The sequence below is a fragment of the Rhipicephalus sanguineus genome, chromosome 10, assembly GCF_013339695.2.
Source record: "Rhipicephalus sanguineus isolate Rsan-2018 chromosome 10, BIME_Rsan_1.4, whole genome shotgun sequence".
NCBI lineage: Eukaryota > Metazoa > Arthropoda > Arachnida > Ixodida > Ixodidae > Rhipicephalus > Rhipicephalus sanguineus.
In genome coordinates this window covers 7,502,932-7,573,292 of record NC_051185.1, presented here as the reverse complement: position 1 = coordinate 7,573,292, position 70,361 = coordinate 7,502,932, and the positions used below count along the sequence as shown (strand labels likewise).

At 45.7% G+C, this 70,361-nt stretch overlaps 6 protein-coding genes across 14 annotated transcripts in view; 4 read left to right on the top strand and 2 right to left on the bottom strand.

Moving 5' to 3' along the window:
- Positions 1-2,777, top strand: part of LOC119406943 (adenosylhomocysteinase-like 1) — a 277,734-nt gene extending 274,957 nt beyond the window's left edge. For all 8 annotated transcript variants that reach the window (XM_037673731.2, XM_037673734.2, XM_037673733.1 and 5 more), the window contains one exon: positions 1-2,777. This exon is cut by the window's left edge and continues 2,629 nt beyond it. The gene's annotated coding sequence lies outside the window, so the exon portion shown is untranslated.
- Positions 2,778-7,466: 4,689 nt separating this feature from the next.
- Positions 7,467-15,317, top strand: LOC119406941 (negative elongation factor E). 2 transcript variants are annotated; one of them, XM_037673726.2, is made up of 9 exons: positions 7,467-7,706; positions 8,128-8,197; positions 8,676-8,687; positions 8,803-8,858; positions 9,592-9,747; positions 10,374-10,621; positions 13,180-13,234; positions 13,755-13,863; positions 14,983-15,317. In XM_037673726.2, exons 1-9 carry the CDS (start codon positions 7,626-7,628, stop codon positions 15,057-15,059), a joined length of 864 nt encoding a protein of 287 aa, XP_037529654.1. In that variant the 5' UTR covers positions 7,467-7,625; the 3' UTR covers positions 15,060-15,317. The 2 variants fall into 2 exon arrangements, with proteins under 2 accessions (XP_037529654.1, XP_049275520.1); XM_049419563.1 differs by lacking the exon at positions 8,676-8,687.
- A 7,269-nt stretch (positions 15,318-22,586) lies between these two features.
- On the top strand, positions 22,587-35,875 carry LOC119372370 (sodium- and chloride-dependent glycine transporter 1). Its single transcript, XM_037642844.2, has 13 exons — positions 22,587-22,710; positions 22,780-22,911; positions 24,144-24,316; positions 25,155-25,336; positions 26,242-26,374; positions 27,254-27,388; positions 28,437-28,540; positions 29,724-29,848; positions 30,011-30,123; positions 30,859-31,087; positions 33,180-33,280; positions 34,079-34,237; positions 35,028-35,875. Exons 1-13 carry the CDS (start codon positions 22,587-22,589, stop codon positions 35,364-35,366), a joined length of 2,049 nt encoding a protein of 682 aa, XP_037498772.2. The 3' UTR covers positions 35,367-35,875.
- A 4,264-nt stretch (positions 35,876-40,139) lies between these two features.
- On the bottom strand, positions 40,140-60,945 carry LOC119372318 (sodium- and chloride-dependent glycine transporter 2-like). Its single transcript, XM_049419839.1, has 12 exons — positions 60,919-60,945; positions 59,903-60,087; positions 57,834-57,966; positions 55,037-55,171; positions 53,914-54,017; positions 52,878-53,002; positions 51,276-51,388; positions 49,940-50,068; positions 49,500-49,599; positions 44,868-44,968; positions 42,220-42,387; positions 40,140-40,586 (listed from the first exon to the last, which is right to left on the bottom strand). Exons 1-12 carry the CDS (start codon positions 60,943-60,945, stop codon positions 40,140-40,142), a joined length of 1,767 nt encoding a protein of 588 aa, XP_049275796.1.
- Positions 60,946-61,289: 344 nt separating this feature from the next.
- On the bottom strand, positions 61,290-64,015 carry LOC125760081 (sodium-dependent dopamine transporter-like). Its single transcript, XM_049419738.1, has 3 exons — positions 63,895-64,015; positions 62,095-62,226; positions 61,290-61,495 (listed from the first exon to the last, which is right to left on the bottom strand). Exons 1-3 carry the CDS (start codon positions 64,013-64,015, stop codon positions 61,305-61,307), a joined length of 444 nt encoding a protein of 147 aa, XP_049275695.1. The 3' UTR covers positions 61,290-61,304.
- A 2,400-nt stretch (positions 64,016-66,415) lies between these two features.
- The window catches only part of LOC119372317 (uncharacterized), a 9,453-nt gene continuing 5,507 nt past the window's right edge, over positions 66,416-70,361 (top strand). The window contains exons 1-2 of the mRNA XM_049419838.1: positions 66,416-66,790; positions 69,122-69,327. Coding sequence (XP_049275795.1) covers positions 66,416-66,790; positions 69,122-69,327 — 581 coding nt within the window. The remainder of the gene's footprint in view (positions 66,791-69,121; positions 69,328-70,361) is intronic.

Here is a 70,361-nt window from a genome sequence, read left to right as displayed (position 1 = left end):
CAAGTCAACAGGTATCGCCACATCTGTTAGCAACTTGTGATTTTTAAACGCTTTCGTATACACCTTCGCTCAGTGGCCAGAGCTTTGTTTTGGAATTGTCCCGGTTGATCTATAGTGGCTGATGCCACGCTCGTTCGCAGCAATATGTAGTCATGCTTTGCTATCTTGCTTCGTTGAAGTGTTATCTATATTATCTTTACATACGCATACCGAATAAGCACAACACAACACAACATTCCTGTATGACAGAAAAACAGTGCAGCTCTAAGGTCTTGTCTCAGACACTTCTGCCGTGCTTTTGGTCTTAGACTGTGTAGAAGGTATCGCTGTGCGAGTACTGTTCCAAGCTTAAATTGTGTTCAAGTGAAGTAGCAAAGTGAAACAAAAGGCATTAGCAAATCATTAATCCACACTTTATAACCAGTAATCTTTTTTTATTAACCTTAAAGTGTAACATCCTCTTACTGGTTCCTGCTCTTGTATCTTCAACGCTTCCTTCTTAAGGATTTTCATTATCAGTATTCAATATCTGCAGTCACGTTTTGCATTAGAAATGAAGTTTCTTTTCATTGAACTTGCTCTTCACCAATAAGTCATTTCTGTAATGCTTGCATTGCCCCTTTATTGATTAGATGTTGTGACGAGTAGGCACTTTATATGGAGCTTTTGATGTTCACGCTGCAATCAGTGCCACCTAGGATCGCTTTTAATTTTTTTTACTTATTCACACAGACCTACTTGAAAGATTACGGTGTCTTACGCATCACATAATAGGGGCCTTTTTGCTGCCATTACGCAAGACTGCCTTGCGTTGGGATACGAAGTATGCTGTGCTTCAGTGATTCTCTGATATGTCCCCATTTCAGTTGTATCACGTTGTATTTGCGTTTTATCATTCCTGTCATCTAAGGTACATTCACTGTATTAAAATAATATTAAGTGCATTAGAATGCTGTGAAACCTCTGAGAAAGAAAAAAGTTGTACAACAGTTTGATGGATATTTTTTCTCGTTTCTTTTTATCCCCGTGAAGTTTCTGGCACTGTGAATTTAGTACGGTGGTTCTATTTTGCATTTCTTTGCACTGTGTCGTCACTGAATGTTTCTGCTTTAACCACTTCCATGTTTACATTTTCGTTGGCAGTTGCAACTATTATCATCTCTCCTGTGGTGTTGAAACATCTGCAGCATAAGCGTATCAGACATATTAGTGCATTACAAATGCAAATTACTGATGACTACCTGTAACAATATTGCTGCTATAAACGAATAACGCAGCGATACTGTAACGAGTAATGACTTAATGCTCCCCATCGACCAAGTGCAGTCAGTAGCGTGTCCTGATTTTGTGCAAATACTGACTGCACTTGGTCGATGGGGAGCATTCAGCCATTACTCGTTACAGTATCGCTGTGTTATTCGTTTATAAGAGCAGCAGTGCAATTAGTCATCAGTAGAGTTACGATGATGTACACTAGCAGGCTTCGATATAACATAAATGTATCCCACTGAAATTTTCTTCTTAACTAATCTAAATAAGCGATGTGGTGCTTCCCTCTACAATGAACGTGCCATACAAAAGGAGGAAGGCCTGCATGTAATTACACTTCAAAGTGGGTCTAATTGAAAACTTTGCTCGCCTCAAGTTGATTGTCAGTTAAATTGCACGGACACGCTAAGGTAGTCCAAAACATGGAGTGGGTTAATGTGCAGAAGCTGAACTAAATAACTGTGTGACAGTGCAGATGATTTTAAGTCTGTAGAACGTATTAGATAAAATTGAAGATTGTTGTAAGTTTTTATGCTGAGATGCCTTTCAGGCTAACATGGCAATGTCTTTGAAGCTTTCTATTATGGTTGGTTGAATAAGTCCACCGACGTTTTGAGCTCTTATTTAGTCCACCGCAGCCACACCTGCGCTATTTCAGTGTTCAAGCACAAAACACCACACGTGGTCTTTATAGACTGGAAGTCGCCATGAGATAGTGTCACTTATTGCAACTAGGACAAAAAATTTGAGCTGCAATACCATATTCAGTTAATGTGAGATCAGTATGCATACAAATGCTGTCTTCTGTAGTGATATTCAGAAAGGTCTATCATATAATCCTTACCGTATAACAGGCTGTAATTGCATGTGAAATGGTAGATGCATACGGCCTCTGAGTTTAACGTTAATGCGAAGCTTTGTATACACTGCTTTTTAGCTTTTTGTACTATGAGTTTGGGTTTGGTGTCCTTAAGAGCTACCTGCTTCGGTGCTTCACATTGTTTTGGAATTGTCGGTGCCATTGTCCACAGCTTTTCCCTTTGCTCGGTGCGAACATTTTCTGCGAATGTTTTAGGAGGGATTGTGCTGGAAATGGGAGTTTTAAGCAGAGATGCCTTTTTTTTGCTACTGTTTGTGTTTAATTTTGCCCTGCTTTTTGTGGGAAATCTTTCACAGAGACAATGACAGTTGCAGAGACCGCAGGGCTTCTGCAGCTCGCGAAGAGCTGTTGCTCAAAAGTTCTAGGTTGGTGTCATACGGAGAAAACATCTTGCGAAGCATTAGGAGCTCTTCTGCAGCAATCTGCTGATGAGAGACGTGAAGGAAATGGGAAGGAGGATGGAAACAAGATGCAGATTGTGGAACTTCACACAAACTCTGGCTTCCACGCTATGATTTGTTGCAGTTTTTGTTGCCTGGTTGCTCTGCTTACGCCTTTCTTTTTCTTGTCCTCTGTATGTTGTAACAATATATTGTTTTTGATAGTAAAATATTGTTTTTCAATGCGATTGTCTCTGGTTGTGTGTTCTTGTGCATTTTTTGCACTGAGTTCAAGGTCTTCATAGGGTATCTGCTCGGTTATCAGAGGGTATCGGCAGCATAGAGCTGCTGGCATTTGCTATGCAAGTATTGTCTGAAAGGGTCTAATGACTGCCTATCTGATAACAATATCTGATAACAGTCTATATCGGGGGTCGGCAACCTGTGACCCACGGGGCACTACAATGCGGCCCCAGCACGTCGTCAGAACCCCTCCCTCATCACCTTGTCCCTTTACATCTCCACTGTAAAGTTCCTATCTCGACTGTAACTTCCTATCTCGACTGCAAAGAAGCTCTCTCAGAATTAAAGAAAAATGTTTTCTACTCCAGTTTAAGTAAATAAACAAGAATGCTATTCCAGTTTTTTACATTATTGTCAGTTCGCCAAAGTTCACCCCAGGGGCGTAGCCAGAAATTTTTTTCGGGGGGGATTCAACCATACTTTATGTATGTTCGTGCGTGCGTTTGTATGTGTGCGTGCCTATATACGCAAGCAAAACTGAAAAATTTTGGGGGGGGGTTTGAACCCCCCCAACCCCCCCCTTGGCTACGCCCCTGGTTCACCCCCACCATGTCGGCCTCATGCAACTCTGCCCTCCTTCTCAAAAGGTTGCCGACCCTTGGTCTATATAATGACTGTATGTACATGTAGTCATTATTTCTACTATGACTATCACTATCTCGTGAGAAAACATGCTCAAAAATGCATCATTATGGCATACCAGTAGGAATGCTAGAAAACTTGGTCCGACCTCCACATTCTTTATTCCCTTCAATTTCCTTTGCAAATTTTAACACATCCTGCATGTTTGGCACGATCAGAAACAGTAGTGCATTAACAGATGAAGGGTTGAGTTTTGGTAAGCAAATGCAGACTCCATGCCATAGGTTGGCCAAAAATGTGGCGCTCCCTCAGACTCGCTCATGAAATGTATTATGCCCTTAGAGCTCACTCGGACTCGCTGAAATTTTTCTCAGCCGGACTCTCAGACTCGAACCAAAATATTACCCTGACTCTCTGCTCTGTCTAAGCGAGTTTGAGTGAATCGAGTTAAGAGTCTGTTAGCGTATAACTGGCTTTTTTGACCATGGTGTCAATGCTCTTTAACACCAATATTTGGTGCTCTACTTGGTGCCTTTTGATCTCGAACCTTCAAATACAAGTTATCAGTGGTTGCGATCCAGTGAGGACATTTTTATTGAAAGTGGTGACCCACAGAAGATATTTTTATCAAGAACATGCCGTGAAAGAGTTTGCGGGGTTGACCGCCCCCCCCCCCCATTCTACGTAACTCACGCCTCTGATGAATAAATATTGAGCTGGCGTTGGCATATGAACGCTAGTGCTTTGAAGTATGTGTGAGTCGGCGGGAGTATTAACGTGAGCCAACACAAGGCTGATAGTAATGCTGAAGTTGTATAGATAGAACGATAGGTCGGCAAAGAAATGTGGAGCCACTCAGACTCGCTCAAGAAATATATTTTGGGTTCAGGGCTCGCACGGACTCACTCTCCAAAATATTACTCAACTGGACTCACTCAGACTGACTGCTCGATCAGAGTCTGAGCGAGTCTACTTATGAGTGAGCTTGCCAATGCTCCATGCCTCAAATATCAACATTTTTAAACTGAAAACTCGATGGAATATCTTATATGCAAAGTATTGAAGTTTTGGACTGGTTGTACCCAATTATTTTTAGATTCCCATGTGTAATAAGTCTAAAACTATCTGAAATCTGGAAAAAAAAAGACTTCTGTACAAACTGGGAATGTGATGGCAAAGCAGGTCAAATACTTGCACATAGATTCATCTCGCATAGATTACTGTTTGATTCAAGTCGTTGAGATGAAGTGAGTAGCCTTTACCAGTAGTACACTGTAGTTTGCATTGCGCAGTAATGATAGGTTTACAAAGAGTGCGAAATATGACTTGTTTGTATACCTTAATTGTACCAAACGCCCAGAATGGATTAACCTGCTAGGGGGTCTCGACTATCTGAACCCTCGCTAATATCCTGTACAATATACGAAACTTTAGGAACCATCCTTGCAACGAATGATGATTCATGCCTCGCATTTTGTTTTCCAGCAGAGTCAACATACACCCTCATATTAAAGGCAGCTTGAAACTTCATTCCAGCTCGGGCTTCATCATATTTCCACTGTCTCTACTACTGCTTTAGTCTACTACTGCACTAATATGAAAAGCATAAACATCTGAATCTGTTGAGCTTGTTTTGTGAGGTCTAGTTCAATTTACTTCACCACTTTGACATGATGTTACATCGCGAGTGCATCTGGCCTCATTGCACTTTTCTGCGGAGTACACGTACGTCGAACATGGTAGAAAGAGGTCAATAGTATGTTTCATTCAATTAATTCCGAAGGTCATTTCCAAGGAAGGACGAATAGAGGTCTTTAGAATGACGCAGGCTAGCTCATTTTTAAGCGTCATTCAAAGCACAAGCGCATGTGCAGTTTGGACTTTAACACAATGTATATGAAAACGCGATTAAATACAAAAAAAAAATAAAATGAAAAAATCACTTGAGCCCTGACTATGTGTATGACACGTAGAGATGGGTGTAGTCACGAGAAAGTCCATGGATATTACACATGCTTGGTGTGGAAACTTGTAGATCGCCTTGAAATGACTGTGTATCACTTATTTGTTGTTCTGGTAAGTCTTAGGAGTTGTTACTTTTGGAACACTACAAGCCACTGTTCTGGTAAGTCTTAGGAGTTGTTACTTCTGGAACTTTACAAGCCACTGGACTGGATGCGCGGCTATAGCACTGCACCACCTAGACGGGACTGGACATACTCACCTCTCTTACTTACCATCGTCATCCATCATTCTTTTTTCTCCCCTTTCCCCACCCCCGGTGTAGAGTAGCAGGCTAGAGCATAATATCGCTCAGGCCGACCTCTCTGCCTTTCTATAAGTAAACCTCTCTCTCTCTCTACTTTTGGAACAGATGTCCGCGCTTCGCATGCAAGGGCATCAGCCTTTTCATTGCCTTCAATGCCAACGTGGGATGAGATCCAATCGACCTTGTGAGATCCACTGAACAAGCGACGCTGTTGTACCGCATAAGAACCGGCTCCGCATACACCAAGGCTTGGTCATTCAAGACTGGGCGATACGCTTCCCTGTTTTGTGCCTTCTGCGGTGACATAAGTTTACAGTAATTCTGACGGCGTGCATCTACTAGCAAAATAGATGCGCAAATTTTGTAGTAATAAAGGAATGATTTAATGGCCTAGTCACGGAAAAAAATATGTGTGAATATACATTTTTTGTTCACTTTAACCTATATAACCTGTTAACCTATATAGAGTGTTTAAGATCAGCCTCGTTCGCTCAGGAGTTCATTAACCAGAAACTTAACTGTAGTTGCAGATAGAAAGAAGCAGTATTCATTTTCAAAACAAAGTTGACAAGCCTTATCAACGTTGTAGCAACTATTATGTAGCAACTATAAAGAAAACTATTATGTAGCAACTATAAAGAAATGTCGCATATTTAGACACTTTTAAAAAATAATTTCCTTCGCTCTACAAGTTCCAAACAATGTTACTTTACTCTTTGTTGCGCATATATGTCATACACAAAATGTTTTTGTAACGGTAATATTTGCATTTTTCATCACTGTGAACGCTCGAGAACGACAGGTAATAAAATCGGTCCCTTTGTATTGAATGTGTTCGCTATTTTTTGTTCGTAAATGATGCAGCTAATAATAAAACTGGGTTCCTCTTCAGGCTACTGGGTGGCATGTGCATAAAATACAAAATGCTCAATTAAATCTAAAACATCCATTTTCGGATCCGTGACGATCTCTCGTGGAATCACCCGTTTGCGATAACCACCTGCCGTGTAGCTACCTGTAACCGTGGTTAGCCGAAACCGTAGTTAGATTAACCGCGATTAAAGCTGTTCGTGTGACAGCGGTATTCTTGGGTTTTGGTTGAAACAGAGCGACGCCAACCTAGGTAGTGAGTAAGTTTGTTTGTTTTTTCGTTACAAGAAAAAGTAAGACGTTTCGCGTCCCACTCGTTTTCTTTTTGAGGGTCTTCTTCCTGCCGTGGGGTCATGCCTATTCTCCATGATGTGCTAAGCCCGCCTGTTGCAACATCATCACCACAACCACCATGGATGTAGTCATGAAGCAGGGGAAGAAAATACTGATTTTAGCCTCGGAAGCATCGGGAAAAAGAATAGGACAAAGTCGTGTTTGTTCTACAATTGCGCAAAGCATATTTTTTAAATGGCAAAGCTGAAGAAAGTGATTTACGACGGCTTTGCAAGGTGGCCGATGGCAGTCATCCAGCGTACAAAAGTCAGCGCGTCTTTTACAAGTTGACCTTGCTACAGTGAGTGAGTCAGTGTGACACTTGGAAATGTGTCAAATGTTTCAGGAAAAGGACCGCTGCCGGTCTCCTAAAATGCTTTGACAGCAACTGGCGATGTGCACGAACAAAAACAAGAAAACTGGATACGCTAAGGTGTTTTTGCGCACAGCACTGACCTGTAATTCCTGCGCGAGGTAACAGTGGTCGCTTTCCTGCTTTTTATTTAATTTTTTATCGCTGCCTTTCCTTCACGGTGAGCCATTCCAATGGGTACAATAAGACAGCCCAATGAACATCAGCAGCAACATTTGGCAAGGTCAGCAGCAGCAGCATCGTCATCAGAACATCAGGGGAAGAAAGTTTAGGATTTGAGTGCAGATTTGTTTAGTTCGCGTTGCTATTTTCGCGGTTATCTTGAGTACTGTGTATCGTATAGCTGCCTAAAGACACAGCAGTGCGATGGTTTACCTGCATTTCCCGTCCCAATACACTGAAGAAGAGGACATGCTACAGAAAAAGTACCAGAAACTGAAACGCAAGGCGAGTGCGTTGTAGCTTTACGGTGACAACAGTGCTTCGATGTTCCTGTGCTCTGGCTGTAGTTTGCCATAAAACTCGATAGGCTGAAATTTGTAACTTATTGTGTGTTATGCGGGTGTTACACTGCGCACTACCGATCGCGATTGGCTTATTTGAGCTAGACGCGGAAGGAAGCCAATCGAGGTCGAGATACTCGATTCCGATTGGGGCTTGATCGCGATCGCTGTTCAGCGAAAACTAATGGTGCTTGCTCAATAGCGCGCATAGGATGCTACTACTCCTTGGAAATTGCGAGCAATAGATCTCGCACTACCGCCTTGCGTTTGTCTTTTGAGTAAAGAAAAGAGACAGGCGTTTGTAGCTGCTGAAGTGACACCGCTCATGCATGTAGCGTGACGCGCATTCGTGTTTCTGGTTGCAGAAAAAAGCATTGCAGCAGACCAAAACTCCCAAACAAGAACCGCCGCCGGTCCAAACCACGCTGCGAAAAGGTCTGTCTGCGCTGCATTTTTTTTAAATACTGTAATCTCGTCTACAATTCATAGTAGTGGCTTTAGGCGCTGTCAAAACGCGGTCCTCAGAGGAAGCAGGTAATGTTGGTCAAAAAAATAAGGCTCGAAAACTTAAGCGAGGCATTGTCTTACTGTGTTCTTAGCGGCGCCAACGTAAAAAGAATACAAGGCTAATTGTGTGCATAGCAGCCTTGTACTGTCACAGTTATTCAGCATGCGATGCTTTTCGTCTTCATCAGTCTTCATCAATATTTGTTGTTTTTCAATATAGTATGTTTATTTTATTTTTTTTCGAAAACTCGCCGGTTCACACGTTCAAAGTAAGCCATCATATTTCATTCTACTGCACTGGTTGCCATGCTCTTTGTTGTGATGTGTTTTGCTGCAAAAAAAGCTGGAATTCTTTCTCATTTGTTCTTACTCTTTTTTTTTTCTCAACGCCACATGTTCATCCAAGGCCACGACCAGGGTAAGTAGTGGCACGTTCCATATAAAAACATTAATGAGCTATGTAGAACTGGCAGAATAGTAATGTGGCGTTGCCATTGACCATTTGTGTAAACATTTCTTTTTCTCGTGTCCAGTGTCGGAGTCTAAACCAGATGCAAAAGAAGTCGCCAAGAAGTTGCTGAAATCGGGGGTATGTACGCATTGTGGTAAATAACTGAGAAAAGACTGACACCTAAAAAAAAGTTTGAATTGAGAGAAAACAGGCATGCTTGCTGAGAGTTCCCTCAGAAGTTTCACACAATGCACATCTTTTAGTATTATTCAGAAGTATGTTATAGTTGCTTCATAGTTGTTTTTTGTAGGACTTCTTTATGTTGCAATTTTGTATGTGCTGTGATAGAGAAGTACTTCAGCACACAAAACTGGCCATGGGTGGTGTAAGGTGAAAAACAGATTTATCAGATAAACAGGAAATTTTAGCTGGAAGAAAACAAAACTGTATGAATTGCCAAGGCCCGTAGTCCAAACAGCTATCCATATTGCGCTTTCCAATGAAAATATTGCTGCCATAACTATCTGATCCAAGTTTGTGTTTAGCTTTCAAGGATTGTAGTTGCAAAACAGACAAAAAACTGCATTCAAATTGCCCCGCCTTGATTATGTTCCTGCTTAAGACACGGTAAACATGCTTTGCCTTTATTAAACAGCTGGATTGAGTTCTTCAGTGTGGCTGAACGTAGATAGCCTCTGTTGTTTGGTATTGAATGTCCTGCACTTGGAATATAACGTTTGTATTTTCCAGTCATCTAGCTCAGTAGACTGTTATAGGCAGCTGAAAACATTTCGAAAGTGTATTGTTGTTACTGCAGTTGTTGTGTACACTTGTGTTCTGCTGTATTTACAGTTTAAACGCTCCATTGCAGGCCATCAGTGCCATCAAAGTTGAAAACAAGGAGCGGCATGGATTCAAGCGCTCTAAGGCGTCGGAACGCAAGCGTAGCCTGAATGACCGCCCTGGAGGCATCGGGTATCAGCCTTACGCCGCAAACCACCCTACAGAAGATGACTTGGAGGCCACTGTATGTTCCTTGTGCACACCTTTTGCTTGCCATTGTGCATTTCCTAGGCTTTGCAATGCACATACAACAAACTAGACATTTAGAATGAAAATGTAGACTAAAACAGTGCAGTTTTAAATGTGTTTAGCATTTCTCTTACCTGCCTCCCTCCCATTCTGATCAACTGATCAATCAGGTCCACGGTTGTGGAGCTGATTGATCTACACCTACAGGATCGAATATGGTGTCTTATCAACCGCATAGTGTGTTGTATGCTGGTGGCATTATAGGACCGTATCACTTGCATAGCCGTCCTGCTGGCCTTGTTTTATGACCATGCGTGTGGTGCCGCATAATGAATGCCAGTGTTGTAGTTGTAATGGGTGCATTGATTTGCGTTACAGTAACTGCCATCATGACTGAAATGTTCCACACAATGCAATGGCGGGCTAGTTTGTGCGAAACCATAGTGCTTCTTTAGTGTAAAGTGACAATGCCAGTGATAGTGCAAAGTGACAAGTCTTGTGTTGTCGTTTTGCACTAAAAAGGCCCATTTGCCCAGCTCCCCACCTCATAAAGACTTTCTGTAAACCCAATCAACATACGGAAGGCTCGATGAACAAATCCACAATTTTCATGTGGTGCAGGGCACATCGTCATCGTCGTCATCGTCACGCCCCGCCATGAAGTCGCTCTACGAAAGTTTTGTAAGCGGAGGCAATTTGGATGAGGACGATCCAAAGCACTTGGAGTCACCACGGGAGTCGGCACCTGAAAAGCCGCGGCAGAAGAACACACTTTACGTGCACGGTGCCGGTGTGAGTGAGGACCTCTTGCGGGGAGCATTCGCACCATTTGGTGCACTCTTGAATATCTCCATGGAGCTTGACAAAAAGTGAGTATGATGTGCTGACAGTCAGAGTAGCGTGTGGAAAGCATGTGTTTCGTATTAAAGGATAGTTGTAACAAAGTTTTAGATCAGGTGGAATACCTTGTGCTATTTACTGTGTGGGTAGTCTGGATAAAGAGCAAGCTCTTTGCGAGAGTAGAGGCTTGTTCACGCCTGCAACTAGCACTGGTTGGGTGACCATTTGCGACTGGCAACCAAGAAGCGACTCAAGGCGACCTATGTTCACACCTTTATGCAACTTATACCCGTCCCACACAGAATTCACATCTGCTCGCATTGCTCATCATCGTCATTAGCCTGACTACGCTCACTGCAGGGCAAAGGCCTCTCCTATGTTGTGCCAATCAACCCTGTCCTGTGCTTTCTTCTGCCATGTTATACCCACAAAGTTCTTAATCTCATCTGGCCACCTAACTTTCTGTCTCCCCTTCGCGCGTTTGCCTTCTCTTGGAATCCATTCAGTTACTCTTAATGACCAGCTGTTATCTTGCCCACGTGCTGCATGCCCTGCCCATCTCCATTTCTTCTTGATTTCGACTAAGATCTCCTTAACACCCGTTAGTACCCTGACCCACTCTGCTCTTGTCTTGTACCTTAAGGTTGCACCTATCATTTTCCTTTCCATTGCTTGCTGCATCGTTCTCAGTTAAGTTGAACCCTCTTTGTAGGCCTCCAGGTTTCTGCTCCGTAGGTAAGTACTGGTAAGATGCAGCTGTTGTATACCTTCCTCATGAGTTATAGTGGTAAACTATGATTCATGATTTGAGAATGCTTGCCAAATGTGCTTGATCCCATCCTTATTCTTCTAGTTACTTCAATTTGATGGTTCGGCATTGCTGTTGCTGTTGCTCACATTTCTATCGCCCTGTAAAATAAGCTGATGTCCTCTTCCTGCACATCTGATTGGTTCTGAGGTTTGTGACTGCAGTCGCACTACTGAGCCAAAGTAGTCGCTTTGCGACCGAAATGGCCATTTGCGACCAGTAGCTTTGCAGCTAACTTAGCAAACAAGGCTAGTTGCAGGTGTGATCAAGCCTTAAGTGTTTCTAATACAGAAACTGGAAAAAAATGGCACCAACACTGCCACCTGCCGAAGGTAATTCATGGCATAAAGTGCAACTCTCCTTGCGTGACCTTCAATATATACTGCTGCCCACAGTGTGCCAAAAAAAAATCGAAGGCCATGTGCTGTGACTTTCATCAGTGCTGCCATCCACTAAGGACACACATTGTCTGCTTACGTGCTACTTAAAAGATGCAGATAAGAAAGTTAGACTATTACTATTCCTGCATTTTTGTAAAAATTGGTTCACTACCGTAAAATGCCAAGCAAGCGCCCCCCCCCCCCCTACGGTGAAGGATAATCTGACCATATTTGGAGGGGGCGACGCTTGGCTCGGTCCTGGACCGATATTGAAGATGGCGGCAGAAGAACCGCTAAAAATAAAAAATGCCCATCCATGTTTCTTATGAAATGCTTTATTTATTTGCTGTTTTTATTCCCTCTTGTCACTGTCAAACCATTGAAGCAGCGACTGGTTTGACCAATATACGACCGGCCACATGACAACGGAATTTCATAAACAACATTAGATACGCATTCACTGTACTCATTTTTGTGGTTCTTTTTACACAAGCGATGCTCGTCTTGAAAAAAAAAGTAGCCGCAGCGGAGGAGGGAGAGGGGGGGCGCTTGCTCGGCATTTTACGGTAGTACATAATGTATACTATATTCGTTTATAAATTATTAGACACAGGGAAATTTTGTTACAGTTTGGTCTAACAGGAAACGTGTAAGATGGGCAGACTTGTTTGATGTATCTGTTAAGTCTTCATTTCAGGATTGAAATAACAAAAGTTTGCTCCCGTAAAAGTGTTTTGGATGCTGGCAAGGACCTACACTTGAGATCGCATTAACTGAAAATTGAAGTAACCAGAGTCTAATTAATGGAAGTTTACTCTGTGCACACTTATACTGTTCATATTAGTATATTGCAGGGTTCTTTTGTCACAATACATATGGTAATCTTGTCTACTAGGCCCGTAGCTAGGGGGAGGCAGGGGGGGCTCCTAGGGCCCTGGCCCCCTCCAAAATTTTGTTGGAGGGTGGTGTTTTACCAAAAATAATGAAAATAGGTGTTTTTCTAAAATGGTCAAGGCCTTCAGCAAGTGTCTCGGGTGGGACTACGTGGGTAAATTTTTTTTTGTAAACCTAGTTAAAAATTGGGGACACGCAAATTTTGCAAGGATGCAAATTATGTGAGTAACTACGGTAAATAAATTCAAGGGTGCAAATACCTCCAGTTCATAGCGCAAGTGTTCTAGATTGTGTGAAAAACACCTAGCACAAACTTTTGTGTCCTGTTACTTTCTATGTGCTTTTTTCCACTAGGCTTCGAAGAAAGCCCCAGATATTCTGCAAACCAATGTCAGCTCGTGCTAGTACAGATGGAGGCATGAAGTTAGAGTGCTTTTGGAACTGTGTAGAACAGAACTGCATTATCCTGTTGTCCTGATTATGTAACTTTTTCTCTGTTGTTTAGCTGTGGGTTCGTTACCTTTGAGAAGATTGACTGTGCAGAAAAAGCTGTTCTTGAGGTGAGTGTGTAATTTTTTAATTTTCTCACACACATACACACACACACGACTTCACATCTTCAATACCAGAAGCACTTAATGAAAAAGACGCAAATGGGATAAGGTGTTGTGAAACCCTGTTTATGTATGTTGATGTTTTTCATGCTTTCTTCTATATGCCTACCCACCGCGGTGGTCTAGTGGTTATGGTGCTTGACTGTTGACCCAGAGATTGCGGGATTGAATTCCAGCCGCAGCAGCCACATTTCTATGGAGGCAAAGTGCTAGAGGCTTGTGTGCTTAGGTTTAGGTGCACGTTAAAGAACCCAAGGTGGTCAAAATTTCCGGAGCCCTTCATTACAGCGTTTGTCATAATCATATCGTGGTTTTGGGGCGTAAAATCCCAATAATTATGGTTATTATTATTCTATATGCCATGAGTCTCCGCCAATTTTCTAAGCTCAAAGCCCAGGTGCGCATTCATGCTGTAGACTTAATAGACTACGGTATCTCTTTCTTTCTTTTTTTCTTCACCTTGCAGATGAATGGTGCTACAGTCTCTGGAATCAAATTGAGGGTTTCCTTTGCTCGAAGGCAGCCTCTGATACCACAGTCATCCGACGGTTCGCCGACAACTTGGGGTACTATGGGTAATAGAACGATACATACAACTACTTAGAAGGGTAGTGGCTTGGGCTAGTTGGTATGTCATGACGAATTGTATAGCGCGAACGGGTTACTTGGACAGACAGAAAAAACGAGGACGGGCGCTAACTTCCAACTGATTTTATTAAGCAGAATCGAACATTTATATATGGCACAAAATGCTAAAGATGAACATGTGACAGAGGATGCGCTAAGCGAAAGAACGTTAAGGCAGATGCTGCGGAATCAAAACTACTGCTTGAATAGTGTTTGCACTGTACATCACCAGCAGTGTGCACTGCACCATGACAGCATTGCTGTGAATTTAGGCATGCAGAAATGATGAGTCGGCAAGTTTTGGACAGGATGGCATGTCTTTTGTAAGAGAGCAATGACTTAGACTGGTGGTCAATCCCAGTAATTGTTTGTTGACCATAATAGTTGACATAATATTAAGTGGCCAGAAAGGAAGTTTTAATCTAGCTATGTTCGTGTTCGTCAGAAAGATTTTGCCATAATTTAAGCAATACATGCAGTGTACGTGTGCACATTTCATCACCTTGTTACCATGCTTCATCGTTCTTGTGACATTCATATTAATACAGGGGATGATTTCACGGTTAACATACAAGCTTACTAATAAGTGCACGGTATAACATATACAATGAGATACAATTGGCGAGCACCCAGTTCAAGTTTTTGTTTTCAGATAGCACAGTTTCTACAAATTGCAGAAGTTGTTTCCATGCATAAGCTTCTTCAGTGGTTTGAGCTTCTTAATTTGACTGCTTGTCATTTCGCGCTTGTATAAATTTATGCTCCCAACTTTAATTAAGGCATGGCAGCGACTTTCAGTTTTCACTGGGTTTTGAACATTGCAAGGTGCTAACGTACGAAGTCGTGCTGTCAAGTGTTTTCGCAAAGCATTTTTTGTCAGACTAGTGGTGGCAGCATTTTTCTTCCATACTTACGACTGGCCCTGCTGTGTTCTAAATCAGCACTTGAATTTATATAATTTGTAAGTTAACTATCAGGTTTGTTCAGTGTGAGATGTTTAAGCTTCGTATTTGTGGGATGTAAAACGAGTTGCCTTGTAACATTCACTGCATCTGTTCTTTTTGCAGCATCCAATTACGGCCAAAAAGGTGGAAGCTCTGACAACAGGAAAGCCGTCCTCTACAATGATCTTGATTTGTTCTAAAGTGGCTACAACTTTGTCTACACCTGTGCTAAATCCCTTCTGAAGCATTATGCTCTGTGCATCTCTCACTGAAGCCACCAGAGCAATGATCACTGCCGAGGACTCGCGCTTACCACCAACTCTGTCATTCTCATAGAACTGTGACATCCCTCTGGCTACACCCTTCATTGGTATTGTAAAGGCATCGGAATAGAGTCTTCAAACCATCCCAGCCTTGGAGTCTCAATACAGGGTCCCTTATGCATTCGCCCGAGACGACTCGAAGGCAGATGCCGTCTTCTTTTTCTTCTCAGTCAATGTATTGATCCTCCCCCGGCCCCCTGCAAAAGCTTTTTGCACCTAACATGGTTTTGTACTGCTTCTGTGATCAGCCCACCTTTGCCAAAGCATCAATGTCGTGTGATGACATCATCACGGGAGGTCACGTTATGTGACATTATAGTGACGTCATGATGACATTGCAAATTTTGGCATCTGTGACAACATGATGACATCACCACGTGATGATTATTTTTTGCGTCACTCGTATTGATGCCAACACTGCTGATAGTCAATTTTCGTGCTTGATGAGGCATGTAAGGCTTTCGCCTTGAAATATTATTAGGGATGTGCAAACATTCGAAAATATGAATTGAACATGTAGTTTCCACTATATTCGATTCGAGAATGGCCTACTTCAAGTTGTCAATTGCTATTTGTTTGTGTGAATAGTTAGAAAATGCATGGGAATCACTCCGGCATGGGAATCGGGGTTTTTGCACGGATTCACCAGTTCTTGAGTGACAGCATGGGGAGGTGTACACCTGCACAATATATAGATTACAATAACAACCCTGCTTCAACTTATGTAGTCTACAAATTTGTTGCCTCAATTTTTCTAAGCTGTGTATCTCACCATGCTTGTATTCCATTAGTTACATGCAGAGCCAAGCTTGCTTACAATGATCCCAGTGATAACAAATGCTTAGTTATTATTAAGAAACCATAACTATTAGTTTTTTTACGTTGCCTATTGTAGCACACTCAGAATGAACATGTTGCTGCTTTGAGCTCCTTATGGGCAAACCGAGAGTGTGTCCCAGTCTCGCATGAAATCAGCGCCCGTGTACGTGGATGATTAATTCGATGGTATGCAGCAGTAGCGTAGCCAGAAATTTTTTCCAGGGGTGCAGTGCTATAGGCCAGGGGCGTAGCCAGAAATTTTTTTCCAGGGGGTTCAACCATACTTTATGTTTGTGTGTGCGTTTGTATGTGTGCGTGTATAATATACGCAAGCAAAATTTAAAAATTTTCTGGGGGGTTTGAAACCCCCCCCCTGGCTACGCCCCTGCTATAGGCCTTTGTGTGAAAGCATGCGAAGTTCATAGTGCGCACACTCATCGGCATACGCTAGGCACTCAAGTCCACCAAGGCGGGTCAGGTTACCAATTATGTTAACAAGCGCGATGTCACACGCACGGGCAAGCGCGAGCACCTAGCTGAGAACGACCGCACCGTGTTGCCCCGCATGCGGGAGGATGGCGCATGCGAAGCGAAACAAGCAGCCGTGCTTGCGGTGGACGATGATATCGATTCAGTTCAATGCTTTATCTTTCATTGAACAATGAAACAAAGGAGCAGTCGCAAAAAGCTACTACATTGAGTAGCTCACATCAAGGCACACACCCACCCTGGGCTAAGAAACAGATAAGTCCCCAAAAAAAAGGTCGCATGTGAAATATTCACTCGTGAGAGCTTATCAGCGGCGTAGCTAGAATATTTTTGGAGAGTAAAGGGGGGAGGGAGAGCCCGGAGAGGGTTCTACTCCCATTGTGTATGTGTTCGTGCTTGTGTTTGTATGTGGGCGTGTACTTAGTGATGCAGAACTATCGGTAAATTGGCTATCGATAGTATCAATAGTTTTTTTGAAACTATCGATAGTGTAGACAAACTAGCGATAGTACTTCTATCGACAAACTATCGATAGTGTAATCGGTAATACCATGGTTAATATTATTAGCCATATCACTGCCACACGTGTTTATTGCTTTGTTTTGATGTATTCGGGTTTCACCCACAGATGCTGTAAGCAACGTTTGACGCAGACCGCGCCGTAATGTTTGAGTAGCTTCACGGTTGAGATCATTCTGTTAAGATTATGCGCCGGACGCGAATACACAAGTTTATTCGAGAGCTTAGGCGCGCGTACCAGTGATATAACGCTGGAAGGTTCGATGACTGATGTATAAAAGACGACGCGTTACCCCGATGATCAGATTACTCGACGGCCGACGACTGTTCTCGCTGCTATCAGTGCGCAGCGTGTATCGCTCGTCTTTTGAGTTTTCATTTTCTGGGCACAAGTTCGCCCAAATAAAGAGCTCCGTATTTCCCACTCTTGCTGCAGCATTCTTCACCGTCACAACCACGTGACAATACTATCGATAGTGGTGTGAATAATGATGCGGTTGCTGGCCGGTCATATTGCCAAAATATTTGCGATAGCCTACTATCAGCTTCGCTTTCATTTATGAGCAGTCCTGGCGAAAGAAATAAATTATTTACTTAGTGCAAACGGCGGAATATGTCCATCAATAAATTCACATCAGCGGCCCGCAACGTGCTGGGGCGCGTTCCGAGGGACCAAAATAAAGTTTATTCATCCATTCAAAAGCAACCAGTTACACCTTACAATTAACAAACTTAGTTCATAATATTTTTTTTTATTTTGAAATCATAAAAGGAGATTAATGCGGATTCACTAGAGTCAGGTTCATCGATGACTAACCGCAATACCTGTCGAAGAGGAATTGTGTTCACCAACAGCCGGTCCGTCTAACACCAGCCGTAAGGTAAAAATACCAGTTGAACACGATTCGGGTTGGAGATATGATTCAGGTTCGCATGACTCGCTGATGGAATTAGAACCGAGAAACATGAAACGGCATGCGTCGCCTGTAGCACAAGGTCCTCCAGTGAGTCCCAAAGTTCTAAATATATCGGAAGGAAAACGCATCAAAAAAGGACTTTTTGAAAGATATTATCTTGGAGAAAGCAGTGAATGCTGCTGGCATCTCGACAAACTAGGTGGGTTAAAAATTTTAGTGAAATTGCCGGTCGATTTTTTCAGCATCTACTGATTAATTTTACCTGTCTAATCAATATTCCCCTGATGTTATTGTTTTGCAAGAGACGTGGCTCTCAATTAATAGAAAAAAGTTTTCATCTTCAAAATTACCGCATATTAGACCAGCACTCTCGGGGTGGCGGCCTAGCAGTGTTTATTACTTCAAAAATTGCTCATCGGGTTCAAATTACATGTCAAGTAATGAATTCAGAAAATGAAATTTCAGCCTTAGATATTTCTCTTCCTGGATTCCTTCCTTTTTCGTTAGTGAATGCGTATTTTCCAGCAGGTGTTCAAAATACGACTGCTCTAAATTCTGTAATCTTGCCTTGCAGGAAAGAAATTATAACGGCGGGAGACTTTAATTCTCACCACACTTCATGGGGTTTCAGAAGCGATCTGAGTGGGAAGCGTTTGTGGGATTTGCCTTCCAAGAATAATTTATCATGTATTGACACAAGAACACCCACTTTCGTTTGTAACCAGTCTCCACGATTGACCTTATTTTCTACAGTCCTAGCCTCTCTATCTCTACGCGGTCTACCTTGAACTCGGGTACAAGTAGTAACCATTTTCCTATATTTTTTGAGGTTTTATGTCCGTTGACTTCAGTAACCAGCCACTCCATAAATAATGTAAATATTAATACATTTCAAAAATTTCTACTTGCGGCGTCGTCGAGTCGAACAGATAAAAATGAAGAACAAGATGCCATGAATCTAAGTTATGTTATAAAAGACTCGTTAAATAAATCTAAATTATCCGTAAAAGTCTTTAAAAAAGGTTCTTCTAATCCTTGGTGGAACTCAGATTGTTCACGCGATTACAGGCTAAGAAAAGCTGCGTGGTGAAAACTACCTTACAACCAATGTCCTAGAAATTGGGGAGTTTATAAATATGCGTCTGCAATTTTTAAGAGAACAGTCGCCACTGCGAAGGACAGTTATGATAGCCAACGTTCTGAGTTCCTTTCAAAACCCGACAACAGGAAAACCCTTTTTAACTTCCTTGGAACCAAAAAGGTAATCCCTTCACCCATAAACATTGAATCGGTGCTTTCAACGCCAAGTTAATTGTCTAGTTTTCTTGAAAATATTGCTGAAGGACCTGAAAGTCGTTTTTCATCTGCCTTGTCATGCTACTCACGGTCTCCTGAGAAAAATGACTACTTTGAAGAGATCACAGCTTCGGAATTAGCACAAGTAGTAAGGAACTTGCCCCATTCTGCGCCAGGCCCTGATGGCATCACTACATCGCTAATAAAAATTATCCATAAGGTTCTACCCTAGGAACTACTGGCTATCATTAACCATTCTATTAGAAATTCATGGATTCCACCTGATCGGAGAATTGTGAAAATAATTCCTTTATTAAAAAAGCAAGGCGCGGGGTTTACGTAGATAACATCAGGCCTATATCGCTCACATCTAATCTGGTAAAACTAATCGAAAAAATCTTACACATTCGGATAGATAGTTGGTTGAATGAAAACATGATCTTGAGCCCATGTCAAATTGTATTCAGGCGCTCCATTTGGTGTTCCCATGTAGACTTGGAAAGCAGAATACAACTTGCTCTCAATTTGCCGCTTTAGTAACCCTGGATATTACAAAACATTATGACAGCGTGGAACATGTCAAACTAACAAGTTCGCTGAAGAACGTCCACATTGCTTCGTCGCATGGGTATATTCCTTTTTAAACGGCAGAGAATTTTATCGCTCACAATCTGGTTTGTCTTCTCTAAAGCGTAAGCAAACTAGAGGTCTCCCAAAAAGCTATTCCTGTACAACAGGGCGTGCAGGTGTATGTATATGCCGACGACATCGCAGTCTCTGCTATAGCTGTAGATATACGTATTCTGTATCAAAGTCTACATACGTATATGAATACACTGGAAACGTGGTCAGAAGACATTATCGCTGAATATCAGAAAAAACGCAATCATAGTTTTCCCTCTATAAGTGCTCCTGTTAAAATTTCGTTGCTTTATCGGCAAGACGTTATCCCGCAGGTGGAATCGGTTTTAGGTGTTTAGGGGTCACTTGTACCGAAAAACTTAATTGGAGTGCGCATATAGAAAAAAAATATGGCAGCTGAAGGAGCACCTGCGGTATAGGTATGCTTCGTAGACTCAGCAGCAAGCATTCAGGTTTACGTCGTGACGTGCTCATTATGATTTATTGCATGTACATTCGCCCGATATTAGAGTTCGGCTGCGTCTTGTTTTCTGGTGCACCTGCCTGCAAACTTCGACCACTGGTTCTTCTAGAACGCGAATCATCACGTTTATGTCTTGGACTTCCTAAATATGTCGCAAATAATATTTTATACGAAGAAGCGCGCCTGCCTTCTCTTCTTACACGGTTTCACATCCTAACAGTACGAGCTTTCCTAAAGATATATACAGCACCACTGAGGAGATTGCAGTGTGTCTAGATGACGGCGTCCACAAGTCATTTTCGCACAGAGACTCCTGGAAACATTACAAGAACCTCCGCGAAAAACTTATATTAAGCAGATCTGTGCAAACGATTAGAATAGAATTTGACGATGTATTCCCCAAGAAATGCAAACATTTGCCTAAAAAATGCTTAAATCGCATTTTGGAAGACCATTTGTCAAATTTAGAAACAAACGTCGTGATAGCGACTGATTCTTCAGTTTGTGAAGAAGAGGCAGAAGCGGGAATAGCATCATTATCTCTGGATTGGTATTTTTCAATTCGTTTACTTGACCGTTTACGCCTATTTATCAAGCGGAATAATTTGAAATTGTCCTAGCTTTACGCAAATTACCCCTGTCTATAACAGAAGCAGTCATTCTGACAGACTGTCTGTCTGTTCTTCATTAACTGCTCCTAATTTGTCAAATAGGTTAGAAGTATTTTATTATCTTGTCCCAAGACATTTACGTCTTATTCGCTTGGTGTGGGTACCAGGTCACAAATGTTCAACTCTCAATGAACATGCGAATGCACTAGCAGCTGCATCACACGATGGTCCCATAATTTCTATATTGCCGACGCTGGCGTTTGTCTCTGCGGCGTGATTTGAAAAGTTTGCCACGTCGGATAACTTCGCTAAGTCTGCTTTGTCAGCATCTGAGTTTCCTGATTTTAATTATTCTTGGAAAAATCGATGGTGCTCCACTAGAAGGGCAGAAGTATGAATTACGAGAATACGATGCCGAGTCCCCCCACTGAACTTTTACCTACACAGGTCTGGTCTGGTGCAGTCACCTTTATGCCTCCATTGCGATGAGAGTGAATCTCTGCATCATTTCTTCTTAACATGCAGATTGTTTACCAATCAAAGGAAAAGTCTTCTAGACGAACCCCTCCGAAGAATGGGCCTAAATTTATCACTTCCGGTGGTTCTTTCCTCTGGCGCTACTTTACTGGGTTTTAGCCACAGGAACGTTTGCAATGCCGCATCTGATTTCCTACGTGAGACAATTCAGTTTTCATTTTGCTTAATTTTTTATCTCTTTTTTATTCTTTTTCTTTCCTTAATTAAGCTAATGAATTATTTTAAAAGTTCTGTATTTCTAAACAATTTTAGAATATAAACAATTTTATTTATATAACAAGGCACCGCCCGTTTCATGGCCGATCCGCCGCGGTGGGTTACGCCAGTTTACAAGGGTCAACCAACCAACCAACCTTTTGCCCCACCTGCCGACGCCCATGGCCCTAGCCTATAGTGGATTGTGTAGTAGGTCGAAAAGGTAAGCAACATCAGAGGAGGCTCGACAAGCCAAACCGCCCATGGGATTCTTGCTTGCTTGCCTGTTCCTTTCATTTGGCTCACACCCACAACGGGGCATTGGCCAAGAAATCGGAACTTTGAGTAAAAATCAGGGAAAGGGAAAAGTGGCTTTTTTTTTTCAAATAGACTAAGCTGACTGTCGTGATACGAGCAAAGAAAATAAATAAATAAATAAATAAATAAATAAATAAATAAATAAATAAATAAATAAGATTTCGTTGGGGGGGGGGGGGATGAGAAACAATAATTCGGGAAACAATAAATTAGAAGGCAATCTCATTGTGTCATGGGATTCCGACGTGATGTTTGTCTTTAATTCATCGCCACTTAGGCGTTCGCCTTTGGATAATCTTAGCGATAGCGTGAGAGACCTCCGGAATTGTGCATTGTACTGATACCGCTACGTGCGAAGCACCGTTGCAGAAGAAGAAGAAAAAGCGCTCGAGGTTTTCAGCCGTGGTGTTTCGTACTGTGCCCCTCGGCTCCGGGATTTGAGCAGGCAAGCGATCATTTTTTTTCAAGGCCCTTCTAGCAGCATTTTGGCTTCAGGTAGTAGAGCCGTCTCTTCGGCAACGATTCTTGCAGCCTGCCGGATACGCGGGTCAGATACGGTGACGGTGTGTCATCGCCATCTTGATCGACGACTTCGGCCATGGCTGGCGTGGAGCGCGAGAAATGGTCGAACAAGGTCGAGTTTATTCTCTCTTCCGTCGGCCTGTCCGTCGGACTTGGCAACGTCTGGCGCTTTCCGTACGTGGCCTTCGAGAACGGTGGAGGTCGGTATACTCGCATGTTCCGTCCATCGCAGTCGCACGCCACTGCGATCTTTTTCCGTTCCGCTACAGGTGCGTTCATGGTGCCGTACATTGTCCTCATGCTCCTCCTCGGTCGCCCCATGTACTACCTGGAGCTCGTCCTGGGCCAATTCGCCAGCGATGCACAGGCTCGAGCCTTCGGCGGATTCCCTCTCGCCAAGGGTGCGCACGTGCAAACGTCTTGCAAACGCAATTGAGCTAACAACGTAAAAGTGCATGCGCTCCTGATAATATACATTCCAAGAGAAAAAAAGAGTCATTTGACTCTTTTGTGCTACATATGTGACACATAACTCTCTTTAGAGGGACACGTTGACTCTCTTTCGGAGAATCGCGGGATGCCTCTCTCTCTAAGGAGACGCTGACTCTCTTGGAGAGTCGCGCGTCCCGCGACTCTCCTAAAATACTCCCCCCCCCCCCCCCCCGCCCTTAAAGTGTACAAGGCGACTGAACATCAACACTAGACCGTCAGCCCAATACGTCCTCTGGAGTGGAGAAGTTTTTTTGTTTTTTTTTACGCTAACGAGGGCATTGTCATGGAGGGTTAAGGGCCGAGCATTTCTTTATTCAACTTGGTACAAACATATTAACAAAGTTTATTGAAATAAATTTTCATTCACCCTAAAGTACTACCCGAAGCTGCGAAGGAAACTACCGATTAGATTCTTCTACAAAAAAGTTTCGCAAATGAACTGAGTCGCGGTCATGATCGAGGTCAAACCTGGAGCCAGAAATTTTGGAGGGTAGTCACTTTTGCCATCTGAGCTAGTCAGGATAAGACTATGGTCTCTGTTTCGATCGCTGGGCTACAACAAATTTTAATGGTTTCTTTTTGCATTCTTACAGCTATAGGATGGATAACTAGTTATCCTTTTAAGGAAACTTTCTGCACCTACAGTCGGTCACAACCTAAGAGTAGGTTCCGCCCACAGCCGTCGGTGTCTCACCCAGAGAATTTGCGTAGTTTCCCGGTCCGATCACATTTGCTGATTTCCGTGATGTCAAGCACGTTTCGCGTATTTCAGGTATATGTGATTTTTCCATACAGACATGTTTGTGTGGGTGGTTTTAGGTCTAAAACTTCCTGCCAAATTTCAGCAAATCTTCGGACATCACTACTCAGCCAAGCGTAATATTTAAGTAGGGACAGCGAAATTTTAAGCGTAGTACTTACATTAGCAGCGAAAACGTACTTGAAATGTTGGAATGGAAGTGCACCTGGTACGACTCTTGCACAGATGAATGGCAGGCGCGCCGCTGTTCTGGGGGAAGAGCCTGTGTTCATTCTTATGTTGTAACCGACTACAGGGGCGTCGATGGCGTCACCGCGTGGTTTCTTAGTGGCGTCATGGTGGTTAATAGCGATCACGCGTGGGACCAAACCGTGTGCGCAGGCGTGGGTTGGGCCATGGTGTACGCCTGCGCGTTCATCAGCCTGTACTACAACGTACTGCTGGGATACGCGCTCGTCTACCTGATCTACTCCTTTCGCGAGACGCTGCCCTGGACGAGCTGCGACTACTCCGAGTGGGCCGACAGTGACTGTTACAACCCTACTCCGGGCGTAGTAAGTCGCTGGCCGCGCCATCAGGCTCACGCCGGTTCGCACGCAGTGATTCTTAATCGACCAGTGCTGTTCTAATCGTACCAATTCTGAATTAGAAGAACGAAAGTCGGTTATGTCGACCATGTTGGTCAGCTTTGAAGACCTGTTATCTGGAAATAAAGCTATGTACAGTTAGCACCCAGTTCGTTGCTTTATTAGATACAATGATCGTCTGCAGCTCCGCGTGTCGAATGACCGGCCAGCTCCGTCTATCGTTCATAGTAATCAAACTGCTGTAACCTATTTTTATGTATAGTTTGTAAAGGGGACCCCATTGCAATCTTTGACTTCGGAACCTCCTTCTGCATATTAACATTCGGTAATATTTTTAATAATCACAATAAATTGATTCTGATTTGGATTATCGGAAATTTCGCCGCCGTCTTCTTGTCTCCTAATTTTACGACTTTCTGTTTTTGTTCGGTCGCTTGTTTTTGACTAGAGAATCTATATAGTCCTGGAAGCCAGGACTAGAGATGGAAAGCAAAGAGTTCCTGAAATGCTACATCAGGGGCCATCGGCCGCAATTATCGTAAAAAACCTGCGTGCTCATAACCCTGCTCTTTAAATAATGACGGGGCAGGTCAGACTGAGTAATCGAAGTGTGGTGCAGACATTGCCCCCCCCCCCCTTTGTGTTAACAGGTACGGCGCTACAGAACGCTTTTGCGCGTCTCGTTTTGTCGCTGTTGTAGCCGTTGCTGCGCTGTATACACCCTCGGAGTAAACTCGGGGATGTTGGGGGCAGCCAGCGTCGAGGTGAGACTGTTGGCACACACACGCACCTCTGCCGCACGCAGGTGCCTTGTCGGACGGTCGAGCCGCGTCTGCTAAGGATGTACGCCGAATCTAACTACACGGGCCCCGACGCGCACGCCATCCACCACGGCTCCCACGTGGTGCTAGTGCCGCGGCAGGCGTACGAGCTTCTCGCCAACACCTGCACTACGGCCACCCAGACGGCGCCCGAGCAGTTCTTCTAGTGGGTGCTCTCCTCCTGGAAACTTCAAAATTGAGCCTCCTTTTGAAAACAAAAAACAAAACAAAACAAAAAACCCGTTGGTTAGCTCAAAGCAGGGGCCTCAAACTCGCCTAAGCTAACGGGCCGCAGACACGAAATTTAGTACTGCAGGTACCGGGAGGGAGTGGGGGTGAACAGAATGTCATCTAACGTTGCCATTTGTAAGAAGGCCTTTCTCATATCTCATATATGGTCATTTCTGGAAGGGATTTGACGCCAATGTTCGAGAAACATATCGATGTGGTACGAAGACAGTGAAGTGTGGGCCGGGCCGCTAGTGAAAGGTCGTCGGGCCCCTGGCTATATCAAACCGTGCACAATAATTATCTACTACTGATTGTGAACAATTCTAGCGTCATGTTATTGTTAACCCCCGAACTGCAGCGCATAGTGCCAATCCATTGAAGACCAATATTGAGTTAAGCGCTCACTTGCATGACTGATTCTGGCATAAGAGTCGCGTGAAGGAGTATTGCACGGGAAGACATCGCATTCGACCTATTTTAATTATCGTGGAATCACTTCAGCCATTTACTTAGGACGACTTTGTCAGAGTACTACGATGCATAGCTAAACAAGGTAACGTGGCGCAACGTAAAACAAGTTCGAAAAAGAAGAAAGAGACGCATCTGTCTCCTCCTCTTTTTCTTAAGTTGTGTACACTTTCGCCAGATTACCTTGGTTAGCTGCTAAGTCAGCGTCTTCCTTAATCCAACGCGAATCGCATGTGGCGACAGAGCAGCGACCTGAGCACTACAGGACAATAGGCTTTCGCTTTATGATATCGTAATTATTCTACGTACTGCATCGCATCATGACGATAAGATGGTGATTTGCTGTACCGTGCTGCTACTTCCTCCCATCAGTCGCAACGTGCTTGGGTTGAGCAGCGGCATCGATGAACTGGGCTCTGTACAGCCTCGGCTGGCCGGCGCCCTGGTGGTGTCGTGGATGTGCGTGTACCTGTGCGTCTTCAAGGGAATCAAGACGTCGGGAAAGGTGCGCTTCAGGAAGGTTATCGTGACGCTATCGTGTATATGTATCTCGAACAGCCATAGAATAGTCTTCACAGAGGCAAGAAAAAAAATAATTGAAGACTCCATCACGTCCTCAGAACTATAATTCCTGGACGAGAGAGAGAGAGAACTGTACTCATGGCACAACGAGGTCGTTGAAGTTAGCTTGCCAGTAGTTAAATCAATCAATCAATCAATCAATCAATCAATCAATCAATCAATCAATCAATCAATCAATCAATCAATAAATAAATAAATAAATAAATAAATAAATAAATAAATAAATCAACCGATCTGCCTTGTTATGTCCATCGCACTGTTGTCTTCAAAGTGTATAGTCTTGCTAACTCAACCATAGATACTCTTATAGTACTTCCACACCAACCAAGAAACGATTAATTATTTGGCACCAGAATATATAAGAATTGTTGGGGTTTTACATTCCAAAACCACGATATAATAGAGGAACGCGCTAGTGGAGGGCTTCGGAAATTTTGACCATCTGGTGTTCTCACACCTAAATCTAAGTACACGGGCGTCTAGCATTTCGCCTCCGTCGAAATGCGGCCGCCGCGGACGGTATTCGGCCCCGCAACCTTCGGGTCAGGACCATAACCACAAGAGCATCGCAGCGGTTTGGCATCGGAACGTCAGGGAAACGTTAACAATGCTATGCGAGCAAAAGCTCCGGAGCCTGTTCGGTTTTATTAGCAGTTCCAAGCGAGGCGATATCTCAAGGGAAGGAAAAGTTTGAAGTTACGAGAAAATGTTCACATTATTTTATGACATTTCATCGGTTGTAGTCCATTACTGCTATACTTTGTTGTATAGTCACTTTTAATTGTATTTGCCGACGATATAGGCTGTGTACGTGACATCACTGGCTCCCTTTCTCATACTGGGCATGTTGTTCGTGCGCGGCATCACTCTACCGGGCGCTGCGGAAGGAATCCGGTTCTACCTGGTGCCCGACTGGTCCAGCATCTTGCGCGCCAAGGTCAGCATTCACGGTCCTTGTCGGCATTCTGCGCCGTTTCGTTATAATTTATTATGTTTCTTCGAACCGTCAGTTGCCTTTGTTATGCTAGTCCGATATCGTCCAACGTGGCAGTCTGCGCACTAGAATCGAATTTCGGTGCACATTAGTTTTCTTCATTTGCGCAAAACACTGTGGAAATCTAGTTTTTTTTCTTCTTTTTTTTTTACGTTATACTTCAAACGCAATCGGACGCGACACTATGCACAACGGCCTCTTAAGTTATGGTATACAGCGAAAATAGACAGATAGCATTGGAAGTCCACGTGGGGTTACGATTTTTCTAAATAATTTGTGCGATGTTTGGTGACATATTTGCATAGGCGGGCGCAAAGTTCCCCATTTAAAGGGGGTGGGGAAGTGGAAGGGAGGGGAAAAGGTTCGTCGCAGTACCCAGAAGACAACATGCTGGATGAAAAAATGAAAATAAAGCCGTGATGTGCTTCTCACAATGGCTTGCCTTTGGTTCCTGGCTTTCCGGAAGTAAAGACGGGAAGTTAACCAGTTCTTGGCATGCAACATCAGGGACCTTCGGCCGCCATTAGCGCCAAAAACCTGCGTTGCCATAACCCTTCTCTTTAAAGAATGACGGGGAAGGTCCGACTGAGTTAAGATATGGGGCATACTTTGGACCTCATATTTACCGGCAGCGCAACCACACACACGGACAGAGAAAAGAAGCGAAACGAAAACACAGCGCTGACTGTGTGGTTGCGCTGCCGGTAAATATGAAGTACAACCAACTGGCCCAAGTTTCCGTTTTGATACTTCGGACCCCCCCCCCCCCCGTGCCCCCCCCCCTATGTGATAAGGGGGGAGTTTGCCCCACCTGCCTCCCCTCCCCCGTGCGCATGCTTATGCATATATGCATGTCATATCGCGCTTCCCGTACGGTGTTTCGTAAAAAAAAAATTCGATAATTGATGCAATAACTAAGTTGTGTCAAAGTATGCAATATATTGTATGAGCGTACTCAATGTTCATTGTGCCCATTGATTTGGCATTACAGGTGTGGAAGAACGCCGCCGAGCAGATCTTTTACTCGTTAAGCCTCGCCGAGGGCATGATCATCTGCTTTGGTGGATTCAACGAATTCAGGAACAGCCTTCACAAGTGGGTATCGCTCTTGTACTTATTCAGTCCCATTCACGCAAACACCGAAAGCCAACTGTAATGAACTTTCACCTTGGCTAAGTTCAGGGGCGTAGCCAGAAATTTTGTTCGGGGGGGGGGGGGGGTTCAACCATACTTTATGTATGTTCGTGCGTGCGTTTGTATGTGTGCGTGCATATATACATATGCAAAATCGAAAAATTTCGATAGCCAGGGGCGTAGCCAAGGGGGGGGGGGTGTTCAACCCCCCCCCCCCCCCCCCCCCCCTTGGCTACGCCCCTGGCTAAGCTCTTCATTACGAGTATGTAGCACACACAGCTGAAGCCATGGATTCCATGGCTGAAGCAATCTCGGGAAAGCCACAGGGCTATCAAAGTTGTTAGCATCAGCTTTCGAACAACACCTATAAGCTATAGTAGTCCTGTATGCAGGGATCTAAGCAGATGTTGCAGGGACCTAAGCAGATGTTGCATGCACTTGGTCGTTGTTGCTATGGCGTAGGTCCAGGCGCGTCGCCTCCGAGATTTTTCACCTTTCAGAGGTCGTGCCGAGGAGGCGGACGTTCTAGGTCGTGCCCCATGCGTCACTTCCGACCAGTGGTAATGGCGGTGGTTTCTTTTCTTTTCCTGTTCTGTTCAAAACGGTTATTTTTTCGAGCTTTCTGGGACGCTCGCGTTCGTATTTTAAACTAAAACATTCCACGCAGGCTCCTCTTAATATAGATTATCGGAAACTAGGAATTGTTATTAGGCCTAAAATTTTGCAGTTGACCAAGTGCCAGAGGTGAAGATGAACACGAAGGTTTCGATACATGCTAGCAGATTAGCAGTATAGAATTTGCATATAGAAATTTGAGTTTGTAACGCGTAAGCAGGGAAATGAATACACGGCCAAGAAATGTGATAGAACGGACGCACTAGAATTGCAGTATATTAAGATGCTGCGGTAATGTTGAGCGCAACGCATTCGAGAGATGAAACCGTCGATTCACGCCGCAGACGGAGCGCGACATAGGATCTGTAGCGCACATGCAACGGGCAGATGGCGCCGAGCCGCGTCTCGTTTCTGTGGAATGATTCGGCAGTTAACATCTGCACGCTGTGCCCACCACAAAAGCGATAAGCCGATGGCGGCTATCTTAAAGCAGGCAGGTGACATTTTGCCGTCACGTGGACACTTGCAGGGACGTGCTGGTGGTGGCATTAGCTGACTTCGTTGTGAGCATGATGGGCGGCATGGTGGTCTTCGCGGTGCTCGGAAACATGGCGTACCACCTGGAAGTGCCCGTCACCGACGTCGTCTCTTCTGGTGAGCAGTGAGCGTGCTTCGCCCTCGGGAATAAACTGTAACTCATGCAAGTTACGATATGACTATACTTTTGCTTGCTTGCGCTGTGGTGTAGATATCGCGGATACTGTGTTTCATCGTTACACACAGCAGTAGTGTATCTCCCTGTTCTTATCCGCGCAGGCGTCGGACTGGCGTTCATCGCTTACCCGCAGGCGCTGAGCATGATCGCTTACCCGCAGCTCTGGTCGGTCGCCTTCTACGCTATGCTGTTCTTCCTCGCCATCGACACAGAGGTGGGTTTAATTAATTAGCTAATTAGTTTGATATTGCCTCATCTGTTGTGAATTTTTGACGAGGAAACTTTGCCTCGGGACCCGGGTACGACTCGACGCCTGAGGGATATATCTGACATTTTCTCAAGGGTCTGTTATTTCTTTTCTACTGCCGTTTATTATTATTATTATTATTATTATTATTATTATTATTATTATTATTATTATTATTATTATTATTATTATTATTATTATTATTATTATTATTATTATTATTCGCTGCTGGACTCAATGCTACTGACGTCCTCTGCCGGTCAATGGCTATATCGTAACTTGTTGGGGTACGCAATTTGGTGTGTTGTACGGATCCACTGCGGTGGACTTACGCATCAGCACTTCATCAATTTAACTTTCAAGCAAAGAACTTGCAATGCTTGAGACAAGCGCAGCAACGCAGGCGTCAATTAAGCTGGCAGAGCGTAGCTGTTATTGGTTATTTACGCCTCTGCATGATTGCAAACTTTGCGGTGATCCACGCGCATGCGTGGGCTGGTTGTGTGTATTCAAGGTTCTCTTCGATTAAAGCTACTTGTTGGAAATCAGCACGGCGACGTGTCTTTCTTTTTTCCCTGTGTCATTTCCATGTGCTGAAGGTTCACTGTGGATATATATCGTAACGTCATATCCGCGTGCGCTCTGTGCATCGTTATATGCGTCACACTGTGTGAGTTGTCGACGTTTGAATCGTCCGCACAGTTCTCGTCGGTCGAGTGCCTGCTGACGCCGTTCAAGGACGAGTTCCCGGCGCTGCGCTCGTACGGCCCTCTACTGTCGTTCGCCGTGTGCGCTCTGATGTGCGTGTTCGGCATGCCCATGGCCAGCCAGGGGGGCCTATACATCCTCACCGTGATGGACACCTACCTGGGGGGATTCCTGCTGCCCTGGATCGGCCTCGCAGAGCTCCTGGTCGTCGTGTTCGGATACGGTACGAGCGAGCCGAATTCCAAAATTCACAGCGAGGGGTTCTTTCGCCAGAACTAAATTAGAAAACACCGGCGTCAGAGCAAGCACAATGAAATTTAACTGCTGCGTGTTTAACCCTGTAATGTCAAGTGCATCACGTATATGCTACGCACACAGAGAGAACGAAAGAATGGGAATTTTTCGAGGGGCTCTTTTTTTTATTTTAGTTAGAACCAAATGAGTCGAACAGATCCAAGAGACGCTCAGGCCAGGGAAAACATAAGTGCTATTAATTGTCTTCAACTGCAGTGGAGTAATAATGACGTAAGTTGAAATGAATTGAATAGACACGTAATTCGAAGGTTGTGGTGTCGGATCCCGCCGATGGAAAGGGGGATTTTTTGTCCACTTCAATTCATTTTAATTTAAGTCTTTATTGCTACACTACATTGAAATACTACAATTAATGGACGTATGTTTTCCCTGGTCTAATTGTCTGGTAAATTCATTTGGTTGAAGCATACAGACAGAGAAAGAGAAATAACTAATAATTTAATTAAGGCTGCTCTGTTACTGTGGGTGGAGCCCCTCATCCAGGTCGTCCCCAATGGCAATCGCGGCTCGCCGGGCTTGACTGAAGCTCACCAATTGTCTTCTCAAGCTCAGTTCGGAGAGTCGCTCCTCCAGTGACGGACTGATGAGTCGGTCCTACTCGGCGCCTCGATAATAATTACTTAGGCTAAGCGTAGAAAATTCTACGCAAGACCCTCAGTTGTGTTTTCAGTATATACTACAAAAAAGTTCCGGCGCAATTGCTGAACCAGCTGGGGCGCTTATCCGCACGTTTAGTTTGAAATTACCAAGACGGCGGACCATAAACGTCAAATCACAATTAGGACGGTGGCAGCTTGCGGGCTGGTGACATCAGTCCACCTGCCATACTTCTTTCTTAATATAAAAACTCAGGGCTGGTCGTGTTGGTATGTATCTGTATTAACGAAAAAGCAGCGCGAAAAGGACGAGCAAGCAGCAGCGCTCGTGTTCTCGTTTATTTTTCTCCTTTCCCAGCTTTGTCAAAACTTCGCTGCCTTAGCCTTAGCCGTATACAAGTGGGAACGTGCGCATCCTGGTTAGGACGCTTTTAGATTTGTGGGATGGTCGACTTATAAAATTTCCCGTATCATCTATTGTTATAGCGAAGTTGCAGTGTACTGTCGTGAGCAATGTGAGAGGGAACACGCGAGCACGTGGCGAATAGCCTCAAACCCCAGTTCGAACTTCACTCGGATGGCGATGTCACAAATAAATTGGAAAGATTGACGCTTTTTCGCCAACTATTGTCACTCCCACCACTCCTCTGTTTTAAACAACGCGCGAAATATATGCCACAAATAACGGCTTCATATTGTGATGCCTGTTGTAGCGCTCGCTCGCAGCGAAGAGCAGTACCGTTTTCTAGAATCATATTTTGCTGTATCTTGATTTTATGTGTTACACGAACACACACAAGCGAATGCAAAAGCTGTATTTTGCGCGGAGATATAGCAAGCACACCTCCGCGCTCTGCTTGGGATACTCGCGAGCTACACGTGATACGCAATCAGCTGCAGTTTTTTTTATCACCAATGGCGAGGCGGGCGTGCCAACATTTAACGGGACTGCGGCGACCTTTCTGCTTTATTTCCTATTGCAGCCACCGCCAATCGCCCCGCTTTGGGTTTGAGGCTATTTGCCACACACTCACGTGTTCCCGCTCATACCGCTCACGATAGTATACCTGGGCAGTGTCCAGGTCTGTACTATAGGTCCACCCGCAGTGGGGGTCTAGTGGTTAGGGTGCCCGAGCCGAAGGCTGCGGCATCGAATGCCGACCGCGGCGGCTGCATTTTGATGGAGGCGAAATGCTAGAGGCCTGCGTACTTGGATTTTGGTGCGTGTTCAAAAACACCAGGTGGTCGAAATTTCCATGAGCCCTCCACTACGGCATCCCGTGGTTTTGTGGTTTTGGGACTCAAGATTCCATCATTTAAAGGATTACTATGTACTCGGTCCAACTCCTGCGTAGAAGGCCGCCGCTTGCGCCCTCTCTGACTTAGCCGTCTTACCGCGTGCAGGGCTGACGCGTTTCTGCACCGACATCGAGTTCATGACCGGCGACCAGCCCAGCGTGGCGCTCAAGATCTGCTGGGCCGTGTTCTGCCCACTGTGCCTCACGGTTAGTTCGCGTGTATCGTTTGCGTTTTTTATTTCTTTTAGTTTACAGATTCGTGAGTTTACTAAGTGAGTTTACTAAGTGAGCTTGAACACGCACGAACGTGCAGCTTTGTCTATTGAGTATTTTTCCTTTCATTCTTGAATAACACATCTCGAGCTAGTTGGTTGTTCATCATCGCAAGGCAAGTACAAAGCGCACTACATGAAGACTAACACAAGGAACACAAGACACAGGCGCTGTCATTCATTCATTCATTCATTCATTCATTCATTCATTCATTCATTCATTCATTCATTCATTCATTCATTCATTCATTCTTGCCAAAGACAAGTAAGAGCCGTTCCTTACGTAGTCCGCATTCTTTGTTGCAGCTTGGGGCTGCGGCAATGTTTATGCAATCTACAGAGAAGAGCGTCTGTGCAAATATTCAAGACTTAGCCGGCTTTGCTTAGACGGCTATGCATAGGACCTATGGCTTTGCACTAATAAAGACATAACACTGCGAATCACTATAGGAAGTGAGAGAAATATATATTCCTGCTAAGACGCGGTGATGACCATGTTCATTTTGTCAAAAAGATACCTGACTAATTTTCTTCCATCTCCTTCCTCACATAAAATTAAAGCGAAGTGGTTTTAGCTGCGGCGGCTTCAGAACATGCGCAAAACGTCGTTAAAATCTCGACTATACAACTGTTAAGTGGATAAACATTCCAGGAAATAGGCGACCGTCTTGATCTCCGTGCATGACTAAAACGACGTGACAATTAGCATTTGTCAATATATCCTCTCCCGCAGTGGATCGTGATCGCGGACCTGTTCCTGTACGGCGAGCCGCTGACGCTGGGCGAATACACGTTTCCAGCGTGGGTGAACGTAGTCGGCACGTTCGCGGTCGTCGTGGCCGTCGAGATCATCGTCGCGTTCGCCGTTTACCACTTGCGCAGCTGCGGATACGTGAGTGATACGACACTTGGCGGCGTTGCTTTTGGTGTCAGTGAACAGCAGCCTGTTTCAGTAGCCCAAAAAGCTCAGTAGCAGACATGGATGTAACCAAACATTTTTCGGGAGGGGAGGGTCAACCATACTGTATGTATGTTCGCGCGTGCGTTTGTATGCGTGCATGTATATATATATATATATATATATATATATATATATATATATATACGCGCGCGCAGAATTGAAAATTTTCGGGGGGAGCTTCAACCCCGCCCAGCAACCCCCCCCCCCCCCCCATCCTGGCTACATTTGTATATGTAACGTTTGCATGTAAGATGTTTGCGTGCAAGTGTTTATTGCATATCTACAGATCTACTCACTAGTAAATACATAAAGCAGGAGAACACATACATATAAAATAAAACCACAAAGAATCAGTATATTATACATAGAAGTAACATCTTTGTAAAGGCTTGCGTGCAGTGGCGTAACCAGGGGGTGGCAAACCGGGCCCGTGCCCCCCCCCCCCCAAAAAAAAAATATATATATTTTGCCTACGCCACTGCCTGTGCGCGAATGTTAGCGAGTTGCAAACCGACGGAATGTCACAATTTGACCAAGTATACTTTTCTTACAGCAGTTTGGTTTTGCTTAGAGGATGCGTGGATGATTATGTTGACTTTTTCATTGTCTCTTTCAACGAATTTCAGTTGCGAGCAAGCTCTTGTGGTATCTTGCTAAACTTTTCACGTCTGTCGTGTTGCGCTACCTTCGCCTATTCGTGATGCCGAGCGCGCCGTCGCAGGATCTGCGCAGGGCTCTGCTTCCGTCCGACAACTGGGGACCCAAGGACCCCGCCGAGTATTGCGAGTACATTCGCTTTCTTGAAGAGCGGGGCATGAGACGCCCAACCGAGCAGGAGCCCAAGCTTGCGCGGCCGTCGCTGGGCGAAGGAACCAAGAGCGACGCCATTTCGCCGCAGTCGCCCACCACTACCAGTCGTGACCGGCCTGCACCGTTGACGGAAGCGGCAGCGCCCCTGTCGAATAACGCGCCCGCTAAAGCGGACGTCGTGGTGCCTGACGCGAACGCCGCGACACCTGCCGCCATTACTTCTGGCGTCAACAAAACGGCAGTCGCGTAACAACGTCCTGGATACGTGGACGAATATGGCGACGTCTCACGCCATCGGGGCGTGTCGCCGTTGCATGTTTTCGTCACGTTTTTCCTGGTGCAATTCGCGCTGTATATATTCAAACCCAGTATAATTTTTAAAAGTTTCATTCATTAAAATATTCGTTCAGAAAAGCAAGCTGTCTGTATAATTTGTCGGTATGAATGTTTGTAAACGTGTAGGGACATATAAACTTTAAATAGAACAAAAATGCGGGAAACTTCTGTAAACATTCACTTTTCACGCTAGATTTTTATTCAGTCTGTAGACTACGCGTTCGCACGTGTTCTACTTAACGTGGTTCGTGAAAGGCATGCTTGTCGTCTTCAAAGGCTCACATTGAAGCTAATACCTCAGTGTAATTAACATTTTGTTCATCATTAGCTGTCAAGATTGTTCTATATTTAGAGTACAGCTCTTAGCCTCCCGTTTTTGCGTTGAGCGTCGTATCTTGCTGGTGCTCGGCGTATCAGCCTGTCTCGCGCGCCTCTAGCCACGCGGCGATCTTATTTTGACTAGGCCGGCTGTACTTTAACAAGTAAACAACAAACAGTCGGGCGAACGAGCTCAGCGAGAAATCTTGTCTCGCGCGCTTCGAGCCACACAGCTCTTTTCTTTTGCCGAGGCTGGCCGGATTCTGCTTAAATCTTCGCCGTCTAAACAAAATAAAAAGAAATGAAAATAAACAAAAATTAGAAGAATATAAAATGGAAGTAAGGAATTTAAGAATAAAAAAGCGTTGTATGTGACTGCAATTCGCGCCGGCGAAATAAAGAGCAGAAATATAGTAACAAAAATGACAAAAAATAAGAAAAATATAATTACGGGACATTTCACTAATAATAAAAACCAGAAGAGAAGTCGATAACTTTAGGTACGTACATGCCTCTCAGATTATTTGCCCCCATACATCGCCAAATTGATGCATTCCTCTAAGACGACTGCAACGCGAAAGCCATCTTATTCTTTTATTCTTTTTTCTTCTCGGTCAAGTCGTGTGATGACGTCATCACAGGACAGTTCCTTCAACATGAATTAAGCATATTCTTGCTTCTCTTATGCTTTATTGTAAAGCTGGCTTCTCCTTTTAAAGGCTACAGCTGAGGCAGAGCACGCTCTACAGGGGAGTCGGGCGTGTTTCGCGTTTTCTCTTTCCTCTTAACTAGAACTATAGTAGATGTAAACGCTTGTTGCTCATTGCAATAAAAAAAATCAGAGCAATTATTTCTTCCATATACTCTTTCAAAAAAATAATTCTCTCTCGGCGCTCGGGTGATTTACAATAAATTGTAAAGCTGGCTTCTTCTTTTAAAGGAAATAATTGAGGCAGAGCGCGCTTTACAGGGGAAATGTCAAAACTGCCCGTTCGTCCGTCGCTCTTTCACGAAAGAGGATCATCGCCATAAGAAATGTATAAAACATTGTCAGGTAGTGCTGGGTTTGAACCAAGGCCCGCACTCTCGAAATGCAAGTATCTTAACCACCGGGCTACACACCGACGCTTGCAGAATGTGAATATACAGATTGTACTAGCACCAGGTATTAAAAAAAAACAACAACATAGGCACTACGCGTCTCGAATTGGCGCAGTATTGTTCTGAGCCACATAGAGCCCGTCAGGATATTTTCTCCAGCCCGCCAAGCTCGGTAATTAACAAAGATTGGTTAACTTTTTAAATAGTATCTCTAGTGAAATATCTTCAATAAAAAAGTTGTAGCGCTTGCTGAGAACATGGGATGTTTTTTTAATCTATGCTAAGATAACTTCCCTGATTATTTTTATTTGAAATCCTTCTTTAAAGAGCACGAATTTTTTGAAAATACCACGTGACTGCCGCCTAACTCGCGACGCTTTTAGTGCCCTCATATGTAAGTCGAACGAATTATCAGACTGCTCCATGCACAGAGATCGATTGAACAGGCTCTCGGTGACTATAGTTTGCTGAATCATAGGAATACAAATGTAATGTTTATCAGACTACTATAAAAGCGGAGCCAACAGTGGAACCATAGACGTTAATTTAATATGACTCCTATATCGTAGGAGTACATATGTAGTGTTTATTGCTTTATTGTAACATTAAATAGCCAGCACCACAACCACAATTGACGTTGCACCGACATTACGCCCGCATAGGCTGGTTTTACAAACCAGTTTTAGACCTGGCGTAGCTCTGTGGTAGAATACCTGATTGCCACGCAGAATGTTTGGGTTCGATTTCTGCTGGGATCCTAATTTTTATTTTTCCATTCGTCGGGTCAACGCTGCCGATGTCGGCTTTTCTGAACGCTCTCGCATTTAAACTACCAATGCCTGTTCTCGCCGTTCCTGGGTAGATATAAACTTTCAATCACCTGTGGCGCATACCCGTACACCGCGGCCCGTGGTAAACGGGTATATGCACGTGTGTCTGGAGGAAAGGGCTTGACGGCGTACGCGACAGGATTTTCACGTTATTCATGTTATGACCCGACAGTCATATTCGTCAAATCTTCTTACCCTCCCATGCCAATTATGGTCTACACCAAGTTAATGAGGCGATCATGAGAGCACCCAGACGTAGGCGGCTGGATAGATAGATGCGTAGATAGAAACGCTCGAAGTGCCAAAGGTTCGCGAAGAAATGTTTCGCATTTAAAACTAATCAGGCGAGTCATCTTAGCATAGGCTAAAAAATGCGATGCTTCTGAACGAGCGCTACCACTTTTGTATTGAAGATTTTTCGCTACAGTTTCTATAAAAAAAAAAAAAAACGCCAGGCCTGCATGAAAAGCGCAGCACAGTCACAGCGAAAGCTGGAAGAGCGGCATTTCTAGAGCTCGTTGTAACGACTAGAAATATAGCGCTTAATGGACGGGGACACAAGAGGAGGACATACAACACAGCGCCTGTGTTGTATGTCCTCTTCTTGTGTCCCCGTTCATTCAGCGCTCTATTTTTCGTCGTCAGTATGTACCAACAAGCCGAAATTTCAACAGTCCTATTGTAGGTTGTCTTGGAGCTGCTAATACAAGTACACATGCAAGGTAACCACTACGCCATAAATCATAATTATTGTGAAGTAGGGAAGCAGCCATTATACCATTTTTCGTCATTCTGCGGAGAACCGTGGTACCCGCTACACCTCTGTAAGGCATTATGTGAACTTTGTTGGTGCTGTGCCTGATGACGATAATTTATGGCTGAGCCCTTTGTAATGGGTTGGAAGCATTCAATGACTCACTCGTTGCGCAATTCGCAGTGTGTGACGCCTGGTTACAGAATTCGCGTTGTGTGACGCCTGGTTATTTTGCTCTTTTACCACGCTATATTACATATGTTAATGTGGTTCCTTCCCGACATGAAGCCTGTATAGGGCCTTTTTGCAACGAAGTTTCAAGCACCGGCATGGCTCTGTGGTAGAATACTGGGCTCGCACGCAGAGGGTTCGAACCCCGTTCCATTTTGGATATTTTTCTATGTTTTTTTTTATTTCTCGAGATAGCGGTTACGGATACCGGCGGCGGCGGACAACTACGGCGTCATAACGCGCTGATCTCATGCAGCATAACAGCTGCCAAAGTTCATTAACCAATCACTATTAATTACCAAGCTTGGCGGATTGGAAGAAATATACTGACGTGGTATATATGGCTTATAGAGCTATACTGCGCCAATTCGAGACGCGTAGCGCCTATGTTTGTTTTTAATACTTGGCGCTAGTTAGCTGAAACACCCTGTATCTGAAGCACATGAGTGCGTTGTCCGGCGGTGCAAGAGAAATGTAGAAGAACACTTTCTGGGAAGGCTTCTCTAGGACGAGATTTCCAGCCGAAAAGGAGGATTCTACACATCAGGAAAATACTGACTCTCCGAAAATTTGATGCCAAACACCCGTTTCGGTGGTCACGGTATGTGCATTCCATGTTGTGGTTACAGACGCTGTTGAACGCTAGAAAGAAGACAGACGGCATGCCGATGCCGTTCGAAAGCAACCTTCTAGGGAGGGCTGCAACCTTCAATCAGTTTGTACGCTTAGGCATGATTTCGACAACTGCCAAAGCAGATTCTGCGAAAATTTTTTCCTCGTGTCAGCTTTAAACCCTATCACACGTACGTACATGTTCTAGACGAGACGTAGACTTTTAGAACTGTTGCATACTGATGATGGTGGTTCCTTAATACTGATAAGTTACCCGATTGTTGGGCAATCCGCCAGGGCGGGTGTGAGCCAAAGTTTTAGAATGTACATCTATATGCCTCATATTCGCGTTCGAGTTTCGCCAGTGTTTCTGAAAAAGAAAAAAAAAAGAAAACCTCACAGGGTCCCTTATGCATTCGCTTAAGAAAACTCGATGGCGAAAACATTCTTCTTTTTCCTCTCAATCGATGTATTGATCCTCCCCCGTCACCCTCCGAAAACTTCAAGCACCTTACCTGGTTTTGCACTTCCTTCGTGATCGGTTCACTTTTGACCAAGCGGTGCTGTGTGATGGCGTCATCATGCACGTCATGATATGTGACGTCATGATGACGTAACAAATTTTGGCGACCTGTCATGATGACGTCATGTGGTGACGTCATGACGTGATGATTTTCGCATCATTCGTGTCGACTCCGCCGAAGCCAACGCGGGACGCCGACGCTGACGTACAATTTTTGCGTTTGATGAAGCATCTAAGGCTTCTGTCTTACCTACATCAACTCTTGTTGCGCGCTGCGAAAGACGCAAGGAAATAATGATCCACCACTTCCACCCACGTTTATTTCTTTGCCTCCGGTTTAGCATCCGCTTTTGCAGCCGGTTTTGCAGCTGGTTTAGCATCCGCTTTTGCATCCGCTTTTGCAGCTGGTTTAGCAATCGCTTTTGCATCCGCTTTTGCAGCTGGTTTGGCCTCCCCTTTAGCATCCGCTTTTGGCCCCGCTTTTGGTTCTTCCTTGATCTCCGGCTTGGCAATCTCGCCGGCTGCGCCTGGCTCTGGCTTGTCTGCTGGCTTCTGCGCCTCAGCAGCCTCAGCAGCCCCATTGGCCTCTTCCAGTGCCTTCTCCTTGATTTCGAGCTCGCGCAGCTCCTTCTCGCTCTCGTTCAGTCTCTCAGCTTCCTCGGCCTTCATGAAACCCTTGTCGACCATGAATAGCCGGTAGCGGCGGCGGTCTTCGAAGCTCTTGGGACCCCAGTTGTCGAGAGGGGAGATCGCCTTCCGAAAGTCCTGCGTCGCCAGGTTTTAGAGAGTTTTAGTTTAGACCACACTCGGTCCAGTTGCGCTCACATTTTGGGCGCCCGGGGAACTAAAATGCAGTGAAACGCGTCCATTTACGCACATCGACTTCGGTTTTCGTGTTAGCTTCGCTACATCATTGAGAACTGGCGCGACCACACGGCCTGAAGAACAGAAGGCTATGTTGTCACGTGGTTGCGATAGTGAAGGAGCATGATACAAACTTTGCGCGCTACAAGGATAATAGTGGACGAGGAAAGAACGATACGGGACAACACATCCTCGTCCTTTCGTCGTCCATCCTTTCCTCGTCCACTCTTATCCTTGTAGCGCGTAAAGTTTACACCCTGTACAACCAACTGGCCCCTATCCTGGCTCTTCTAGTCGTGAAGGAGCAGTCGGGCTTTTAAAGAGGAAACTCCTGATTGGGCGGGCTTATGTCCAGCAAATGAAAAGTGAAACTGAAAGCAGCAATCACAGTCGTCGGCCGTCTGTAATATAAGTGGTAAGGCGGGTCGGCATTTATACATGTGGTATCGAAGATTCCAGCGTTATCGTTGGTGGCCGCGTTAGATCCAGAATAATCTGTATTGTTCGAGTTGTGCGCGCAATGTTATCGGAAGGTTGTAAAATAATCGAGAACGTTCCGAGACATTTGGGCGCAACCTGCGCAATGCAGTGGTTACCCGTGTAACGGGCCGGTTACATAAAAATAGAAAAAGGAGCGTGTCTGGCAAAATAAAGAGTAGTTTCTGGTGCCCCCCCCCCAGTCACCCCTGAAGAAGGGTCCGAGTGTGACCCGAGACGTCGGGTCTTTTCGTTTTTGTAAATTAACAAAAAGGGTTTTACTTATAATCAGCACCTTGGTTGGTGTCACTTTGCTTCAACCATCAGTATTTTTTATGCGTGCGGCGATCAAGTGGACTAGCACGTCGCTGGAGCTTGCGCTAAGGTTGTAGAATCAGATAAACAAGGTTGGCAGAAGTTGGAGAAAATACATGATAGAACAAGTTGGCGCGCAGACACGGACACAAGGGAAGAGATAAGAACAACACATATGCCGACTAACAAATGAAAACGCGCACTGCGGCGGAAGAGGAACCAGACACAAAAAACTTACCTGCGTAGGCATGCATCGCTCCGTGTAAATCCGGCACACGTAGGAGTCTGGGCGATAGATCAGGCATCTCATTTCTTCTTTATGCAATTAATTATCTAGTTACCTAATTAGCTAGCTATCTCTCGCCTATACCCCACGTGTGCCGGATTGACAGTTATAGCTGCATGCCTGCGCACGCACAGATAAGTCTCTGTGTCTGCTTTCTTTTCCGCCGCTGCGCGCTGTTTCAGTGGTGAGTCGGCGTTTGCGCGCTGTTTTGATCTCTTCTCTCGTGTTCCTGTCTGCACGCCGACTTGTTTTACCATGAATCCGTATCAACTAGTTCAACTTTTGTCATTAGAGAAAGTACACTCAGGCGAGCCGTGCGTTCAACTCGTGGCATAGGCGTGCGCAAGGTTCTTCTTTTTTTTTTGGGGGGGGGGGGGGGGGGGGGTTGAGTTTTACCGCAACGCCACCCCACTCCCCTTCCCGCCTTTTGGTCGAGTCCGAAAGTGAGTGACTCACCCACTTGGCGACCCGGAGTTCCTTGAGAGCGACGATGGGTATCAAGGCCAGACCGATGCCGGCCACCACGAAGCCGGCAATCTGGGACCACAGCGGGAACTCGTAGGGAACGCCGTGCCGTTTCACCGTCACCGACTCGAAGTTGGTGAGCGATGTCACGGCGATGACCTTGGAGAAAGTACGAGAAGCACGCTTATTCACGTTCATTGGTCTTCAATACTGGATAGCGCGAAATGGAACAGCACAAAGAAGGAACACAGATGTACAGGACAGGCGCTACTCGCAACTAAGATTTATTTAGAAAAGTCTCCCTACATATATACAAAGCCAAGTGGCGCGTGCAGGCGCACTGCACCTAACAGTCACGACACTCATCAGTATCGGAAAAGCAAGATGTATGTACATCGTAACCATGTTTCTAAGAACAGTGCTTCTGTGCTGCGCAGCACAAAAGTGCAATTGCTGTTGCAGCTGAGCGAGCTCTGCACAGCACTCGGCGATCGAAACGCGATACACTGAGCGATACTCGGGTGACGGTGAGGGTGAGAGCGCTCGTGAAACATGAATACATCCGGTATACAGTGGGTTAGTCCGTGGTTCTTTGTGGCGCCGGCAAGCGCTGCTTGCTATGGCTTCAAAACAAGCGGCTGGAGCTGGCGGGTGCGCGTTACGAAGGGTCGCAGCGCTCCGCCGGCGCCATCGGCAACTACAGACAGAACGACTGTTTATCGCATGTAGTCACCACGCCTCACGAATGCTTTCGCCCTCACTGTCCTTACTGCCACCAGCTACGCGCTCCGATAATAATGTAATACTATCTGTGGTTTTAAGTCTTATGAGAGACGCCTTAGGGGAGGGCTTCGGAAATTTTGACCATCTGGTGTTCTTTAACATGCACCCACATTGCGCAGTACACGGGCATCTAGCATTTCGCCTCCATCGAAATGCGACCGCCGCGGCCGGGATCGAACCCGCGACCTTCGGGTCAGCAGCCGAGCACCGCAACCACTACTCCACCGCGGCGGACCCACGCGCTCCGAGTATCGCGTTTCAATCGCCGAGAACTACGGGGTTATAGTCTCGGTGGACTGATTAGGGCTGCGTATTCACTATGTTGAACTCTTTAATTAGTATCAAAAACGTCAGAATGAAAAGTGCGTGAGTTTGTGCGAAACTTACCTCGTTTACGCGCGCAATACCAGCACTGCTAATATTGGCTAGTGTTGGCTAGCGTTAGCCATCAAGTTATTTGACGGTAACCGGGGATTATTAAATATATTATTAGCGCATTTTCTTTATTACAGTTAAATTGTCATTAATGTTTTGTGAGTGATGGTCTTTTTAGAAAATATTATTTTTGTGAAGATATTGCTGGGCGCGAAATTTACAGCGAACGTGACTTGTCTTTGACGACGCAGTGTTCTCTAGAAATTGTGGTAAGAGGTTTCATACTGTTCCGCTGGCGTTTACTTTCATATCCGGCATCAGCATTTAGGGTAATCTTTTACGAACAAACTTTTAAAATGAGTAGATCCAATGTAGTGCCGGGAAAAATAGGCATTTGTCCGGAGACAGCGTTGACATAATGCATCCGTTAAGTGGGCTTTGTGCACTGCGAGCTTGCTTGGAAATCCAGCATGCCGCTTCAACGTAAGGTTTTAGAAGGCTCTTATACGACAGAAGTTGTGTACGCGCTCTCATTCCAGGGTTCTCAAACACGCAGCCCGCAGACATACCGGCCAGGCCTGCACGCGACTGTCTTCGTCTCGCGTCCTGCTTGAGACCAGACGCGACTGGTCTCAAGCAGTTTTTTTTTTTTTTCGTGAGGCACTCCATGCGGTCACCGTGTGCTAAAACATAACGGTGTAACAAAACTATTTTTCAGAATCGGCGTCCTGATTTAAAGGGGCCATGCAACAGTTTTATAAGTAGCCATCGAATGGTTTCGGTAAAAGTTTATTGCCTCACGAATCGACGACTGCAAAAATTTCTAGAATCCGTCAAATACGAGCGGAGTTACGGGGATTGTAGCGCGCTGTATTTGCTTTCTCTCTCCTCTCGTCCCGACGAACGCGCTGGAAGCTAAGCAGGGAGGGATGGCACAGGGGAAAGAAATTACGTCACACGCGCGTCGTGACCTTGACACTTTTTTTTCCTCCGAACGCGCGGCTTAGTGTGATCGCGTGCGGGCACGTGGTGGCCTGCCGCTGTAATTATGCCGCTCAAGATGCTCAAATCAGCCAATGGCCGTGAATTTGGGCATATGGCGCGGTCATTTAAGTATATGGCATCGTTTGTAGAAGGAAGAGGGAACGATTCCTAGCTGACTTTGGGAATTAATTGTGAATTTCAGGCCGCGGGCTGCGCTGTAATGTTTGGCTCGCGTGTTTTCTGGAGCTTCGACTACCGATCGGCGGCTTTTTCTGACCATGCTGAAAAAGTGTTTCGGGGTCCCTTTAAGTTATTCTGGAGATGAGTATCGATATGTCTCTCGACATCTGATGTCAAATCCCCTTCAGAAATGGCCTATATATGAGATATGGAAAAGGACCTCCTTGAGATCGAGTTCATTGAGTTTGACGTCAGTAGACACCGAACCACCAATTACACTTTGCCGCGAACTATGCGAAATTCGGAGACGCACTCACCGCCACAGCCACGGGCAGACAGTACTTCCATGTGATGTACATGAACACGCCCGGCGCACCTCCGAGCATAAACTCCATGTCGGCGATCATTCGCGAGATGCCTGCAGCAGATAACGTGCGCGCGTTCTTCGCGCTTCATGGACCAGCATTGAGAAACTTGAAACCCCGCGACAGGCATCGCTACGCAAGCGAAACCTACTTATGTGTTGTAGGCAACGCCTATGTTGTTGTTGTTTGAATGAATTGGTTTAGATTGATAAAGTGTGCTCGGAGAACTCTTGTGTAAATTATTTCACCACCATAGGTTTATTATTAGAGGAGAAAACCAAGTTCAAAGTTTCATTTTTAAATTTCGCGCCGAACTTTGTAATTCGTGACGTAAAAGGTTTCAAAGAGCATTTAACGTATTTTGGCGCCACTAGCTCGACCAAATTTCCACAAACTCGTCATGTCAAGTCTCTGGCCCCCTCAGAGGACAATGTACTTCGATTTAACCGATTAGGAACTACGTAGGCCCAAGCAGGCGCCGTCAAAAATATGTGACGTCACGGCAAATGGTGCGGGAATTCCAAGGTGGCGTCGCCACCTGTATTTTCTTTTTGCGCGTTTTCTCGCTTATTAAGCGTCTTCTCGCAGCAAGCGTGGTGTTTTTGGTATCGTGGAAGACTACTTTACTAATGCGAGAAAAATCGTTTTGCTCTTTAGTGTCCCTTGAACGAAAGCGCTTCTTTTTTCTTTAGATAACCGTAGATATACATATTCAGACATCTGGGCCGATAGCCAGGGAAGGCTAGTTTCCGGTCCAGTGTTAAAAATAAGACAGACAAGTCAGTTGCAGAATTTAACAGCACGGTATTCTAGTACATGCCACGATTTATAATAAACGAATGGCTTTATGAAATACGCTTAATTAATCAATATAATTACGTTAGAGATGCTAGTTCTCAAGAAAACGCTACTTTGCTTGAAATTACGTGCGGTCCTAAACTGTAGGGCTAAAATATTCCAGATTATTGTGCCACTGGATTCACTGCAAACAAACACTCATTGCAAACACACACGACGCTGAGACTGTGTGACAGTAGTGTTTGGAAAGTACTAGATCGATGTACCGCGGCAAAACAAGTGAACATTAAAGTGACAGCCCTCGCGTTTTCTTCACGGCGGGACCTAGCAAACAGAGATGACTTCACATTAATCAAAGGGGGCCATCCACTGACACTGGCCACATAGTGACACTTAAGCAATGTCAAACAGAACCTTGCATTTCATTCAGATTGTATGGCTGTAGTATGACGTGCCGAAATTGTCAATTTCTGCGCGTGCGCGACATTCCTAGCGATCAAGCCTCGCTCTATAGTGCATCTATAGAATGGCGTTGCCTTGCGTCAAAAGGCTAGCCTTAGTTGCTTCTTAGCGGTAAGCAAAACGCCGAGCTTTGCCAGCGCTAGTCACGGCCGCGCAGCATAAATATACTCAGCAAACATGATAGTGGTGTCGGAAATATTAATAGAACATGATTACCAGCGCAGCATAAAAGGAGACGAGGACGAGAAGAAGAAACACGGGACCACGAGAGGCAATCGACTAAAGGGTCGCAGGGTTCTCATTAGGCACAGTGCATAACTTTGGTCCACGACGCAGGACCACATCCACCTTGTCAGGAGTAGAGGACTGTCCAAGGTACGTCACCTTCGCTGACGAAGTCGCCTGCAATTCTTCCTGGGCTTTTCCTATAAGCAGAGAAATGTAAGCTGCTTGGTCCACAGGAACTCGGTAGCCTTTGACGCATCCCTGATGAGAGCTCGGAACACACTCACTGATTTTGTTGCCGACGACCAGCGAAGCAGAAAGCACTCGGATGTACTCTTGAAAGAATCGCTCCGGACGACAGAGTTCCAAACGGATAGACCGCATAATGCGCGTTGCAGTTTTATGTGACGCGACGCAAGGACAGAACGCTTGATTTTCATGAGTCACCAAGCGATTGTTCAGCGAAAAGGTGTACAACCTTGCCTTGAAAGTACCTTGTAACCCTTTTGTCTATTCGCCGCGAGATCGACCTATAGGAGGCAGCACCGTCGCCGCGTTAGTGTGGAGAGGCGGTCGGCGGCGCGTATACAAATGCACACAGCGGCGCTTCGTTGTGAGCTGTTTGAGCCGATTGTCGGCGAATTAAATGCGTTGATTACAGCTTACTGGTAATATATACGCTCTTCATTGTTGAGTCGATGCACGAAGATCATCCAACGTTACTATTACTAGTGAGAGAAGCGCAATCTGCCGATGAAAGGTATGCTCGCCCTGGGTGACAGTCCGCGCTTATACACGACGTTTTTTGTTGTTTTCTCTGTACGTGTTTACCTTGTGTTCTGTGTACTACGCAATGCTATAGCACGCCTGAACTACTTAAGTGTTTACTTCTTCTTCATTTGTATACCAGCCCATATATATTCCAGTGCAATGAGTTCAACAGCACTGTTCGCGCGAATGCGCATACGCATGTAAGAGTGTTTAGCACAGGGTTTTCATCGATTGATTACGTGCACGACAGTGATGCAACAAAGGTCGGGTTATTTTATAAGGGTTTTTTTCCCTCGAACTAATCATGTCCGCTGCCGTCCATTAATTTATAACAACTCCACACAAATGCTCAAGATAATGTAAAAAAAAAAGGATGAGGTTTTGCGTGACATTATACGACAAAAATGTAAGGCACGCCGTCGGGATTAATTTTAAACATCTGGGTTCTTCAAAGCGTACCTAAATGTAAGCACACGGGCGTTTCTGCATAAATTTCGCCCAAAGTTAAAATTGCGCGCGGGAACTCCGTTTTATCACTGCCGTGTCATTCCACTGTCTTTTTTTTAGGAGACAGTTTGAGTACCGAAGTGTCAGACTTCACTTGATACAAATATTTCGCTGTACCGGGACCACGACCATAAGATAAAAGGACATCTTAAGCACAACTAAAGCGCATCATGAACTACAGTGCCGCAGTTATACACCTAACAACAACGTGAAAGTGCATGAGCCTCGCTTTTGTTTTTCACACTATTTAATGCTCCTTATGTTTGGGACTATGCCAAGCGAACATTTCGACGTACTTGAACCAGAAAGCGGCACCAACACTGAAATGATTCTGGCGAACGAAGGGTACGACACCAATATACAGCCCTCTCAAAAGTCGCACTCACTGATCTTATTACAATGCGCATGCAGCCGAGCAAGCCCATTTGCTTCTGTACACCATGTTAGGTATACCTATGAGCAGTTGAACTCACGCTAACATAACAGAACAAACCGCCCTTTGAGAACGTGCAGGACGTACGCGCACATGCAAACACGACGTGGCTAGTAGACGATGCAGGGAGCATCTACACTAGGCGCGCTTCAGCCAGTAGCCGCCAGGCGGCGATTCTGCTCGATCTCGCGGCCAATAGTCTAGCGTGTTCCCGTGTTTCTTCTCGTATCCTTTTACGCTGGTAATCATGTGCTATTATTCTCGATACCAACTAGCATAACTTTCCGCCTTAACCGTCGGAAAGATAAACGGCGTCAAGCGCAACAAAAGATGAAGGGCGTCCAAGCACTCGAACTCTCATGCGCGCACACATATATACAGCGCGTCAGTCCCATCTGCCCATCCTTTCCGTCACAACTCTATAAGATGCACCTAACGCAAGCATTTCGACGCGAGGCAACACCATTCCTGGTGCACTAGAGAGCGAGGCGTGCTTACTAGGAAAGACCACGCACGCGCAGGCCATGGCTGTGCTGATACCACGAGCGTGCCCCGTCGGCGAGACGCCGCCTATCCTGCATTCCGAATTATTCTGTGAGCACCTGTGCATGATCCGAGGTAAAAGACGCGAAGACGACGACGGATGAGAGAGAGACACACACACACACTGGGCAGCACTTCCAACAATGTTCATTCGAGGACCCTGTTTTTCCGGGATAATTATTGTTGGAAGTGGCGCGCTGTGCGTGTGTCTCTCTCTCTTGTCCGTCGTCGTCTTCACGCCTTCTACCTCAGATCACGCAATACCAGCACGTCCACTTGTGCACCCTAACACCTGTACATCTTGTTGGCGAGTAGTTTCAAACCCTCTGTGCATGGGCTAGAATTAGTGTCACACGGGCATTTGATCGCGATCAGGGCTGATCCGGATTGGACTTCTTCATCACGATCAACGAGTTCGACGCTGTTACACGGTACAGCTTAATCCGAATCGACTTTGGCGCTGACGTCAGCCAAATCGCAATCACGGAGCCAGATCACGATGCACAGATCGCGATCGCCTTGATCCCGATTGGGCCTGGTAGCGATCAAAAGGCCTCGTGTGAGAATGGTATTACTCTAATTAGCGCAGTTATCAACACAGCTGAAATCAGTTGCAGGCATACAGAGCCATCTCACATACCAGTGCCATATTGTCATATTTCGTAATGGCAGCACTTTAAACCAATCAGCGGGGCCGTAGGGTTGGCCCCCTACGGCCCTGCCAGTGAGTCAGGGTTGACCAATGGCGGAATTCGACAACATGTCGGAATTTCACAATGTGTAGAATAGAACCCCCCGGAAAGCGTCCTATGTATTGATGAAAGAAGAAAGGGAACGCCGCTCACCGTATCCAAACACGAGGGTAACCATTTCGGCTACGCCGACCCAAGGGATTAAGTGGCTGGAGACGAACTCGTCCATGAGCGTCAGTATGTACAGCCCTCCCTGAAGTAATGTGAGAGAACGGCGCCAGGCGGCGACATTAAACACACTTCACTGGGCCTTCGCGCATAAACATCCGCAGCGGTCACGGGAAAAAAGATATTTAGCTTCTGGTTGCTTTCACCTGTCACTCTTCCAGCTACGCCTCTGTATCTTCTCGCGCAAAACGCTTCGACCATAAAGTACTTCTAAATTCGAATATAAAGTGCTTCGATTTAAAGTACTTCTGAAGTATCGTCATGTTTTTTCTATTCGTGTCACTCGTGTCACACCGTCCTAATATACGTGGCAGTATCGAGATTTCGGCACACCCGGTCCCGATAATGAAACTTCATTTAGGTACCTGCGACGCGATAGGCAGTCCCATGATGAAAAAGAAGACGCAGCACACAGTGGCCACGGCCGTCTCGTGGATACGGAACACCTGGACCTCGTCTTTTAGCGGAGTCAGGGCGGCCTCCACGAAGCCGAACTGGAAGGCGGAGCAGAACCACGTCATATACATGTTACTTTCTGGGAACGCGATCGTTAAGCTTAGTGAAACCAGCGTTCGATCAAAGCGGCTGAGCGAGACGAAAAAAAAAAAATCAAAGCCAGTTCCACCTCAAGTAAAAGCTGTACAAATTGCGTAGCGCGGATGCGCCTATGTTTTCCTTCTGTTTATTTTGTGTTTATTTGCCCTTTTGTGTTATCCTGTGTTTATCTGCTCTTTTGCGTTCTTTTCATGTGATTATGTGATATTTTATACCCTTGTCTGGTCTTGTGATTATTTGATTTCGTTTGCGATTATCTATTTTCTGTTCTATGGTCTGCTTCGCATGCACTGTTTTTCTACTGTTTGCTGCTCCGAGCGCGGTGCGTCTAACGTCGAACTACCGGCGCTGGCGTTTCGCCTCCGCTTCTCTCTTCCAACGCCTCCTTTATAATAAAAACTCTTCCGTTGATCTGTGTCTAACGCCCGACGCTGGCGTTTCGCTGTCGTTTTACTAGCTCGGAGATACGAATTAGCCCTACGGCGACGCTGGCGTTCACGGGCAAGCAAGCGCTGGCGTTCCAAACGTGCAACCTGCTCGGTTTATGTGTATCAAACGTGGGACCTGCGTGATTCCAACGCGAGACATGAGACGACGGTAGGGCTTTCTCTTAAGCTCCTCCGCAGTTTAAAAAAGAAAAGAAAAAAAAGGAACCGGCAAAGTCAGGAAACATCAAATCCACAGTGAAAAAGCCTGTTCCTCTAAAAATATTCTGTCGTTGATCCGCCATTGGGTGTGAGCTGAGGTGTTGTAGATGTGCTGTTGTGCATGCTAGTTGGTTTGACTGAAGTACCAATGCTCTTAATCAACGGACAAGGACACAGTGAACAGGGCAATGGTGGCGCCAAATTCAGTTGAAATCGCTCGTTCACAAGCTAGACGACAACAGACAGTACACGGAAGCAAGAAAGACGCGTTCGGTGATTCGGCCTTGTGTTGTTACTGCGTATCTTGTTTGAGTTTGAGTTTGAGTTTGAGTTTGACCTCTCGTGTGAGATACGCCATATTTCGAGACTTCACTTTAATGTACAGCTGACGCCTGCCCTTCTTGCAGTTAAAGCTTTCCTTCCGAGTATCTCTACGATGTTCGTTAAAGAAAGGAGCTTGTCTTGTTTTGCTGTTGTACGAGCGGACGTGACTTCGTACCTCCGAGTCGATGGCGAGCAGGAAGAGCATTCCAAAGAAGGTCACCGACCAGAAGCGCGGAAACTCGAGGAGACTGAGCGCCTGCGGATACACCACGAACGCCAGGCCGAAGGCTGCAGCAAATAAATGAGGGCTTATAGTTCCTTTGACTAATGTTAAGGATAACGCAGTCGAGATCCTATGTACTCACGACACACTCATTAAATTACCTTGATCACCTCCTCCCCCTCGCACATTTTGAATATCACCCGGTACCTCCACGATTGCCTTACCTCTTTTAACCAAGCGACGAGGTCATCCGATGACGCCATTGATGTCGTTATCACGTGTTGTCATTATATGACGCCACCATTTGGTCACGCGACTTTGGAACTATCCGTGTTCACGCCGACGTCGTGCGCCGCCGGATTTTTTTTAATTCGTGATAGGTATAAGGCTTTCGTATTAAAAAAAGCTCGTGCAGATGGATACTTCTTTGCTTTATAGTTGGTTTGTAGGATATGTTCATACGTGTTATTTTATAAGATAGAAGGTAGACTGTTGGGCGTGTTGATAACTCATGATGAGGGAAATGAGCGCGAAATTAACGTGAGTGCATGTTAATGCGCGCTTGTCCTGTGGCCTTCTTTGTCTTTGTCACGTTAATTTCGCGTTTATTTTTATTGTAATGCACTATTTTATAATTTTTGCGTATATATTGTCACGTGGTTGCGACAGCGAAAAAGGCTACAGCAATACGGGGGAATACGGAACTCTTTATTTGCTCGGAAAATGAAAAGTCAAGGCACAAGCAATTCACTGATAGCGCAGAGAACTGCCGTCGGCCATCAAGTAATCTGATCGTCGGTGGAACGCGTTGTCTTTTATACATCGGCATCGAACCTTCCAGCGTTGTCGCTGGGGCTCGTTTAAGCTCTCGAATAAACTTGACGCGTAATCTTAACAGAACGATCTCAATCGCGAAGCTTCCCAAACATTGCGGCGCGGTCTGCGCCGAGCGTTGCTAACAGATTGTGTGGGTACAAGTTGAATAAATAAAAATAAAGCGACAAACGCGCGTGGCAGTATCCACTGCCATATACAATTGGAGCTGTTATCAGGAGCTGTTATCAAACTTCTGATAAGGCGGCTTTTTGCTTCGGTCCTGAAATTTGGGCTTTCTAATTTATAAGGACTGAATGCGAAATTAACAGTGTCAAACGGGTGTTAAAGAGAAATTGAGGGGGTCTTTTTGTCCAAGATAAACAAATTTATCTGTTTGGGACAATACAAGGTCTTGCTCACAGTTCAAAACTAAGACGACCAACGTATTGATGGGGTCCCGCATTTATATATAACACCCCAAAGCCTAGAAGTATTGCTACGTGAAGGCAGACAGAGGAGCGAGACGTACTTGAATTGTAGTTACACTTTGCCCAAGCGTGCACAAAATGCCCGAGCGCTCGCCAGTCTGCAGAATCACATCGTCTTCCTTGATGTACTTCTTTGTCCTACACCATAGTCACAATATTCTATGTGACCTAACGCGTTACCTCTGGGTGTCTCTTTACACTAGGATATCTGTTGACAAAGTAAAAAAAAAAAGTGTCGCGAGCATCTCACCCGACTGTACAACGTCTGGCACGGGCACGTCAAGCTGGTGCGCCATGTTTCCCAAGACGGAGAAGATGACGACGCCGCCGAAGATGCTGACGCAGGAGTCCGTCGCCGCAATGATGTATACGTCCCTGCGTGTGAAAACGACCGAGGCATATATCTTATACGCACGAACAACTGGAACTGGATTTTGTAACGTGTCGATTTCGGCTAGTTCATCAGTTCCGCATTCATTCATTCATTCATTCATTCATTCATTCATTCATTCATTCATTCATTCATTCATTCATTCATTCATTTCATTAAGTGATTAAGTTCAAGAGAAACAGTGCTGCAGTAGTGCACGTAGTTGAGGACTCCGGATCAGTGTTGACCATCCGGAATTTTCCGGTGTGTACCTGAAAGTCGCGTTGTTACGTCGTCTCTCCCAGCGTCAATGAAAGCGTGGGCGTCGGCAGGATTTTGTGTTGAGGGGGTGCAAACCCGTGTTGCATCACGACTGGGGGAGGGGGGGATCGCTGGTGTAGCTTGGGGGTGGGAGGGGGGCTGATGTGGCTTGAGGGGAGCAAGTGTCGCTTTCGCACCCCCCACCCCCTGCCGAACTTTTTAAAGGGGAAAAACCTTAGCACGACCAGACTGGAGAGATGCGCGGGTGTTGAAGGAACCCCGCGCGTCTCTCCAGTCCGGCAGTGGCCTTAGATGCCTCATCAAACGCGAAAACTGACCGTCGACGTCGGCATCGGCGGCGTCAACACGAGTAATGCAAAAAATAATCGTGTGATGGCGTCACCCTATAACGTTATCATGACGTAACAGGCCGACAAAATTTGTGATGCTATCATGACGTCACCACGTCATCACATGACATCGAGGCTTGATCAAATGTGGGCGATCACTGTGGCAGTGAAAAACCACGTTGGGTGCGGAAGGCTTTACGGGCGGGGTCAATACAATCGACTGAGAGAAGAAAAAGAAGAAGGCTTTTGCCTTCTGTAGTAGTCGTTTTAGAGAAATGCATGAGAGACCGTGCGACTTATCTCACCGCACGATGTTGTTGTTGAAGTCGTTGTAACTGGCGAGGCACATGTTCAGGCCCTGGGCGAGACTGATGGAAAAGAAGATCTGCACGGCCGCGGCTCTCCACGTCTGCACGAAAATGGGAACAGAAATGGATGAACGTCGGGGAGAGAAATTATCGGCAATGAAACATGTGTGAGAAGGTGCATCTGATCCTACGGTTTCACAAGCTACTTCAGGCCCCTTGCTCTGGATAGCAAAAAAGAAGAACACATGAACGCACACTTTGTCGGTAAATAAATTGCCGTGCTTGCAACGGGTGGCGTGTGTCGTCCACCGCTCTCCTTTGACATCGAGGTGCACATGAAATGGCTGGCTTTCTTTTGCTGCAGTCCTGCACCAATTTTTCGGATTCTGTGTTTTCTTTTTTTTTTTTCTGTTATTTGTGTATAGCACCATTACTAAGTGCACCACTACTAAGTGAACCATTACTAAGGCCTAGAGCTCTTCATAGACACTTTCTAAAGTTAATGAAAAAGTATTAATTAATTCATTTCATGGCGTTCTAACTGCAAACGTTATTTCAGATTGAGTTTGCTGAACGGGTGTCATACTCATACTTGCAAAACTCACGGATTGGAACAGGACAACTTGGGGCTAAGTAACGCACATACTTTCGTCTCCACTGTCTTCAGTTCGGGTCATATCGACGCAATTTCGACTCGAACACGTAGATTATAGCCAACATCGTGTTTAGAGACCACATTCGTCGCGATATGACGTGGTTATCTCGAGCAATTGCGCATACCAGTCGTTATACTAGAAAATTTGATGTCTCATTTGAATCCGTGAGTACTGTACACTGTTCTTTTCTCGCGATATTCACTATTGCTTCTAATGAAAATAATTTATGAGGTCTTGCGTGCCAAAATCGCGATGTGATTACGAGGAACGCCGTAGCAGAGGTATGCAGATTAAATTCCACCACCTGGTGTTCTCTAGCTTGCACCGTAATCAAAGCATACCGGTGTTCTTGCCCCCACCGAAATGAAGCTGCCGTGGCTGGGAATCGAACCCCCGCCCTCGAGCTTGGCAGAGCGACGCCCTACCTGCTAAGCTGCCGCGACGGAAAGCTCTCGCCATCTCACCTTGAACAGCTTGAGCTTTTCCCACTGCGGGTAGAAGTAGTAGGAGAGACCGTTGCCAGCTCCTTCCAGGGTGACGCCCCTCAGCAGCAGCACGCCGAGGATGAAGAACGGGGTGACCGCCGTGAAGTACGACACCTGCGGTGTTAAGAGTATAGATATGTATTGGCTTGAACATTAGATGCGTGCGAAAATTGAGATTTCAAGTACATAACATTGTCGACCACTGTTTCCATCTACTTAAATACTTTCATCTAACATGCCTTGAGTTTTCAATTAACATTGGATGAATAAGGGCAATCTTACTTTGCCGTCAAAATTTCGACAAAGAGACTTTAGTTGTTGTTCAGTCATTGAATCAACAACCTAATGTATGTTATGCGGGACAGGTACATTAGAGAAGTGAAGAATAGAATCCCCATGCATAGTGTCCGTGGAGGTGTTTACCAATCACCTCCAGGGTGACAGGTCTGTGAGAAGTAGCGAAATATACGTCGTTAGAATACACTGTCATGTTTGTCATTGCATTTGTTGTATCATGGCATTTTTGTGCAAATAAACAAAGAAACGCACACTCAAATATGGACAGTATCGCGATCGCCCTGTCCATGTTTTCCTGGCGTGGAGTCTGATACGCAGCCTTTACAGCGACGACATTGCCGGAAGAGGGAAAGACGAGAAACACTGCAACACCAGATCGTGTAAATAAAAACTCACAGGTTCTCTTAAGCATTCGCTTAAGACGACTGGAAGGCGAAAGCCATGCGGTGTGGCTATTTTACCGTTCAATATATATCGGTGCAACGTTCACCAATCAGTGGTCATTAATTAAATCACTATAACAATTAATTAGCTTTAGCATCATATAACTAACTTTCACTCATGAACGTTCACTAATGAAGTTTTGCCCTTGACTCACTGCTCACTTAATATGCTAAGTCATGCTTTCACTCGCTTTTGTGTGGTTTTCGCTCCCCTTGAAATCAGGTGATCGTTTAAAAGCGCAGCTGTCTAAGCTAGGAGAAACACCGTCGGTAGCGCACAAAAAATATCACCATGAGCCGGCACGCGCTCTTCGACCTCTTCTTCATATTTTGCTTTGCTTCCACAACTACGTTCGCCGATTTGTTCGGCGGGGGATGCATTAACTCTGATGGACGAGACAACGTGTACAGAGAGAGAAAAAAGAGAAAGAAAGGGAAGACAGAGAAAGAAATAGAAAGAATCGGACACAAAAAATAAGATAGAAGAAACAGAGAGCAAAACAAAAAGAAACAAAGAAGGAGAGGGAATCAATGAAAGAGATAGAAAGAGGCAGCGAGAAAGAGAGAGGGAGAGAAATAAAAAAAAAAAGATAGAACGAGCGACAAAGAGAAAGAAATAGAGAGAGAAAGAAATAGAAATAAACAGAGACAAAAAAAGAAAATGAAAACAGAGAAGGAAAGAGAGGAAGAAATAAAAATATGAATGAATGAATGAATGAATGAATGAATGAATGAATGAATGAATGAATGAATGCGACCTTCATTGAAAAAAATAAGGACGACCCTTGGCCGCTGTTGGGGATGAGGCGGGAAAGGGGTACGGGGATTAAAAGGGCAATGAGCAACTTCATGTCACGCCTTCGCACGAGTCAGTCGACCTCTCCTACACCACTCGAAACAGGCCACATTGACTACCGCATATTGCCAGAGCCTCCTGTGCTCCGTGGTCAGAATTTATTACATTCCGTAGAGCTGTCATGTCGGCGTGCAGCAGATGTCGAATGTGCTGTCTGTCTTTTGGGCAACCCTTCGTACGATCACTGGACTGCCAAGGCACACGAGGAGCGAAGAGAAAAATAGAGAGAAACAAGGCAGGCCGCCCAGCTCCGCACTACCTTCAGGCTTGGTACCACTAGAGGGAAACTGCCTTAAATTGTTTTTATTGCGATAGCAATTATATGAACACTCTCGACGAGTTTTTGCCGTGGCCGTCGCCGTCACGTCCCGTATAAAGTCCAAATTGATAGCATCCCCCCGCGCATCGTATGTTCTACTTGTTCTACTGCGGGTAAAAGCACGCGAGCGGGCGACAGAACCTGGCTGAAGCAGATATCAAACGAGCCGGCCCATCTCCATCGCTGGCAGGGCGCATGCGATAACATCACCCCGTTCGGAAGGCCTGCCGTCGAAGCAGAGAGGAAACGCCCTGCCCGTCGTGAACAAGCATGAAAAGACGCGAGGGGGGAGGGGGAGAGGTGTCGCTAGAGCAGCAACTTTGAACTTTGATCCTAAGGGCGTGGTCGCGATCGCTGGCACGCGCGCTGTCTCGGCAGCCATCAGCGGGCGGCTCTCAACGCGAAGAGACTGTGCGGAAAGGGCATCTCTCCCTGGAGCGGCCGTATTCCCTTACACCAGCGTTTCATAGAGTTACGCGAGATCGAATCCAAAAGAGTTAGCTGCCAGCTTTACATCGTATAACATTACAATTTGTTGAGACTTTCAAAGGGCTCCAACCAAAAATGGGTTTATTTCCCGACGTTTCGGAATAAACTCGATTCCTTCTTCAGGGGGAGTGACAGCGGAAGGGTCGAGGTGCAACTCTATCGCATTCATTGCTTCGCCCTTGCGGTGAAGCTGACTTTTTTCCCCCTCGTAGTGGTGTCAAACTTGCACGTGCGACGCTCGTGCACCTCATGGTATGTGCATTCCGGCTTTTTCTTACTTCAGTTCTCTCACGCGGCGTTTCGTTCAAGGCCGCGTTCGCATGAGACATGTAAAACTTTGGCCTTAATAAAAGAGCAGGCAGGTAAGGTTACCTTTCCGGAGGACCGGACTCCCTTGAAGACGCACAAGAAGACGGCGACCCATGATAGGGCAAGGCCGATCACGAGCCCCACTTGTATACGCCCCAGATCTTGAATTCCGGTGCTGACGCCGAGTACGTAGTTCCTGCAGAAGTGAGCGGAACATTTTGAAAACGCTAGCTGGTGCACCTATATTGTGACATCTCAACATATGCTGGCCTGTTGTCGAGGTTTTGCGAAATGCCTAATTTGAGCGATCCTCCCTGGAGCTTGAGCATCAAGGGAGGATGCTTAAGCGAGAAAAATCTAGGTGTCAAGTGTGCTCATCTTACCGGTACTTACCTACGGAGCAGAAACCTGGAGGCTTACAAATAGGGTTCAACGTAAACTGAGAAAGACGCGGCGAGCAATGGAAAGGAAAATGATAGGTGTAACCTTAAGGGACAAGAAGAGAGCAGAGTGGTTCAGGGAACAAACGGGTGTTAAGGACATCTTAGTCGAAATCATGAAGAATAAATGGACATGGGCAGGGCATGTAGCGCGTAGGCAAGGTAACCGCTGGTCATTAAGAGTAACTGACCGGATTCCAAGAGAAGGCAAACGCGCGAGGGGGAGACAGAAAGTTATAAGAAGACGAGATTAAGAAGTTTGCGGGAATAACGTGGCAGCAGCAAGCACAGGACCGGGTTGATTGGCGGAACATGGAAGAGGCCCTTGACCTGCAGTGGGCGTAGTCAGGCTGATGATGATGACGATGATGATGATGATGTGCTCATCTAGCAATAATGCTTTACTGTGCCACAGTTTGTGACTATGAACATAAACTTCGCGCGTGATGCTTCCAACAAGGAAGACATCACCAATAAACTCATAGAATAATTTATGGGGTTTCACGTGCCAAAACCACGATATGATTATGTGGCACGCCGTAGTGGAGGATTCCGTAAATTTCGACCACGTGGGGTTCTTAAACGTGCACCTAAGTCTAGTACCTGGGGCATTTCGCCTCAATCGGCGGTCGCATTTCGCCTCCATCGAAATGCGACCGCCGCGGCCGGTATCAACACCAGGAAGCTCATACGGCTTCGAGGTTGAAACCGCTATTCCTACAACGCTGACCCTTTTACGGACTCCTGTATTTATGCGTGACAGTTCAACTACCACCCCCGAGTTTGTCCAGTGGGAAAACATGCGAATGTCGATGCACCAATTTTCGCTAAATGGCCATTTATTTTTTTTTCATCTATGTAGTAAATGACGCAAGAGTAATTTCTGACGTTTTTACCTCACGTACAAATATTTCTAACTGCAATTTGAACACGTTTGTTTGGCCAAATAATGTATGTTGTAAAAGGACAAATGAAGGACGACATCGGAGTGAACTCTCATTTTACAAATAGAATACATTAAAGGGCGAAACTATTTCATTAAACAATAACTGAACCCAGTTGAATGAAATATCCGATTGTAGGAAACAACAGTTTGATTTAGAAGCTAAATTTTTTTTCTAAGGTTGCCGAGTCACTCGGGAACGTTGAAGGAGTAATTTAATAAATTTCTTTAAAGGACCCCTAAATCACCCAGAGGTCGAACGATAGTTGTAATGTTGCAGTTATGCGCGAGTCTTCAACAAGCACATGGTCGCGAGAATTTTTCAAAACGGGGCTGTAATAGCGAGGTTACACGCGTTTGATGATACTAAAGAGGCCCTCGCTCGTGTCGCTCTTTCCTTTGCTATGATTGGCTCGTCTCTCCTCCTGGCCGTGTGCTCCTCCTCACCGTGCGAGGAGGAAGAGCGGCGAGCGCGCGTACATGCGAGTAGACAAATAGGTTCTCTTTGTGGATGGCATGGCCAGACGCGAATGCTGACGTCACGGCCAACGCTGGGAAATAGCGAAAGGCACGGAGATTAGAAGAGCTTTCGTTCCTTGGAATTTGTGGCACGCGCGTGGATCGTAGCACTGCCGCGTAACTCGATGCGCGCGTTTACCTTAAATGTTAAAAAAAACTATCGGAGGTGGTTTAGGGGCCCTTTAAGATGTGCTCTCGCGCGTAAAATGTTAATGCAAACGGTGACAAACTCGTAGAACTCCTCTGGCGCTGTGACGACACTGTCACTGCAGTTGGCGAAGGCCTCAGTGTAGAGATTCTTGGGCACAAGCACGGAGCCGTTGACGCCTCCGAGCACCACGCTATTTTGCAAGTCCGTGCCGTTGTCCGTCACGTAGAGGTTGTACAACGTCTTGTTCACGTACTTGCAAGCTTTCTGCAAGACAAAAGGCAGGTCTCAGAGGTGGTCATGTATGTATGTATGTATGTATGTATGTATGTATGTATGTATGTATGTATGTATGTATGTATGTATGTATGTATGTATGTATGTATGTATGTATGTATGTATGTATGTATGTATGTATGTATGTATGTATGTATGTATGTATGTATGTATGTATGTATAAACGTCACGATCAACGCAGTAGTGAACTCGCAGAATCTTGCAACGTTATTAAGATTAACCGGTTATTAATTTTATCGAGTGACAACAATGATCTTATTGGTTCTGATTGCTTTTTCTGTGCTTACGTAGTCTGTTCCTTTCGAATAAAGAATACGTCACATCACGTGGCGTCATTCACTAACCCTTTCAGAACTGACACGCTAAGGATGACGAGGCGCCCTTGACGAAGAAGGGGCCCCGCCACGTTGGTCTAGTGGTTATGGCGCTCGACTGCTGACCCGAAGGTCGCGGGATCAAATCCCGGCTGCGGCGGCTGCATTTTCGATGGAGGCGAAAATGTCTGAGGCCCGTGTACTTAGATTTAGGTGCACGTTAAAGAACCCCGGGTGGTCAAAATTTCCGGAGCCCTCCACTACGGCGTCTCTCATAATCATATCGCGGTTTTGGGACGTTAAACCCCAGATATTATTATTGACGAAGAAGGGTCCGCCAATCGAAACATCGGCGAGCCTGTCTGAGGCACTTTTAAGGCGAAAGCCTTGGATGTCTCATCAAACGTGATAATTGACCGTCGGCGTCAACACTAGTGAGGCAAAAAAATCACGATACGATGACGTCGCTATATGATGTCATAATTACGTCACAGATCTTCAGAACTTGTGACATCATGAGGTCACAATGACGTCACATAACGTGACGCAACATCATGACGTCATCACATGACATCGTCGTTTGTTCAAAGGTGGGCCGATCTCGGAGGCACTGCAAAACCCCGTGAGGTGTAGAACGCTTGCAATGCCTGCGATCCCGGAGGCAATACAATCGACTGAGAAGAAAAAGAAGACGATGATGGCTTTCGCCTTCTACTCCACTCAGGCGAATGTATGAGTAACCGTGTGATTTTTCCTGTTCGGACAACCAGTACGTCACATTTCGAATAAAGAGGAAATCGGCTGAAAGACCTGCGCTCGTCCCATAGACTTTCGTGCTGCTTTGTAATGAGCTCATTCAGCGTTCGTATTCAGTTAAGAGCATGGCCTCACCAACAAGCTGTCGCTGTCGAAGCACCGCTTGTCCGCCCAGGCTGGATCGCAGCGGGTCCAGGGAAGCTCTTTTCCGGAGATCGAGTGCCACAAGTAGTTGAGCGCGTAGGACAGCAGCAGATTGTAGTAGAGGCAGATCACGAAGCACGTGTACACCATGGCCCAGCCCACGCCTGCGCGAACGCCGTTTATTTGGATAGATTTGTAAATGATAAGGTGTGCAATCCGAGGTCTCGAAGTAACGAAAAAAGTTGTCTGTTCAACCGTAAAAAAATTAGCGCAACTTGCGCTAGTGGCGCAAGGCTGGAACCAAGAGCGGAGTTGGGCGGCCTTCCTTGTTTCTCTCTCTTCCGTTGTCTTTGTTCTTTCTTTCTCTCTCTATCTCGCTCCTTCTTTCTTCCCTTTCTCTCTCTCTCTCTATTTCTCCCTTTGACTTTCTTTCTATCTCTTTCTCTCTCTCTGTGTGCTTCTCTCGCCCATCCGAGTTATTGCATCCCACGCCGGACAAATCGGCATAGCGGGAGAGCGCGCACCGCGCGCACGTGTTCGGGGAGCGAAGCAGAAGATGAAGAGGACGAAGAGAGCGCGCGCAGTTCATGGTAATTATAGTTTCTTGCAGAGGCGAAGCGGGGTTTTCCAAGCTCCGCTGTCAAAATTGGTTATCATCCTCTTTAACTTGAAACCGTTACATTCTTACCCGTGCGCGTTCCAGCATGAAGATTGCGATACTTTGAGAACGAATCGTGCTATAGGTGATGCACTTTGTGCTCACCCCTGGCCAGTGGCACGCAGTCGAAGACCTGCGTGGCGCCGGAACTCCGGAACTGGCCCATGAGCATCTCCATGTAAAACATGGAGCGGCCCACCACCGTCATGATCAGCAGGTAGGGAAGCAGGAACGCCCCTACGAAGCACACCACGCCACTGAGCGCACATGGAACAGAACTTAAAAAAAAGAGAAAAATTAGGCATGCGTACATGCTTAATCATTAGTGATTACCTAGAAGCATCTTTCCAGTTGGGCGAACAATGACGCTTCGACCGATCGACCGATCGACCGATCGATCGATTGATCAATCAATCAATCAATCAATCAATCAATCAATCAATCAATCAATCAATCAATCAATCAATCAATCGATCGATCGATCGATCCATCGATCAACCAACCAACCAATCAATCAATCAATCAATCAATCAATCAATCAATCAATCAATCAATCAAAAGTCTATTTAACCAGAAAATTCTTAATGATCTTCAGGGCTAAAAGCTGCTCTAGGCAGCTTGACCTGACGACCCTTATATTGCCAGCATACGACGTTCACAACACGAATATACACCACATCAGATTATAATTACAACATACGTAATACTGTAAGAGTTTCAGTAAGGAACTTTCGCAGTAAGGAAACGTCACAAACGTCAATATTTTAAATGAACACTAAAGAGAAAAGCGGTTATTCCCTTAGTAAATTACCCTTGCACAATACCAACAGCACAACTGATGCATTGAAAGGGTGCTTGGTAAGCGGGAAAGTGCGCGAAAAGAAAATACAAGTGGCGACGCTGTGATGTCATAAATTTTGACGTCTACGAGAGGTTACGCAGTCGTTAATCGAAAAAAAAATGAAGTACAGTGACCTCCAAAGAGGCCAGACAAGTTTCAGGGAATTTTGTTGAGCCAATGCGACCAAAATACGGAAAAGGCAACTTAAAATCCGTGACGTCTGCCGAGGTTCGTGGGCAGAGATTAAGGCACGAAATTTAAAAATAATACTTTCACCTTCATTTTTTTCTATTAATAAACTTAAGATGGCTAAATTACCAACAGTTGACATTTCAAAGAATAATTTATCAGTATGAATTGATTCATTGTTTCTCTTTAGTGTCCTTTTAACTTGAACGAAGCCATGGCAAGCACAAAAAAAAAAAAAAATATTGGCAGCATGTCGCACTCTCTGTACCACTTGAAGGCGAAAGCTTGCTGCACATTTAGCAATGCATACAGTTATGATTACTGTATTGGATAAGCCTTTTGCGCAGTTGCATTCGCGTGTATGGTATACAATTAATGTCATTATTTATTATTTACTAGGACTTTATGGTATTTCTATGGTTTCCGCGATATTCAAATTTCGCAGTTGGCTATCAGCCTTCTTGCAAGACATAACACGCCGCAGCAGTGGCGAAGCCAGGGGGGTGGGGCGAGGGCACACCGGGCCCGTGCCCCCCTCCCCCTCCCCCCCCCCCCACCGAAAAAAACATTTTCGCCGTGGGATACAGGGCATAAAATGACACTCGACCCCACTTATCTGCCGAGACCCAATATCGGATCAAGGAGGTGCCCCCTCCCCCTCGAAAAAAATTTCTGCCTGCGCCACTGCGCCGCAGTGTGAGAGATACGCAATTAAATTACCTTGACTCTGTCGGTCGATTGCATTGTTCGGGGAGCCTACAGAGCCTCTATTTCTCTGGAGCTATAGCTCTATAACTATATATGGCTCTGTATACTGCTGTATATCTCTATGGAGCTGTAGAGCTGCGCCATTGCGCGCATGCGCACTCACTCACCCCCGCCGTTGTCGTAGGCAACGTACGGAAATCTCCAAATATTTCCCAGCCCGATGGACATCCCCGTGCTGGCCAACAGGAACTCCACATTGCTGGCCCACTTCTGGCGAGGGTACTCCATCCTGGGGAAAAGTGTTTTATGCAGAGACAAAATTTTATACGTAGACAACAACTTGCGCAATTCGATGTGTCGGAGGGCACGTTTCACCGGTTATGTATCTTTTACCAATAGCGTAGCCAGGGAAGATGAATGGGTGGGTGGGGTTGAAAAAGCTTAGCAGTTATTCATCATCGCCATCATCAGCAGCTACATCATGAACAAACCGTGCCGCTAAGCAGATGTGCGAATTCCCTTACAGATACGTAGTGGGTACGTCTCTTCAGAGGCTGAGCGTAGGATAACGCTATGGTGTTCCACTTTTAAAAGCGAAGCTTATGCGTCCTCTAATTTATTGCGCTGAAACTACGCGGTGTTTTCTCTTTAGTATTGTTCGAATACGTCACCAAAATTTGTTTTCCCAAAACTGCATGACGTATTACTGGGCAACTCAACATTCCGTTTATTGTTATGCATTCGATTGGCGCCCGTAGGTTTGTTGTACGATTTGGACGTGAGCATAAACGACTTTGTTCTGCAGTTGTATAGGGGTCCGAACGGCCATTTTGTTGAGCTTTGACGCCACGGGACCGTTGGCGCCAAAAGCGCCCACGAGGGCGCGCCGGCGAAGCTGTACGAACGTAACTGGCCGGACAGGGCTGGCTGAATTACTGCCTCACGACTGACTTCTGTCGCAGTAGAGAAAACAGAAAACGCACCTGGCTGGTGGTTCCGCGGCCGCTTCGACGAGGCGGCCTCACTGACTGGCAGGTCTTGCGGAACGGGCAGACCGGACTCCAGCACGCGCTGTCTTCTTCTACATCTTCGTCGCCTCGGCAAGTGCACGTGCATACGCAAACCTACTTGCCTGCATGTAGGTGCGCGGACTTTTCCTAATTATAGAGCTAACTTTCCAGCAGGAAAGCTTCCCAAGTCACTAGCGTCGTGTCGGACCTTTCTAAATCAATTATTAAGGCTAAAGCATTAGATGCCTCAATCAAACGCGAAAATTGGCCGTCGACGTCGACACGAGGGATGCAAACATCATCATCACGCATTACATTACGATATGACGTCATCATGACGTCACTATGACGGCATCACATGTCATCGTCGCTTGGTCAAAAGTGGGCCGATCACGGAGGCAGTTCAAAACCAGTTGAGGTGCAGAAAGCTTGCGATGTCTCCGATCCTGGAGGCAGGGAGTATTAATACATCGACTGAGAAGAAAAATAGGAAAATGGCTTTGGCCTTCGAGTCGTCTTAAGCGAATGCATAAGGGACGCTGTGAGTTTTTATGATGCGCGTTTTGCATTCTGCGAGATTGAGGACGCAGAAGTTGTCTGGAACTCTACAAACCACGGGCCCCGGCCAATTACCCTTGGGAATGGTGTGAGCCACATAATGAAGCCGCAACATCGATTAAGGCCCTAGTGACTGACATCTTCCTCATTAATTTATTTTATTAATTGAACGATGTTTTCTGCTTTCAAACACAATGATGTTTCGTAACCAGAGAAGTTATATATTAAAGATAAAAGCTGTTTTTTTTTAATCCGCTGGTTTCGATTGGTGCTCCCAGTGATATTATCGTAATGAACGAGAGACTACCGAACGCTTCTTCGTAGAATGTCGTAGGTCTGCAAGTGAAAGATTTCTGGAAACCTCTCTTCGGCAGAGTTCTTGGACTGTACATAAATGTTACCGCGACCCTGCCTCTAGGGGTGTCAGCACTGGCTTGTTGCTGTATTTATGAGCGTACGTGATGTCATAATTATTATAATAGCCGAAACAAAGAGTATTTCACGATAGTAGTAACAGTGTTGCTTTTCTTTGCGTAAAATAAAACAAATACTTTAATAGAAAAAAATCAGCCAGTTCCACGCCGTGAAAAGCGTCGGACAGCAACGCTGTAAGGGCACGAGATCACGTGCATCATCATCATAATCGTCATCATCATTATTTAGTTTTATTTCTTTATTCACCACTGCGTCTGGTCACGTGGCCTGCGTGACGCCTACTACTACTACTACTACTACTACTACTACTACTACTACTACTACTACTACTACTACTACTACTACTACTACTACAATAACAGCAACCACAACGTCGTCGACGACGACGGCACTGGATATACTAAGAAAGATTCGCTGTGAACGGTTATCCTTTATATTATTGGCTAGATAACTAAAAAAATTTCACATTTTTATTATCACCACTCCTTTAATCTGAAACACATAAATTTACTAGTTTCCAAAGTTTAGTTTTCGTTGTCTTCTTTTTCTTCCCTCTTCCACCCGGTTCATGGCCAATCTCCCCGTAGCAGGTTTAGCCACACCACCAGCCAACCAACCAACCAACCAACCAGCCGATTTCCAGAAGACGAAGAAGATAACAAAGAAGGTTTTTGGAGAAAAAAAAATGGCCGCGTCTCAACCATCATCCACGGTGCACCTGCAAGGAGAGGCAACGACGACAAAGCTGCAGATGTCACATACGCCGGAGCTTAGCAACAAGTGCATGGCCCCGTCGACAGTTTCACCCTCGAAGTCGTCCGCCCCACAAGACGTGGTCGAGGACGGGCGACCTCTGTACCTGGGCAACCGCCGCCAGCAGGTGACGTCGGGTATCTTCTTTCTGCTGCTCCTGGTCTCCTGGCTGGCCGTGGTCCTGACGCACGTTGGGAAGGACCACTCTGCCGACCCCGTGGTCCGGCCGCCGCCGAGTCACATGAGTGACTATCCTCTCCCACCGGACAGCGGGGCCCTAGCCTTCTCAGCGGTGGCTAACGAGACCGTAGATACTGCAAGGTATGCATACGCTGGTTAATAAGGTCCCAGTTGGATCCCAAGTGGGTTCCAGTTACTTCAAGTACACTACTCATCGTGGTTCCAATCGGTTTCGAGTTGGCTTGTAACTCGAACTAGTTTCTTCCATTGCTGGAACCAGTTGGCCTACAAGTAGGGCCAGGTTGATTTCTAGCTGGAACCAATTGATACCAGTTGAAACCAGTTAGATTCCCAGTTATAAATTTTCATGACTAAGATCTTTGTGAGTCACACACCGCGTCCCTGTGTTTGCGCTCTGCAATACCCTTTATAGCGGTTCCTGCTAGCAGCTGTTGCACATGGGGTTTACGTCCTGTTCTCCCGTAACGAACGCGAGCGAGCTAGTAAAACTGACGCACAGTTTTGATAATGCAACAGAGCTTCGACGCAGGAAGTGTACAGACCGAGGCACGTCACTCTCAAACAATGCAGGCAACCCTAACACCGCTAGGCCACTGGTCTAGTAGTCTCTATATCAGCTGGAGCGCTGGTATCCCACACCTACTCTCGCACCCCGCTTCGCTTTGTCAATGTTGCATGCTACTTGCAGCGCTTATTACATCAGGTCTCATAGCAAAGCTTCAATTTGGCCTAGTTGGTACGGCATTGTAATATAGATGCGTCCTGTCCCGACCTTTTGTTACGTTTCTCGTTTGTGCATTTCGCTCAGCGCATCTACATTACAACATCAGGTCTCGAAAAAATGACAGCTCAACCTGGCACATTTGCATACACCTGTACACCTACACGCGCAGGCGCTCGGCTTGCTTGGAATGACCAACTAGCCCAACAGCAAGTTCTAGAATATCTGCTCTGTGTGCTACTTGCGCACAGGAGCGGCGGCAGTAATTTTTTATTGATGGGAGGGGCGGGGGAGGGCACCCACGACAAGTGAGTTCCCTCTTCCCTCGGGAAGGGGGGGGGGTGGCGGGAGGAGTCAGATATGGCGGGACCTTATGCGTCGTGTTCTGATGATTGTTTGCTCTTGGGGGATAAATAGGGGGGAGGGGACAGGTGAAAAGTTAGGGAGGGGCTGCCCCCCCCCCCCCCTTCCCCGGCTGGCGCCGCCTATGCTCGTGTACTTTCACTCTGAAACTGCAATGAGCGTTCTCCACTCGCCTCCCAGCACGTATTCTTTCTCTTTTCTTTTCAGTGCGACGCCAACTGCGGTTCGCTCTAAAAACGTGGCGCGAACCAAGTCGACGGCTCGCTCGCGCAAATCGACCGCCGCGACCTCTGCTTGGAATCGCTTACAACTGTGGCGGGAGTCGGCACGGAATGTAACGGCACCGCCTTCGCACTCCGGCCGTGAACTGGTAATGCCTACAATGTCGGGGCTATCTGTATTCATCGTGCCGATGCGTCGCAAGACCAGATTATGCGAATTACAGATGGCTACACTCGACGTGAAACAGAGAATTCGGCACGCACTCCGAGTACAGAACCCTGCCGCCTCTGTCCTCTGATCCATTAAGCTCTGAAACAATTCCTGAGATGAACTGAAAAAATGTGTTAATGCGGGCTTGTATGTACCTACTAACTAAGTAAACGACATCATATCATTCTCTCCTTATTCATCGTTTCATCCGAATCTGACGTCGCAAATCTGTTGCAACGCAGGTTAGGTTAGGTTAGATTAGGTTAGGTTAGGTTAGGTTAGGTTAATATCGGTTGCGTTAGCTGGAGTCAAAATCAAAGTGTACTTTGAAGTTTAAGGCGCGACGGCAACAATTAACAAAGGTAGGGTCATACGTACACACGGAGCGCCACTTCCAGCAATGTTTATTTGGAAAGGACCGCAGTATATACGTGTGTATACCACGCGCTGTCACAGATCATCAATACGCAGTCACATTCAAGTATAACAACTCCTTTGGTGATAATAAAATTGAAGCGACGCTAACACACCTATCGCTTGCTTGCGGCGATAAGTGTGTTATCGTGGCTTCAATCTCATTATTACCAATTGCAATTGTTATATATAACAAGTGTATACTTGAATGCGACCGCGCAATTATGGTCTGTGACAGCGCGTAGTGTATATATACTGCGGCCCTTAATTTCTGAATAAAAATTGTTGGAAGCGGCTTCCAGTGTGTGTGTGTATGACTCTCCCTCTGTCCGTTATCGTCGTCACGCCTTACACTTCAAAATATGCTGAACCAACATGCCCTATCGGCCATTCTTACGTCGAAATCGAAGGCCCGGCATGAATATCTCTGTCCGCCGCACCCGAAGCACGGCTCGTCGATGACATTTGCCACTAGTTCAATTTACCCGATCTCGCTGTGACGTCCAGGGAAGTGCGTCCGAGGCCAAGAAGAACCTGTGGTGCGCCTACAACGGCAGCGACTCCCGGTTCAAGTCGCACCATTTGCCCCTGCAGCTGTGCTCGGCGGTGTTGCTCTGCTGTCTGACCTTGACGACACCGGCCGGGGAACCGTCGGCGAACAACCTTCGCTTTGCTGAATTCCTCAAACTACAGGACACAAACGGGACCACGAGGTGGGCAGCGCGCGGACAATAGGCATAGACATAGGCATAGTTTATTAAGGCGAAAGCCTTAGATGCCTCATCAAACGCGAATATTGACCGACCGCGGCGTTAACACGTGTGATGAAAAAAAAAAAAGATCTGCGTGATGACGTCACCGTATGACGTCGTCATGACGTCACAGATCGCAAAAACTTGTGACGTCATTATGACAACACAACGTGACGTCACGTGATGGCTTCATCACATGACATCGTTGCTCGGTCAAAGGGTGGGGCGATCACGGAGGCAGTGCAAAATTAGATAAGGTGCAGAAAGCTTACAAAAAGACCTCGCATCCCGGAGGCAGTACGAAACTATGTTAGGTGCAGGAAGCTCTCGGGGGAGGGGTGCGGGGGAGGATCAATACGTCGTCTGAGAAGGAAAAGGAGATATGGCTTTCGCCTTCGAGTCAAGAGAAGACAAAACGCAAGGAACGGAGCAAAAAGCCGCTTTCCTTGAGCTTGACAAAGGCTCCGGCCCTGCATGGTTACATTTGACAAGGAAGATTTCATTAACAAAAAACATATACTTAACGTTTAACATACTTGTTACGCATTAAAATACGTATCCATATTGCACCATTACACAATTATTTCAATTATGCATTTTTAAAGAAAACGTACATATCACATTCGCATTAGTATATGTTACACGAGTGTAAGACAAAAAAAAAAACGCATAAAACCTGTATGAAGGAGTACACGAACACCTAGGTATGCAATAAAAAAAAAACATGGCAGACGCTTGAACTTCGCCTTCAGGAGTAGAACGCGATAGCGTAATCGGGTCTCGTGCGCATCGCCTTCTCAATTGCTAGCCTAGTTTCGGTTCTCAGCGCATGCCTCAACCGTGCCGTAAGGAAACGAACGACTGTGCGCGTAACATTGGCCGTTTCGAACTGTTCTTAGAATGCCTATTGCAAGTATAGTTAAGTGCTCACTACTCCATAATTCTTCTTTTTGCGAATCAGCGAAGGGCCCACTACGCGTCTCTAATGCAACAAG

Coding starts and splice junctions, on each gene's coding strand:
- LOC119406941 (XM_037673726.2), top strand. CDS start 7,626: ATGGTTTACCTGCATTTCCCGTCCCAATACACTGAAGAAGAGGACATG. Junction 9,748..10,373: donor AAGATGACTTGGAGGCCACT/GTATGTTCCTTG, acceptor CATGTGGTGCAG/GGCACATCGTCATCGTCGTC. Junction 13,235..13,754: donor CAGAAAAAGCTGTTCTTGAG/GTGAGTGTGTAA, acceptor TTCACCTTGCAG/ATGAATGGTGCTACAGTCTC.
- LOC119372370 (XM_037642844.2), top strand. CDS start 22,587: ATGGCTGGCGTGGAGCGCGAGAAATGGTCGAACAAGGTCGAGTTTATT. Junction 30,124..30,858: donor TCCTCGCCATCGACACAGAG/GTGGGTTTAATT, acceptor TCGTCCGCACAG/TTCTCGTCGGTCGAGTGCCT. Junction 34,238..35,027: donor ACTTGCGCAGCTGCGGATAC/GTGAGTGATACG, acceptor GCGCCGTCGCAG/GATCTGCGCAGGGCTCTGCT.
- LOC119372318 (XM_049419839.1), bottom strand. CDS start 60,945: ATGTCACAAGTTCTGAAGATCTGTGAC. Junction 50,069..51,275: donor TGCTCGCCATCGACTCGGAG/GTACGAAGTCAC, acceptor TCCGCCTTCCAG/TTCGGCTTCGTGGAGGCCGC. Junction 40,587..42,219: donor AACTCCGGGTCGCCAAGTGG/GTGAGTCACTCA, acceptor CTGGCGACGCAG/GACTTTCGGAAGGCGATCTC.
- LOC125760081 (XM_049419738.1), bottom strand. CDS start 64,015: ATGGAGTACCCTCGCCAGAAGTGGGCCAGCAATGTGGAGTTCCTGTTG. Junction 62,227..63,894: donor TGCCTACGACAACGGCGGGG/GTGAGTGAGTGC, acceptor TGTGCTTCGTAG/GGGCGTTCCTGCTTCCCTAC. Junction 61,496..62,094: donor CTGCGTGCCACTGGCCAGGG/GTGAGCACAAAG, acceptor GCGTTCGCGCAG/GCGTGGGCTGGGCCATGGTG.